The sequence below is a fragment of the Salvelinus fontinalis genome, unplaced genomic scaffold (assembly GCF_029448725.1).
Source record: "Salvelinus fontinalis isolate EN_2023a unplaced genomic scaffold, ASM2944872v1 scaffold_0148, whole genome shotgun sequence".
Lineage (NCBI taxonomy): Eukaryota > Metazoa > Chordata > Actinopteri > Salmoniformes > Salmonidae > Salvelinus > Salvelinus fontinalis.
Genome location: NW_026600357.1, coordinates 276,234 through 348,322, shown reverse-complemented (window position 1 = coordinate 348,322; position 72,089 = coordinate 276,234).

The window sequence follows — 72,089 nt, the reverse complement described above, 5'->3', positions numbered from 1 at the left end:
TGAGATGTAATCTACACCTCATTTAGGAACACCGGAACATGACATGTAATCTACACCTCCATTAGGAACACTGGAACATGAGATGTAATCTACACTTCCATTAGGAACACTGGAACATGAGATGTAATCTACACCTCCATTAGGAACATGAGATGTAATCTACACCTCCATTAGGAACACTGGAACATGAGATGTAATCTACACCTCCATTAGGAACACTGGAACATGAGATGTAATCTATACCTCCATTAAGAACACTGGAACATGAGATGTAATCTACACCTCCATTAGGAACACTGGGCCATGAGATGTAATCTACACCTCCATTAGGAACACTGGACCATGATATGTAATCTACACCTCCATTAGGAACACTGGAACATGAGATGTAATCTACACCTCCGTTATGAACACTGGAACATGAGATGTAATCTACACCTCCGTGAGGAACACTGGAACATGAGATGTAATTTACACCTCCATTAGGAACACTGTAACATGAGATGTAATCTACACCTTCATTAGGAACACTGGAACATGAGATGTAATCTACACCTCCATTAGGAACATGAGATGTAATCTACTCCTCCATTAGGAACATGAGATGTAATCTACACATCCATTAGGAACACTGGAACATGAGATGTAATCTATACCTCCATTAGGAACACTGGAACATGAGATGTGTTCTATACCTCCATTAGGGAACAGTGGAACATGAGATGTAATCTACACCTCCATTAGGAACACTGGAACATGAGATGTAATCTACACCTCCGTTAGGAACACTGGAACATGAGATGTAATCTATACCTCCATTTGGAACACTGGAACATGACATGTAATCTACACCTCCAATAGGAACACTGGAACATGACATGTAATCTACACCTCCATTAGGAACACTGGAACATGACATGTAATTTTCACTTCCATTAGGAACATGAGATATAATCTACACCTCCATTAGGAACACTGGAACATGAGATGTAATCTACACCTCCATTAGGAACACTGGAACATGAGATGTAATCTATACCTCCATTAAGAACACTGGAACATGAGATGTAATCTACACCTCCATTAGGAACACTGGGCCATGAGATGTAATCTACACCTCCATTAGGAACACTGGACCATGATATGTAATCTACACCTCCATTAGGAACACTGGAACATGAGATGTAATCTACACCTCCGTTATGAACACTGGAACATGAGATGTAATCTACACCTCCGTGAGGAACACTGGAACATGAGATGTAATCTACACCTCCATTAGGAACACTGTAACATGAGATGTAATCTACACCTTCATTAGGAACACTGGAACATGAGATGTAATCTACACCTCCATTAGGAACATGAGATGTAATCTACTCCTCCATTAGGAACATGAGATGTAATCTACACATCCATTAGGAACACTGGAACATGAGATGTAATCTATACCTCCATTAGGAACACTGGAACATGAGATGTGTTCTATACCTCCATTAGGGAACAGTGGAACATGAGATGTAATCTACACCTCCATTAGGAACACTGGAACATGAGATGTAATCTACACCTCCGTTAGGAACACTGGAACATGAGATGTAATCTATACCTCCATTTGGAACACTGGAACATGACATGTAATCTACACCTCCAATAGGAACACTGGAACATGACATGTAATCTACACCTCCATTAGGAACACTGGAACATGACATGTAATTTTCACCTCCATTAGGAACATGAGATATAATCTACACCTCCATTAGGAACACTGGAACATGAGATGTAATCTACACCTCCATTAGGAACACTGGAACATGAGATGTAATCTATACCTCCATTAGCAACACTGGAACATGAGATGTAATCTACACCTCCATTAGGAACACTGGAAAATGAGATGTAATCTACACCTCCATTAGGAACACTGGAACATGAGATGTAATCTACACCTCCGTTAGGAACACTGGAACATGAGATGTAATCTATAACTCCATTAGGAACACTGGAACATGATATGTAATCTACACCTCCATTAGGAACACTGGAACATGAGATGTAATCTACACCTCCATTAGGAACACTGGACCATGAGATGTAATCTACACCTCCATTAGGAACACTGAAACATGAGATGTAATCTACATCTCCATTAGGAACACTGGAACATGAGATGTAATCTATACCTCCATTAAGAACACTGGAACATGAGATGTAATCTACACCTCCGTTAGGAACACTGGAACATGAGATGTAATCTACACCTCCATTAGGAACACTGGAACATGAGATGTAATCTACACCTCCGTTAGGAACACTGGAACATGAGATGTAATGTATACCTCCATTAGGAACACTGGAACATGAGATGTAATCTACACCTCCATTAGGAACACTGGAAGATGAGATGTAATCTACACCTCCATTAGGAACACTGGAACATGAGATGTAATCTACACCTCCATTAGGAACACTGGAACATGAGATGTAATCTATACCTCCATTAAGAACACTGGAACATGAGATGTAATCTACACTTCCATTAGAAACACTGGAACATGAGATGTAATCTACACCTCCATTAGGAACACTGGAACATGAGATGTAATCTATACCTCCATTAAGAACACTGGAACATGAGATGTAATCTACACTTCCATTAGGAACACTGGAACATGAGATGTAATCTATACCTCCATTAGCAACACTGGAACATGAGATGTAATCTACACCTCCATTAGGAACACTGGAAAATGACATGTAATCTACACCTCCATTAGGAACACTGGGAAAATGACAACTCATCTATACCTCCATTAGGAACACTGGAACATGAGATGTAATCTACACCTCCATTAGGAACACTGGAACATGAGATGTAGTCTACATCTCCGTTAGGAGCACTGGAACATGAGATGTAATCTACACCTCCGTTAGGAACACTGGCACATGAGATGTAATCTATACCTCCATTAGGAACACTGGAACATGAGATGTAATCTACACCTCATTTAGGAACACCGGAACATGACATGTAATCTACACCTCCATTAGGAACACTGGAACATGAGATGTAATCTACACTTCCATTAGGAACACTGGAACATGACATGTAATTTTCACCTCCATTAGGAACATGAGATATAATCTACACCTCCATTAGGAACACTGGAACATGAGATGTAATCTACACCTCCATTAGGAACACTGGAACATGAGATGTAATCTATACCTCCATTAGCAACACTGGAACATGAGATGTAATCTACACCTCCATTAGGAACACTGGAAAATGAGATGTAATCTACACCTCCATTAGGAACACTGGAACATGAGATGTAATCTACACCTCCGTTAGGAACACTGGAACATGAGATGTAATCTATAACTCCATTAGGAACACTGGAACATGATATGTAATCTACACCTCCATTAGGAACACTGGAACATGAGATGTAATCTACACCTCCATTAGGAACACTGGACCATGAGATGTAATCTACACCTCCATTAGGAACACTGAAACATGAGATGTAATCTACATCTCCATTAGGAACACTGGAACATGAGATGTAATCTATACCTCCATTAAGAACACTGGAACATGAGATGTAATCTACACCTCCGTTAGGAACACTGGAACATGAGATGTAATCTACACCTCCATTAGGAACACTGGAACATGAGATGTAATCTACACCTCCGTTAGGAACACTGGAACATGAGATGTAATGTATACCTCCATTAGGAACACTGGAACATGAGATGTAATCTACACCTCCATTAGGAACACTGGAAGATGAGATGTAATCTACACCTCCATTAGGAACACTGGAACATGAGATGTAATCTACACCTCCATTAGGAACACTGGAACATGAGATGTAATCTATACCTCCATTAAGAACACTGGAACATGAGATGTAATCTACACTTCCATTAGAAACACTGGAACATGAGATGTAATCTACACCTCCATTAGGAACACTGGAACATGAGATGTAATCTATACCTCCATTAAGAACACTGGAACATGAGATGTAATCTACACTTCCATTAGGAACACTGGAACATGAGATGTAATCTATACCTCCATTAGCAACACTGGAACATGAGATGTAATCTACACCTCCATTAGGAACACTGGAAAATGACATGTAATCTACACCTCCATTAGGAACACTGGGAAAATGACAACTCATCTATACCTCCATTAGGAACACTGGAACATGAGATGTAATCTACACCTCCATTAGGAACACTGGAACATGAGATGTAGTCTACATCTCCGTTAGGAGCACTGGAACATGAGATGTAATCTACACCTCCGTTAGGAACACTGGCACATGAGATGTAATCTATACCTCCATTAGGAACACTGGAACATGAGATGTAATCTACACCTCATTTAGGAACACCGGAACATGACATGTAATCTACACCTCCATTAGGAACACTGGAACATGAGATGTAATCTACACTTCCATTAGGAACACTGGAACATGAGATGTAATCTACACCTCCATTAGGAACATGAGATGTAATCTACACCTCCATTAGGAACACTGGAACATGAGATGTAATCTACACCTCCATTAGGAACACTGGAACATGAGATGTAATCTATACCTCCATTAAGAACACTGGAACATGAGATGTAATCTACACCTCCATTAGGAACACTGGGCCATGAGATGTAATCTACACCTCCATTAGGAACACTGGACCATGATATGTAATCAACACCTCCATTAGGAACACTGGAACATGAGATGTAATCTACACCTCCGTTATGAACACTGGAACATGAGATGTAATCTACACCTCCGTGAGGAACACTGGAACATGAGATGTAATCTACACCTCCATTAGGAACACTGTAACATGAGATGTAATCTACACCTTCATTAGGAACACTGGAACATGAGATGTAATCTACACCTCCATTAGGAACATGAGATGTAATCTACTCCTCCATTAGGAACATGAGATGTAATCTACACATCCATTAGGAACACTGGAACATGAGATGTAATCTATACCTCCATTAGGAACACTGGAACATGAGATGTGTTCTATACCTCCATTAGGGAACAGTGGAACATGAGATGTAATCTACACCTCCATTAGGAACACTGGAACATGAGATGTAATCTACACCTCCGTTAGGAACACTGGAACATGAGATGTAATCTATACCTCCATTTGGAACACTGGAACATGACATGTAATCTACACCTCCAATAGGAACACTGGAACATGACATGTAATCTACACCTCCATTAGGAACACTGGAACATGACATGTAATTTTCACCTCCATTAGGAACATGAGATATAATCTACACCTCCATTAGGAACACTGGAACATGAGATGTAATCTACACCTCCATTAGGAACACTGGAACATGAGATGTAATCTATACCTCCATTATCAACACTGGAACATGAGATGTAATCTACACCTCCATTAGGAACACTGGAAAATGAGATGTAATCTACACCTCCATTAGGAACACTGGAACATGAGATGTAATCTACACCTCCGTTAGGAACACTGGAACATGAGATGTAATCTATAACTCCATTAGGAACACTGGAACATGATATGTAATCTACACCTCCATTAGGAACACTGGAACATGAGATGTAATCTACACCTCCATTAGGAACACTGGACCATGAGATGTAATCTACACCTCCATTAGGAACACTGAAACATGAGATGTAATCTACATCTCCATTAGGAACACTGGAACATGAGATGTAATCTATACCTCCATTAAGAACACTGGAACATGAGATGTAATCTACACCTCCATTAGGAACACTGGACCATGAGATGTAATCTACACCTCCATTAGGAACACTGGACCATGAGATGTAATCTACACCTCCATTAGGAACACTGGAACATGAGATGTAATCTACACCTCCGTTAGGAACACTGGAACATGAGATGTAATCTACACCTCCGTTAGGAACACTGGAACATGAGATGTAATCTACACCTCCATTAGGAACACTGGAACATGAGATGTAATCTACACCTCCGTTAGGAACACTGGAACATGAGATGTAATGTATACCTCCATTAGGAACACTGGAACATGAGATGTAATCTACACCTCCATTAGGAACACTGGAAGATGAGATGTAATCTACACCTCCATTAGGAACACTGGAACATGAGATGTAATCTACACCTCCATTAGGAACACTGGAACATGAGATGTAATCTATACCTCCATTAAGAACACTGGAACATGAGATGTAATCTACACTTCCATTAGGAACACTGGAACATGAGATGTAATCTATACCTCCATTAGCAACACTGGAACATGAGATGTAATCTACACCTCCATTAGGAACACTGGAAAATGACATGTAATCTACACCTCCATTAGGAACACTGGGAACATGACAACTCATCTATACCTCCATTAGGAACACTGGAACATGAGATGTAATCTACACCTCCATTAGGAACACTGGAACATGAGATGTAGTCTACATCTCCGTTAGGAGCACTGGAACATGAGATGTAATCTACACCTCCGTTAGGAACACTGGCACATGAGATGTAATCTATACCTCCATTAGGAACACTGGAACATGAGATGTAATCTACACCTCCATTAGGAACACCGGAACATGACATGTAATCTACACCTCCATTAGGAACACTGGAACATGAGATGTAATCTACACTTCCATTAGGAACACTGGAACATGAGATGTAATCTACACCTCCATTAGGAACATGAGATGTAATCTACACCTCCATTAGGAACACTGGAACATGAGATGTAATCTACACCTCCATTAGGAACACTGGAACATGAGATGTAATCTATACCTCCATTAAGAACACTGGAACATGAGATGTAATCTACACCTCCATTAGGAACACTGGGACATGAGATGTAATCTACACCTCCATTAGGAACACTGGACCATGATATGTAATCTACACCTCCATTAGGAACACTGGAACATGAGATGTAATCTACACCTCCGTTATGAACACTGGAACATGAGATGTAATCTACACCTCCGTGAGGAACACTGGAACATGAGATGTAATCTACACCTCCATTAGGAACACTGTAACATGAGATGTAATCTACACCTTCATTAGGAACACTGGAACATGAGATGTAATCTACACCTCCATTAGGAACACTGGAACATGAGATGTAATCTATACCTCCATTAGCAAAACTTGAACATGAGATGTAATCTACACCTCCATTAGGAACACTGGAACATGAGATGTAATCTACACCTCCATTAGGAACACTGGAACATGAGATGTAATCTACACCTCCATTAGGAACACTGGACCATGAGATGTAATCTACATCTCCATTAGGAACACTGGAACATGAGATGTAATCTACACTTCCATTAGGAACACTGGAACATGAGATGTGTTCTATACCTCCATTAGGGAACAGTGGAACATGAGATGTAATCTACACCTCCATTAGGAACACTGGAACATGAGATGTAATCTACACCTCCGTTAGGAACACTGGAACATGAGATGTAATCTATACCTCCATTTGGAACACTGGAACATGACATGTAATCTACACCTCCAATAGGAACACTGGAACATGACATGTAATCTACACCTCCATTAGGAACACTGGAACATGACATGTAATTTTCACCTCCATTAGGAACATGAGATATAATCTACACCTCCATTAGGAACACTGGAACATGAGATGTAATCTACACCTCCATTAGGAACACTGGAACATGAGATGTAATCTATACCTCCATTATCAACACTGGAACATGAGATGTAATCTACACCTCCATTAGGAACACTGGAAAATGAGATGTAATCTACACCTCCATTAGGAACACTGGAACATGAGATGTAATCTACACCTCCGTTAGGAACACTGGAACATGAGATGTAATCTATAACTCCATTAGGAACACTGGAACATGATATGTAATCTACACCTCCATTAGGAACACTGGAACATGAGATGTAATCTACACCTCCATTAGGAACACTGGACCATGAGATGTAATCTACACCTCCATTAGGAACACTGAAACATGAGATGTAATCTACATCTCCATTAGGAACACTGGAACATGAGATGTAATCTATACCTCCATTAAGAACACTGGAACATGAGATGTAATCTACACCTCCATTAGGAACACTGGACCATGAGATGTAATCTACACCTCCATTAGGAACACTGGACCATGAGATGTAATCTACACCTCCATTAGGAACACTGGAACATGAGATGTAATCTACACCTCCGTTAGGAACACTGGAACATGAGATGTAATCTACACCTCCGTTAGGAACACTGGAACATGAGATGTAATCTACACCTCCATTAGGAACACTGGAACATGAGATGTAATCTACACCTCCGTTAGGAACACTGGAACATGAGATGTAATGTATACCTCCATTAGGAACACTGGAACATGAGATGTAATCTACACCTCCATTAGGAACACTGGAAGATGAGATGTAATCTACACCTCCATTAGGAACACTGGAACATGAGATGTAATCTACACCTCCATTAGGAACACTGGAACATGAGATGTAATCTATACCTCCATTAAGAACACTGGAACATGAGATGTAATCTACACTTCCATTAGGAACACTGGAACATGAGATGTAATCTATACCTCCATTAGCAACACTGGAACATGAGATGTAATCTACACCTCCATTAGGAACACTGGAAAATGACATGTAATCTACACCTCCATTAGGAACACTGGGAACATGACAACTCATCTATACCTCCATTAGGAACACTGGAACATGAGATGTAATCTACACCTCCATTAGGAACACTGGAACATGAGATGTAGTCTACATCTCCGTTAGGAGCACTGGAACATGAGATGTAATCTACACCTCCGTTAGGAACACTGGCACATGAGATGTAATCTATACCTCCATTAGGAACACTGGAACATGAGATGTAATCTACACCTCCATTAGGAACACCGGAACATGACATGTAATCTACACCTCCATTAGGAACACTGGAACATGAGATGTAATCTACACTTCCATTAGGAACACTGGAACATGAGATGTAATCTACACCTCCATTAGGAACATGAGATGTAATCTACACCTCCATTAGGAACACTGGAACATGAGATGTAATCTACACCTCCATTAGGAACACTGGAACATGAGATGTAATCTATACCTCCATTAAGAACACTGGAACATGAGATGTAATCTACACCTCCATTAGGAACACTGGGACATGAGATGTAATCTACACCTCCATTAGGAACACTGGACCATGATATGTAATCTACACCTCCATTAGGAACACTGGAACATGAGATGTAATCTACACCTCCGTTATGAACACTGGAACATGAGATGTAATCTACACCTCCGTGAGGAACACTGGAACATGAGATGTAATCTACACCTCCATTAGGAACACTGTAACATGAGATGTAATCTACACCTTCATTAGGAACACTGGAACATGAGATGTAATCTACACCTCCATTAGGAACACTGGAACATGAGATGTAATCTATACCTCCATTAGCAAAACTTGAACATGAGATGTAATCTACACCTCCATTAGGAACACTGGAACATGAGATGTAATCTACACCTCCATTAGGAACACTGGAACATGAGATGTAATCTACACCTCCATTAGGAACACTGGACCATGAGATGTAATCTACATCTCCATTAGGAACACTGGAACATGAGATGTAATCTACACTTCCATTAGGAACACTGGAACATGAGATGTAATCTATACCTCCATTAGCAACACTGGACCATGAGATGTAATCTACACCTCCATTAGGAACACTGGAACATGACATTTAATCTACACCTCCATTAGGAACACTGGGAACATGACATGTAATCTATACCTCCATTAGGAACACTGGAACATGAGATGTAATCTACACCTCCATTAGGAACACTGGAACATGAGATGTAGTCTACATCTCAGTTAGGAGCACTGGAACATGAGATGTAATCTACACCTCCGTTAGGAACACTGGCACATGAGATGTAATCTATACCTCCATTAGGAACACTGGAACATGAGATGTAATCTACACCTCCATTAGGAACACTGGAACATGACATGTAATCTACACCTCCATTAGGGAATAATGGAACATGAGATGTAATCTACACCTCCATTAGGAACACTGGACCATGAGATGTAATCTACACCTCCGTTAGGAACACTGGAACATGAGATGTAATCTATACCTCCATTGGGAACACTGGAACATGACATGTAATCTACACCTCCATAGGAACACTGGAACATGTCATGTAATCTACACCTCCATTAAGAACACTGGAACATGAGATGTAATCTACACCTCCATTAGGAACACTGGAACATGAGATGTAATCTACACCTCCATTAGGAACACTGGACCATGAGATGTAATCTACACCTCCATTAGGAACACTGGAACATGAGATGTAATCTACACTTCCATTAGGAACACTGGAACATGAGATGTAATCTATACCTCCATTAGCAACACTGGAACATGAGATGTAATCTACACCTCCATTAGGAACACTGGAAAATGACATGTAATCTACACCTCCATTAGGAACACTGGGAACATGACAACTCATCTATACCTCCATTAGGAACACTGGAACATGAGATGTAATCTACACCTCCATTAGGAACACTGGAACATGAGATGTAATCTACACCTCCATTAGGAACACTGGAACATGAGATGTAATCTACACCTCCATTAGGAACACTGGACCATGAGATGTAATCTACACCTCCATTAGGAACACTGGAACATGAGATGTAATCTACACTTCCATTAGGAACACTGGAACATGAGATGTAATCTATACCTCCATTAGCAACACTGGAACATGAGATGTAATCTACACCTCCATTAGGAACACTGGAAAATGACATGTAATCTACACCTCCATTAGGAACACTGGGAACATGACAACTCATCTATACCTCCATTAGGAACACTGGAACATGAGATGTAATCTACACCTCCATTAGGAACACTGGAACATGAGATGTAATCTACACCTCCGTTAGGAACACTGGAACATGAGATGTAATGTATACCTCCATTAGGAACACTGGAACATGAGATGTAATCTACACCTCCATTAGGAACACTGGAAGATGAGATGTAATCTACACCTCCATTAGGAACACTGGAACATGAGATGTAATCTACACCTCCATTAGGAACACTGGAACATGAGATGTAATCTATACCTCCATTAAGAACACTGGAACATGAGATGTAATCTACACTTCCATTAGGAACACTGGAACATGAGATGTAATCTATACCTCCATTAGCAACACTGGAACATGAGATGTAATCTACACCTCCATTAGGAACACTGGAAAATGACATGTAATCTACACCTCCATTAGGAACACTGGGAACATGACAACTCATCTATACCTCCATTAGGAACACTGGAACATGAGATGTAATCTACACCTCCATTAGGAACACTGGAACATGAGATGTAGTCTACATCTCCGTTAGGAGCACTGGAACATGAGATGTAATCTACACCTCCGTTAGGAACACTGGCACATGAGATGTAATCTATACCTCCATTAGGAACACTGGAACATGAGATGTAATCTACACCTCCATTAGGAACACCGGAACATGACATGTAATCTACACCTCCATTAGGAACACTGGAACATGAGATGTAATCTACACTTCCATTAGGAACACTGGAACATGAGATGTAATCTACACCTCCATTAGGAACATGAGATGTAATCTACACCTCCATTAGGAACACTGGAACATGAGATGTAATCTACACCTCCATTAGGAACACTGGAACATGAGATGTAATCTATACCTCCATTAAGAACACTGGAACATGAGATGTAATCTACACCTCCATTAGGAACACTGGGCCATGAGATGTAATCTACACCTCCATTAGGAACACTGGACCATGATATGTAATCTACACCTCCATTAGGAACACTGGAACATGAGATGTAATCTACACCTCCGTTATGAACACTGGAACATGAGATGTAATCTACACCTCCGTGAGGAACACTGGAACATGAGATGTAATCTACACCTCCATTAGGAACACTGTAACATGAGATGTAATCTACACCTTCATTAGGAACACTGGAACATGAGATGTAATCTACACCTCCATTAGGAACACTGGAACATGAGATGTAATCTATACCTCCATTAGCAAAACTTGAACATGAGATGTAATCTACACCTCCATTAGGAACACTGGAACATGAGATGTAATCTACACCTCCATTAGGAACACTGGAACATGAGATGTAATCTACACCTCCATTAGGGACACTAGACCATGAGATGTAATCTACATCTCCATTAGGAACACTGGAACATGAGATGTAATCTACACTTCCATTAGGAACACTGGAACATGAGATGTAATCTATACCTCCATTAGCAACACTGGACCATGAGATGTAATCTACACCTCCATTAGGAACACTGGAACATGACATTTAATCTACACCTCCATTAGGAACACTGGGAACATGACATGTAATCTATACCTCCATTAGGAACACTGGAACATGAGATGTAATCTACACCTCCATTAGGAACACTGGAACATGAGATGTAATCTACACCTCCATTAGGAACACTGGAACATGAGATGTAATCTACACCTCCGTTAGGAACACTGGAACATGAGATGTAATGTATACCTCCATTAGGAACACTGGAACATGAGATGTAATCTACACCTCCATTAGGAACACTGGAAGATGAGATGTAATCTACACCTCCATTAGGAACACTGGAACATGAGATGTAATCTACACCTCCATTAGGAACACTGGAACATGAGATGTAATCTATACCTCCATTAAGAACACTGGAACATGAGATGTAATCTACAGTTCCATTAGGAACACTGGAACATGAGATGTAATCTATACCTCCATTAGCAACACTGGAACATGAGATGTAATCTACACCTCCATTAGGAACACTGGAAAATGACATGTAATCTACACCTCCATTAGGAACACTGGGAACATGACAACTCATCTATACCTCCATTAGGAACACTGGAACATGAGATGTAATCTACACCTCCATTAGGAACACTGGAACATGAGATGTAGTCTACATCTCCGTTAGGAGCACTGGAACATGAGATGTAATCTACACCTCCGTTAGGAACACTGGCACATGAGATGTAATCTATACCTCCATTAGGAACACTGGAACATGAGATGTAATCTACACCTCCATTAGGAACACCGGAACATGACATGTAATCTACACCTCCATTAGGAACACTGGAACATGAGATGTAATCTACACTTCCATTAGGAACACTGGAACATGAGATGTAATCTACACCTCCATTAGGAACATGAGATGTAATCTACACCTCCATTAGGAACACTGGAACATGAGATGTAATCTACACCTCCATTAGGAACACTGGAACATGAGATGTAATCTATACCTCCATTAAGAACACTGGAACATGAGATGTAATCTACACCTCCATTAGGAACACTGGGCCATGAGATGTAATCTACACCTCCATTAGGAACACTGGACCATGATATGTAATCTACACCTCCATTAGGAACACTGGAACATGAGATGTAATCTACACCTCCGTTATGAACACTGGAACATGAGATGTAATCTACACCTCCGTGAGGAACACTGGAACATGAGATGTAATCTACACCTCCATTAGGAACACTGTAACATGAGATGTAATCTACACCTTCATTAGGAACACTGGAACATGAGATGTAATCTACACCTCCATTAGGAACACTGGAACATGAGATGTAATCTATACCTCCATTAGCAAAACTTGAACATGAGATGTAATCTACACCTCCATTAGGAACACTGGAACATGAGATGTAATCTACACCTCCATTAGGAACACTGGAACATGAGATGTAATCTACACCTCCATTAGGGACACTGGACCATGAGATGTAATCTACATCTCCATTAGGAACACTGGAACATGAGATGTAATCTACACTTCCATTAGGAACACTGGAACATGAGATGTAATCTATACCTCCATTAGCAACACTGGACCATGAGATGTAATCTACACCTCCATTAGGAACACTGGAACATGACATTTAATCTACACCTCCATTAGGAACACTGGGAACATGACATGTAATCTATACCTCCATTAGGAACACTGGAACATGAGATGTAATCTACACCTCCATTAGGAACACTGGAACATGAGATGTAGTCTACATCTCAGTTAGGAGCACTGGAACATGAGATGTAATCTACACCTCCGTTAGGAACACTGGCACATGAGATGTAATCTATACCTCCATTAGGAACACTGGAACATGAGATGTAATCTACACCTCCATTAGGAACACTGGAACATGACATGTAATCTACACCTCCATTAGGGAATAATGGAACATGAGATGTAATCTACACCTCCATTAGGAACACTGGACCATGAGATGTAATCTACACCTCCGTTAGGAACACTGGAACATGAGATGTAATCTATACCTCCATTGGGAACACTGGAACATGACATGTAATCTACACCTCCATAGGAACACTGGAACATGTCATGTAATCTACACCTCCATTAAGAACACTGGAACATGAGATGTAATCTACACCTCCATTAGGAACACTGGAACATGAGATGTAATCTACACCTCCATTAGGAACACTGGACCATGAGATGTAATCTACACCTCCATTAGGAACACTGGAACATGAGATGTAATCTACACTTCCATTAGGAACACTGGAACATGAGATGTAATCTATACCTCCATTAGGAACACTGGAACATGAGATGTAATCTACACCGCCATTAGGAACACTGGACCATGAGATGTAATCTACACCTCCATTAGGAACACTGGAACATGAGATGTAATCTACACTTCCATTAGGAACACTGGAACATGAGATGTAATCTATACCTCCATTAGCAAAACTTGAACATGAGATGTAATCTACACCTCCATTAGGAACACTGGAACATGAGATGTAATCTACACCTCCATTAGGAACACTGTAACATGAGATGTAATCTACACCTCCATTAGGAACACTGGAACATGAGATGTAATCTATACCTCCATTAGCAAAACTTGAACATGAGATGTAATCTACACCTCCATTAGGAACACTGGAACATGAGATGTAATCTACACCTCCATTAGGAACACTGGAACATGAGATGTAATCTACACCTCCATTAGGAACACTGGACCATGAGATGTAATCTACATCTCCATTAGGAACACTGGAACATGAGATGTCATCTACACTTCCATTAGGAACACTGGAACATGAGATGTAATCTATACCTCCATTAGCAACACTGGACCATGAGATGTAATCTACACCTCCATTTGGAACACTGGAACATGACATTTAATCTACACCTCCATTAGGAACACTGGGAACATGACATGTAATCTATACCTCCATTAGGAACACTGGACCATGAGATGTAATCTACACCTCCGTTAGGAACACTGGAACATGAGATGTAATCTATACCTCCATTGGGAACACTGGAACATGACATGTAATCTACACCTCCATAGGAACACTGGAACACGTCATGTAATCTACACCTCCATTAAGAACACTGGAACATGAGATGTAATCTACACCTCCATTAGGAACACTGGAACATGAGATGTAATCTACACCTCCATTAGGAACACTTGACCATGAGATGTAATCTACACCTCCAATAGGAACACTGGAACATGAGATGTAATCTACACTTCCATTAGGAACACTGGAATATGAGATGTAATCTATACCTCCATTAGCAACACTGGAACATGAGATGTAATCTACACCTCCATTAGGAACACTGGAAAATGACATGTAATCTACACCTCCATTAGGAACACTGGGAACATGACAACTCATCTATACCTCCATTAGGAACACTGGAACATGAGATGTAATCTACACCTCCATTAGGAACACTGGAACATGAGATGTAATCTACACCTCCATTAGGAACACTGGAACATAAGATGTAATCTACACCTCCATTAGGAACACTGGACCATGAGATGTAATCTACACCTCCATTAGGAACACTGGAACATGAGATGTAATCTACACTTCCATTAGGAACACTGGAACATGAGATGTAATCTATACCTCCATTAGCAAAACTTGAACATGAGATGTAATCTACACCTCCATTAGGAACACTGGAACATGAGATGTAATCTACACCTCCATTAGGAACACTGTAACATGAGATGTAATCTACACCTCCATTAGGAACACTGGAACATGAGATGTAATCTATACCTCCATTAGCAAAACTTGAACATGAGATGTAATCTACACCTCCATTAGGAACACTGGAACATGAGATGTAATCTACACCTCCATTAGGAACACTGGAACATGAGATGTAATCTACACCTCCATTAGGAACACTGGACCATGAGATGTAATCTACATCTCCATTAGGAACACTGGAACATGAGATGTAATCTACACTTCCATTAGGAACACTGGAACATGAGATGTAATCTATACCTCCATTAGCAACACTGGACCATGAGATGTAATCTACACCTCCATTAGGAACACTGGAACATGACATTTAATCTACACCTCCATTAGGAACACTGGGAACATGACATGTAATCTATACCTCCATTAGGAACACTGGAACATGAGATGTAATCTACACCTCCATTAGGAACACTGGAACATGAGATGTAGTCTATACCTCCATTAGGAACACTGGAACATGAGATGTAATCTACACCTCCATTAGGAACACTGGAACATGACATGTAATCTACACCTCCATTAGGGAATAATGGAACATGAGATGTAATCTACACCTCCATTAGGAACACTGGACCATGAGATGTAATCTACACCTCCGTTAGGAACACTGGAACATGAGATGTAATCTATACCTCCATTGGGAACACTGGAACATGACATGTAATCTACACCTCCATAGGAACACTGGAACATGTCATGTAATCTACACCTCCATTAAGAACACTGGAACATGAGATGTAATCTACACCTCCATTAGGAACACTGGAACATGAGATGTAATCTACACCTCCATTAGGAACACTGGACCATGAGATGTAATCTACACCTCCATTAGGAACACTGGAACATGAGATGTAATCTACACTTCCATTAGGAACACTGGAACATGAGATGTAATCTATACCTCCATTAGCAACACTGGAACATGAGATGTAATCTACACCTCCATTAGGAACACTGGAAAATGACATGTAATCTACACCTCCATTAGGAACACTGGGAACATGACAACTCATCTATACCTCCATTAGGAACACTGGAACATGAGATGTAATCTACACCTCCATTAGGAACACTGGAACATGAGATGTAATCTACACCTCCATTAGGAACACTGGAACATGAGATGTAATCTACACCTCCATTAGGAACACTGGACCATGAGATGTAATCTACACCTCCATTAGGAACACTGGAACATGAGATGTAATCTACACTTCCATTAGGAACACTGGAACATGAGATGTAATCTATACCTCCATTAGCAACACTGGAACATGAGATGTAATCTACACCTCCATTAGGAACACTGGAAAATGACATGTAATCTACACCTCCATTAGGAACACTGGGAACATGACAACTCATCTATACCTCCATTAGGAACACTGGAACATGAGATGTAATCTACACCTCCATTAGGAACACTGGAACATGAGATGTAGTCTACATCTCCGTTAGGAGCACTGGAACATGAGATGTAATCTACACCTCCGTTAGGAACACTGGCACATGAGATGTAATCTACACCTCCATTAGGAACACTGGAACATGAGATGTAATCTACACCTCCATTAGGAACACCGGAACATGACATGTAATCTACACCTCCATTAGGAACACTGGAACATGAGATGTAATCTACACCTCCATTAGGAACATGAGATGTAATCTACACCTCCATTAGGAACACTGGGCCATGAGATGTAATCTACACCTCCATTAGGAACACTGGACCATGATATGTAATCTACACCTCCATTAGGAACACTGGAACATGAGATGTAATCTACACCTCCGTTATGAACACTGGAACATGAGATGTAATCTACACCTCCGTGAGGAACACTGGAACATGAGATGTAATCTACACCTCCATTAGGAACACTGTAACATGAGATGTAATCTACACCTTCATTAGGAACACTGGAACATGAGATGTAATATACACCTCCATTAGCAACACTGGAACATGAGATGTAATCTACACCTCCATTAGGAACACTGGAAAATGACATGTAATCTACACCTCCATTAGGAACACTGGGAACATGACATGTAATCTACACCTCCATTAGGAACACTGGAACATGAGATGTAATCTATACCTCCATTAAGAACACTGGAACATGAGATGTAATCTACACCTCCATTAGGAACACTGGGCCATGAGATGTAATCTACACCTCCATTAGGAACACTGGACCATGATATGTAATCTACACCTCCATTAGGAACACTGGAACATGAGATGTAATCTACACCTCCGTTATGAACACTGGAACATGAGATGTAATCTACACCTCCGTTAGGAACACTGGCACATGAGATGTAATCTATACCTCCATTAGGAACACTGGAACATGAGATGTAATCTACACCTCCATTAGGAACACTGGAACATGACATGTAATCTACACCTCCATTAGGGAATAATGGAACATGAGATGTAATCTACACCTCCATTAGGAACACTGGACCATGAGATGTAATCTACACCTCCGTTAGGAACACTGGAACATGAGATGTAATCTATACCTCCATTGGGAACACTGGAACATGACATGTAATCTACACCTCCATAGGAACACTGGAACATGTCATGTAATCTACACCTCCATTAAGAACACTGGAACATGAGATGTAATCTACACCTCCATTAGGAACACTTGAACATGAGATGTAATCTACACCTCCATTAGGAACACTGGACCATGAGATGTAATCTACACCTCCATTAGGAACACTGGAACATGAGATGTAATCTACACTTCCATTAGGAACACTGGAACATGAGATGTAATCTATACCTCCATTAGCAACACTGGAACATGAGATGTAATCTACACCTCCATTAGGAACACTGGAAAATGACATGTAATCTACACCTCCATTAGGAACACTGGGAACATGACAACTCATCTATACCTCCATTAGGAACACTGGAACATGAGATGTAATCTACACCTCCATTAGGAACACTGGAACATGAGATGTAATCTACACCTCCATTAGGAACACTGGAACATGAGATGTAATCTACACCTCCATTAGGAACACTGGACCATGAGATGTAATCTACACCTCCATTAGGAACACTGGAACATGAGATGTAATCTACACTTCCATTAGGAACACTGGAACATGAGATGTAATCTATACCTCCATTAGCAACACTGGAACATGAGATGTAATCTACACCTCCATTAGGAACACTGGAAAATGACATGTAATCTACACCTCCATTAGGAACACTGGGAACATGACAACTCATCTATACCTCCATTAGGAACACTGGAACATGAGATGTAATCTACACCTCCATTAGGAACACTGGAACATGAGATGTAGTCTACATCTCCGTTAGGAGCACTGGAACATGAGATGTAATCTACACCTCCGTTAGGAACACTGGCACATGAGATGTAATCTACACCTCCATTAGGAACACTGGAACATGAGATGTAATCTACACCTCCATTAGGAACACCGGAACATGACATGTAATCTACACCTCCATTAGGAACACTGGAACATGAGATGTAATCTACACCTCCATTAGGAACATGAGATGTAATCTACACCTCCATTAGGAACACTGGGCCATGAGATGTAATCTACACCTCCATTAGGAACACTGGACCATGATATGTAATCTACACCTCCATTAGGAACACTGGAACATGAGATGTAATCTACACCTCCGTTATGAACACTGGAACATGAGATGTAATCTACACCTCCGTGAGGAACACTGGAACATGAGATGTAATCTACACCTCCATTAGGAACACTGTAACATGAGATGTAATCTACACCTTCATTAGGAACACTGGAACATGAGATGTAATATACACCTCCATTAGCAACACTGGAACATGAGATGTAATCTACACCTCCATTAGGAACACTGGAAAATGACATGTAATCTACACCTCCATTAGGAACACTGGGAACATGACATGTAATCTACACCTCCATTAGGAACACTGGAACATGAGATGTAATCTATACCTCCATTAAGAACACTGGAACATGAGATTTAATCTACACCTCCATTAGGAACACTGGGCCATGAGATGTAATCTACACCTCCATTAGGAACACTGGAACATGAGATGTAATCTACACCTCCATTAGGAACACTGGGCCATGAGATGTAATCTACACCTCCATTAGGAACACTGGACCATGATATGTAATCTACACCTCCATTAGGAACACTGGAACATGAGATGTAATCTACACCTCCGTTATGAACACTGGAACATGAGATGTAATCTACACCTCCGTTAGGAACACTGGCACATGAGATGTAATCTATACCTCCATTAGGAACACTGGAACATGAGATGTAATCTACACCTCCATTAGGAACACTGGAACATGACATGTAATCTACACCTCCATTAGGGAATAATGGAACATGAGATGTAATCTACACCTCCATTAGGAACACTGGACCATGAGATGTAATCTACACCTCCGTTAGGAACACTGGAACATGAGATGTAATCTATACCTCCATTGGGAACACTGGAACATGACATGTAATCTACACCTCCATAGGAACACTGGAACATGTCATGTAATCTACACCTCCATTAAGAACACTGGAACATGAGATGTAATCTACACCTCCATTAGGAACACTTGAACATGAGATGTAATCTACACCTCCATTAGGAACACTGGACCATGAGATGTAATCTACACCTCCATTAGGAACACTGGAACATGAGATGTAATCTACACTTCCATTAGGAACACTGGAACATGAGATGTAATCTATACCTCCATTAGCAACACTGGAACATGAGATGTAATCTACACCTCCATTAGGAACACTGGAAAATGACATGTAATCTACACCTCCATTAGGAACACTGGGAACATGACAACTCATCTATACCTCCATTAGGAACACTGGAACATGAGATGTAATCTACACCTCCATTAGGAACACTGGAACATGAGATGTAATCTACACCTCCATTAGGAACACTGGAACATGAGATGTAATCTACACCTCCATTAGGAACACTGGACCATGAGATGTAATCTACACCTCCATTAGGAACACTGGAACATGAGATGTAATCTACACTTCCATTAGGAACACTGGAACATGAGATGTAATCTATACCTCCATTAGCAACACTGGAACATGAGATGTAATCTACACCTCCATTAGGAACACTGGAAAATGACATGTAATCTACACCTCCATTAGGAACACTGGGAACATGACAACTCATCTATACCTCCATTAGGAACACTGGAACATGAGATGTAATCTACACCTCCATTAGGAACACTGGAACATGAGATGTAGTCTACATCTCCGTTAGGAGCACTGGAACATGAGATGTAATCTACACCTCCGTTAGGAACACTGGCACATGAGATGTAATCTACACCTCCATTAGGAACACTGGAACATGAGATGTAATCTACACCTCCATTAGGAACACCGGAACATGACATGTAATCTACACCTCCATTAGGAACACTGGAACATGAGATGTAATCTACACCTCCATTAGGAACATGAGATGTAATCTACACCTCCATTAGGAACACTGGGCCATGAGATGTAATCTACACCTCCATTAGGAACACTGGACCATGATATGTAATCTACACCTCCATTAGGAACACTGGAACATGAGATGTAATCTACACCTCCGTTATGAACACTGGAACATGAGATGTAATCTACACCTCCGTGAGGAACACTGGAACATGAGATGTAATCTACACCTCCATTAGGAACACTGTAACATGAGATGTAATCTACACCTTCATTAGGAACACTGGAACATGAGATGTAATATACACCTCCATTAGCAACACTGGAACATGAGATGTAATCTACACCTCCATTAGGAACACTGGAAAATGACATGTAATCTACACCTCCATTAGGAACACTGGGAACATGACATGTAATCTACACCTCCATTAGGAACACTGGAACATGAGATGTAATCTATACCTCCATTAAGAACACTGGAACATGAGATTTAATCTACACCTCCATTAGGAACACTGGGCCATGAGATGTAATCTACACCTCCATTAGGAACACTGGACCATGATATGTAATCTACACCTCCATTAGGAACACTGGAACATGAGATGTAATCTACACCTCCGTTATGAACACTGGAACATGAGATGTAATCTACACCTCCGTGAGGAACACTGGAACATGAGATGTAATCTACACCTCCATTAGGAACACTGTAAAATGAGATGTAATCTACACCTTCATTAGGAACACTGGAACATGAGATGTAATCTACACCTCCATTAGGAACACTGGAACATGAGATGTAATCTATACCTCCATTAGCAAAACTTGAACATGAGATGTAATCTACACCTCCATTAGGAACACTGGAACATGAGATGTAATCTACACCTCCATTAGGAACACTGGAACATGAGATGTAATCTACACCTCCATTAGGAACACTGGACCATGAGATGTAATCTACATCTCCATTAGGAACACTGGAACATGAGATGTAATCTACACTTCCATTAGGAACACTGGAACATGAGATGTAATCTATACCTCCATTAGCAACACTGGACCATGAGATGTAATCTACACCTCCATTAGGAACACTGGAACATGACATTTAATCTACACCTCCATTAGGAACACTGGGAACATGACATGTAATCTATACCTCCATTAGGAACACTGGAACATGAGATGTAATCTACACCTCCATTAGGAACACTGGAACATGAGATGTAGTCTACATCTCAGTTAGGAGCACTGGAACATGAGATGTAATCTACACCTCCGTTAGGAACACTGGCACATGAGATGTAATCTATACCTCCATTAGGAACACTGGAACATGAGATGTAATCTACACCTCCATTAGGAACACTGGAACATGACATGTAATCTACACCTCCATTAGGGAATAATGGAACATGAGATGTAATCTACACCTCCATTAGGAACACTGGACCATGAGATGTAATCTACACCTCCGTTAGGAACACTGGAACATGAGATGTAATCTATACCTCCATTGGGAACACTGGAACATGACATGTAATCTACACCTCCATAGGAACACTGGAACATGTCATGTAATCTACACCTCCATTAAAAACACTGGAACATGAGATGTAATCTACACCTCCATTAGGAACACTGGAACATGAGATGTAATCTACACCTCCATTAGGAACACTGGACCATGAGATGTAATCTACACCTCCATTAGGAACACTGGAACATGAGATGTAATCTACACTTCCATTAGGAACACTGGAACATGAGATGTAATCTATACCTCCATTAGCAACACTGGAACATGAGATGTAATCTACACCTCCATTAGGAACACTGGAAAATGACATGTAATCTACACCTCCATTAGGAACACTGGGAGCATGACAACTCATCTATACCTCCATTAGGAACACTGGAACATGAGATGTAATCTACACCTCCATTAGGAACACTGGAACATGAGATGTAATCTACACCTCCATTAGGAACACTGGAACATGAGATGTAATCTACACCTCCATTAGGAACACTGGACCATGAGATGTAATCTACACCTCCATTAGGAACACTGGAACATGAGATGTAATCTACACTTCCATTAGGAAAACTGGAACATGAGATGTAATCTATACCTCCATTAGCAACACTGGAACATGAGATGTAATCTACACCTCCATTAGGAACACTGGAAAATGACATGTAATCTACACCTCCATTAGGAACACTGGGAACATGACATGTAATCTACACCTCCATTAGGAACACTGGAACATGAGATGTAATCTATACCTCCATTAAGAACACTGGAACATGAGATTTAATCTACACCTCCATTAGGAACACTGGGCCATGAGATGTAATCTACACCTCCATTAGGAACACTGGACCATGATATGTAATCTACACCTCCATTAGGAACACTGGAACATGAGATGTAATCTACACCTCCGTTATGAACACTGGAACATGAGATGTAATCTACACCTCCGTGAGGAACACTGGAACATGAGATGTAATCTACACCTCCATTAGGAACACTGTAAAATGAGATGTAATCTACACCTTCATTAGGAACACTGGAACATGAGATGTAATCTACACCTCCATTAGGAACACTGGAACATGAGATGTAATCTATACCTCCATTAGCAAAACTTGAACATGAGATGTAATCTACACCTCCATTAGGAACACTGGAACATGAGATGTAATCTACACCTCCATTAGGAACACTGGAACATGAGATGTAATCTACACCTCCATTAGGAACACTGGACCATGAGATGTAATCTACATCTCCATTAGGAACACTGGAACATGAGATGTAATCTACACTTCCATTAGGAACACTGGAACATGAGATGTAATCTATACCTCCATTAGCAACACTGGACCATGAGATGTAATCTACACCTCCATTAGGAACACTGGAACATGACATTTAATCTACACCTCCATTAGGAACACTGGGAACATGACATGTAATCTATACCTCCATTAGGAACACTGGAACATGAGATGTAATCTACACCTCCATTAGGAACACTGGAACATGAGATGTAGTCTACATCTCAGTTAGGAGCACTGGAACATGAGATGTAATCTACACCTCCGTTAGGAACACTGGCACATGAGATGTAATCTATACCTCCATTAGGAACACTGGAACATGAGATGTAATCTACACCTCCATTAGGAACACTGGAACATGACATGTAATCTACACCTCCATTAGGGAATAATGGAACATGAGATGTAATCTACACCTCCATTAGGAACACTGGACCATGAGATGTAATCTACACCTCCGTGAGGAACACTGGAACATGAGATGTAATCTACACCTCCATTAGGAACACTGTAACATGAGATGTAATCTACACCTCCATTAGGAACACTGGGCCATGAGATGTAATCTACACCTCCATTAGGAACACTGGACCATGATATGTAATCTACACCTCCATTAGGAACACTGGAACATGAGATGTAATCTACACCTCCGTTATGAACACTGGAACATGAGATGTAATCTACACCTCCGTGAGGAACACTGGAACATGAGATGTAATCTACACCTCCATTAGGAACACTGTAACATGAGATGTAATCTACACCTTCATTAGGAACACTGGAACATGAGATGTAATATACACCTCCATTAGCAACACTGGAACATGAGATGTAATCTACACCTCCATTAGGAACACTGGAAAATGACATGTAATCTACACCTCCATTAGGAACACTGGGAACATGACATGTAATCTACACCTCCATTAGGAACACTGGAACATGAGATGTAATCTATACCTCCATTAAGAACACTGGAACATGAGATTTAATCTACACCTCCATTAGGAACACTGGGCCATGAGATGTAATCTACACCTCCATTAGGAACACTGGACCATGATATGTAATCTACACCTCCATTAGGAACACTGGAACATGAGATGTAATCTACACCTCCGTTATGAACACTGGAACATGAGATGTAATCTACACCTCCGTGAGGAACACTGGAACATGAGATGTAATCTACACCTCCATTAGGAACACTGTAAAATGAGATGTAATCTACACCTTCATTAGGAACACTGGAACATGAGATGTAATCTACACCTCCATTAGGAACACTGGAACATGAGATGTAATCTATACCTCCATTAGCAAAACTTGAACATGAGATGTAATCTACACCTCCATTAGGAACACTGGAACATGAGATGTAATCTACACCTCCATTAGGAACACTGGAACATGAGATGTAATCTACACGTCCATTAGGAACACTGGACCATGAGATGTAATCTACATCTCCATTAGGAACACTGGAACATGAGATGTAATCTACACTTCCATTAGGAACACTGGAACATGAGATGTAATCTATACCTCCATTAGCAACACTGGACCATGAGATGTAATCTACACCTCCATTAGGAACACTGGAACATGACATTTAATCTACACCTCCATTAGGAACACTGGGAACATGACATGTAATCTATACCTCCATTAGGAACACTGGAACATGAGATGTAATCTACACCTCCATTAGGAACACTGGAACATGAGATGTAGTCTACATCTCAGTTAGGAGCACTGGAACATGAGATGTAATCTACACCTCCGTTAGGAACACTGGCACATGAGATGTAATCTATACCTCCATTAGGAACACTGGAACATGAGATGTAATCTACACCTCCATTAGGAACACTGGAACATGACATGTAATCTACACCTCCATTAGGGAATAATGGAACATGAGATGTAATCTACACCTCCATTAGGAACACTGGACCATGAGATGTAATCTACACCTCCGTTAGGAACACTGGAACATGAGATGTAATCTATACCTCCATTGGGAACACTGGAACATGACATGTAATCTACACCTCCATAGGAACACTGGAACATGTCATGTAATCTACACCTCCATTAAAAACACTGGAACATGAGATGTAATCTACACCTCCATTAGGAACACTGGAACATGAGATGTAATCTACACCTCCATTAGGAACACTGGACCATGAGATGTAATCTACACCTCCATTAGGAACACTGGAACATGAGATGTAATCTACACTTCCATTAGGAACACTGGAACATGAGATGTAATCTATACCTCCATTAGCAACACTGGAACATGAGATGTAATCTACACCTCCATTAGGAACACTGGAAAATGACATGTAATCTACACCTCCATTAGGAACACTGGGAGCATGACAACTCATCTATACCTCCATTAGGAACACTGGAACATGAGATGTAATCTACACCTCCATTAGGAACACTGGAACATGAGATGTAATCTACACCTCCATTAGGAACACTGGAACATGAGATGTAATCTACACCTCCATTAGGAACACTGGACCATGATATGTAATCTACACCTCCATTAGGAACACTGGAACATGAGATGTAATCTACACTTCCATTAGGAAAACTGGAACATGAGATGTAATCTATACCTCCATTAGCAACACTGGAACATGAGATGTAATCTACACCTCCATTAGGAACACTGGAAAATGACATGTAATCTACACCTCCATTAGGAACACTGGGAACATGACATGTAATCTACACCTCCATTAGGAACACTGGAACATGAGATGTAATCTATACCTCCATTAAGAACACTGGAACATGAGATTTAATCTACACCTCCATTAGGAACACTGGGCCATGAGATGTAATCTACACCTCCATTAGGAACACTGGACCATGATATGTAATCTACACCTCCATTAGGAACACTGGAACATGAGATGTAATCTACACCTCCGTTATGAACACTGGAACATGAGATGTAATCTACACCTCCGTGAGGAACACTGGAACATGAGATGTAATCTACACCTCCATTAGGAACACTGTAAAATGAGATGTAATCTACACCTTCATTAGGAACACTGGAACATGAGATGTAATCTACACCTCCATTAGGAACACTGGAACATGAGATGTAATCTATACCTCCATTAGCAAAACTTGAACATGAGATGTAATCTACACCTCCATTAGGAACACTGGAACATGAGATGTAATCTACACCTCCATTAGGAACACTGGAACATGAGATGTAATCTACACCTCCATTAGGAACACTGGACCATGAGATGTAATCTACATCTCCATTAGGAACACTGGAACATGAGATGTAATCTACACTTCCATTAGGAACACTGGAACATGAGATGTAATCTATACCTCCATTAGCAACACTGGACCATGAGATGTAATCTACACCTCCATTAGGAACACTGGAACATGACATTTAATCTACACCTCCATTAGGAACACTGGGAACATGACATGTAATCTATACCTCCATTAGGAACACTGGAACATGAGATGTAATCTACACCTCCATTAGGAACACTGGAACATGAGATGTAGTCTACATCTCAGTTAGGAGCACTGGAACATGAGATGTAATCTACACCTCCGTTAGGAACACTGGCACATGAGATGTAATCTATACCTCCATTAGGAACACTGGAACATGAGATGTAATCTACACCTCCATTAGGAACACTGGAACATGACATGTAATCTACACCTCCATTAGGGAATAATGGAACATGAGATGTAATCTACACCTCCATTAGGAACACTGGACCATGAGATGTAATCTACACCTCCGTTAGGAACACTGGAACATGAGATGTAATCTATACCTCCATTGGGAACACTGGAACATGACATGTAATCTACACCTCCATAGGAACACTGGAACATGTCATGTAATCTACACCTCCATTAAAAACACTGGACCATGAGATGTAATCTACACCTCCATTAGGAACACTGGAAAATGACATGTAATCTACACCTCCATTAGGAACACTGGGAACATGACAACTCATCTATACCTCCATTAGGAACACTGGAACATGAGATGTAATCTACACCTCCATTAGGAACACTGGAACATGAGATGTAATCTACACCTCCATTAGGAACACTGGAACATGAGATGTAATCTACACCTCCATTAGGAACACTGGACCATGAGATGTAATCTACACCTCCATTAGGAACACTGGAACATGAGATGTAGTCTACATCTCCGTTAGGAGCACTGGAACATGAGATGTAATCTACACCTCCGTTAGGAACACTGGCACATGAGATGTAATCTATACCTCCATTAGGAACACTGGAACATGAGATGTAATCTACACCTCCATTAGGAACACCGGAACATGACATGTAATCTACACCTCCATTAGGAACACTGGAACATGAGATGTAATCTACACCTCCATTAGGAACATGAGATGTAATCTACACCTCCATTAGGAACACTGGAACATGAGATGTAATCTACACCTCCATTAGGAACACTGGAACATGAGATGTAATCTACACCTCCATTAGGAACACTGGACCATGAGATGTAATCTACACCTCCATTAGGAACACTGGAACATGAGATGTAATCTACACTTCCATTAGGAACACTGGAACATGAGATGTAATCTATACCTCCATTAGCAACACTGGAACATGAGATGTAATCTACACCTACATTAGGAACACTGGAAAATGACATGTAATCTACACCTCCATTAGGAACACTGGGAACATGACAACTCATCTATACCTCCATTAGGAACACTGGAACATGAGATGTAATCTACACCTCCATTAGGAACACTGGAACATGAGATGTAATCTACACCTCCATTAGGAACACTGGAACATGAGATGTAATCTACACCTCCATTAGGAACACTGGACCATGAGATGTAATCTACACCTCCATTAGGAACACTGGAACATGAGATGTAATCTACACTTCCATTAGGAAAACTGGAACATGAGATGTAATCTATACCTCCATTAGCAACACTGGAACATGAGATGTAATCTACACCTCCATTAGGAACACTGGAAAATGACATGTAATCTACACCTCCATTAGGAACACTGGGAACATGACAACTCATCTATACCTCCATTAGGAACACTGGAACATGAGATGTAATCTACACCTCCATTAGGAACACTGGAACATGAGATGTAGTCTACATCTCCGTTAGGAGCACAAGAACATGAGATGTAATCTACACCTCCGTTAGGAACACTGGCACATGAGATGTAATCTATACCTCCATTAGGAACACTGGAACATGAGATGTAATCTACACCTCCATTAGGAACACCGGAACATGACATGTAATCTACACCTCCATTAGGAACACTGGAACATGAGATGTAATCTACACCTCCATTAGGAACATGAGATGTAATCTACACCTCCATTAGGAACACTGGAACATGAGATGTAATCTACACCTCCATTAGGAACACTGGAACATGAGATGTAATCTATACCTCCATTAAGAACACTGGAACATGAGATGTAATCTACACCTCCATTATGAACACTGGGCCATGAGATGTAATCTACACCTCCATTAGGAACACTGGACCATGATATGTAATCTACACCTCCATTAGGAACACTGGAACATGAGATGTAATCTACACCTCCGTTATGAACACTGGAACATGAGATGTAATCTACACCTCCGTGAGGAACACTGGAACATGAGATGTAATCTACACCTCCATTAGGAACACTGTAACATGAGATGTAATCTACACCTTCATTAGGAACACTGGAACATGAGATGTAATCTACACCTCCATTGGGAACACTGGAACATGAGATGTAATCTACACCTCCATTAGGAACACTGGAACATGAGATGTAATCTACACCTCCATTAGGAACACTGGACCATGAGATGTAATCTACATCTCCATTAGGAACACTGGAACATGAGATGTAATCTACACTTCCATTAGGAACACTGGAACATGAGATGTAATCTATACCTCCATTAGCAACACTGGACCATGAGATGTAATCTACACCTCCATTAGGAACACTGGAACATGAGATGTAATCTACACCTCCATTAGGAACACTGGGAACATGACATGTAATCTATACCTCCATTAGGAACACTGGAACATGAGATGTAATCTACACCTCCATTAGGAACACTGGAACATGAGATGTAGTCTACATCTCCGTTAGGAGCACTGGAACATGAGATGTAATCTACACCTCCGTTAGGAACACTGGCACATGAGATGTAATCTATACCTCCATTAGGAACACTGGAACATGAGATGTAATCTACACCTCCATTAGGAACACTGGAACATGACATGTAATCTACACCTCCATTAGGGAATAATGGAACATGAGATGTAATCTACACCTCCATTAGGAACACTGGACCATGAGATGTAATCTACACCTCCGTTAGGAACACTGGAACATGAGATGTAATCTATACCTCCATTGGGAACACTGGAACATGACATGTAATCTACACCTCCATAGGAACACTGGAACATGTCATGTAATCTACACCTCCATTAAGAACACTGGAACATGAGATGTAATCTATACCTCCATTAGCAACACTTGAACATGAGATGTAATCTATACCTCCATTAGGAACACTGGAACATGACATGTAATTTACACCTCCATTAGGAACATGAGATATAATCTACACCTCCATTAGGAACACTGGAACATGAGATGTAATCTACACATCCATTAGGAACACTGGAACATGAGATGTAATCTACACCTCCATTAGGAACACTGGAACATGAGATGTAATCTACACCTCCGTTAGGAATACTGGAACATGAGATGTAATCTATAACTCCATTAGGAACACTGGAACATGATATGTAATCTACACCTCCATTAGGAACACTGGAACATGAGATGTAATCTACACCTCCATTAGGAACACTGGACCATGAGATGTAATCTACACCTCCATTAGGAACACTGGAACATGAGATGTAATCTACACCTCCATTAGGAACACTGGAACATGAGATGTAATCTATACCTCCATTAAGAACACTGGAACATGAGATGTAATCTACACCTCCATTAGGAACACTGGACCATGAGATGTAATCTACACCTCCATTAGGAACACTGGACCATGAGATGTAATCTACACCTCCATTAGGAACACTGGAACATGAGATGTAATCTACACCTCCGTTAGGAACACTGGAACATGAGATGTAATCTACACCTCCGTTAGGAACACTGGAACATGAGATGTAATCTATACCTCCATTAAGAACACTGGAACATGAGATGTAATCTACACCTCCATTAGGAACACTGGGCTATGAGATGTAATCTACACCTCCATTAGGAACACTGGAACATGAGATGTAATCTACACCTCCGTTAGGAACACTGGAACATGAGATGTAATCTACACCTCCATTAGGAACACTGGAACATGAGATGTAATCTACACCTCCGTTAGGAACACTGGAACATGAGATGTAATGTATACCCCCATTAGGAACACTGGAACATGAGATGTAATCTACACCTCCATTAGGAACACTGGAAGATGAGATGTAATCTACACCTCCATTAGGAACACTGGAACATGAGATGTAATCTACACCTCCATTAGGAACACTGGAACATGAGATGTAATCTATACCTCCATTAAGAACACTGGAACATGAGATGTAATCTACACCTCCATTAGGAACACTGGGCCATGAGATGTAATCTACACCTCCATTAGGAACACTGGACCATGATATGTAATCTACACCTCCATTAGGAACACTGGAACATGAGATGTAATCTACACCTCTGTTATGAACACTGGAACATGAGATGTAATCTACACCTCCGTTAGGAACACTGGAACGTGAGATGTAATCTACACCTCCATTAGGAACACTGTAACATGAGATGTAATCTACACCTTCATTAGGAACACTGGAACATGAGATGTAATCTACACCTCCATTAGGAACACTGGGAACATGACATGTAATCTATACCTCCATTAGGAACACTGGAACATGAGATGTAATCTACACCTCCATTAGGAACACTGGAACATGAGATGTAGTCTACATCTCCGTTAGGAGCACTGGAACATGAGATGTAATCTACACCTCCGTTAGGAACACTGGCACATGAGATGTAATCTATACCTCCATTAGGAACACTGGAACATGAGATGTAATCTACACCTCCATTAGGAACACCGGAACATGACATGTAATCTACACCTCCATTAGGAACACTGGAACATGAGATGTAATCTACACTTCCATTAGGAACACTGGAACATGAGATGTAATCTACACCTCCATTAGGAACATGAGATGTAATCTACACCTCCATTAGGAACACTGGAACATGAGATGTAATCTACACCTCCATTTGGAACACTGGAACATGAGATGTAATCTACACCTCCATTAGGAACACTGGAACATGACATGTAATCTACACCTCCATTAGGGAACAATGGAACATGAGATGTAATCTACACCTCTATTAGGAACACTGGACCATGAGATGCAATCTACACCTCCGTTAGGAACACTGGAACATGAGATGTAATCTATACCTCCATTGGGAACACTGGAACATGACATGTAATCTACACCTCCAATAGGAACACTGGAACATGTCATGTAATCTACACCTCCATTAGGAACACTGGAACATGAGATGTAGTCTACATCTCCGTTAGGAGCACTGGAACATGAGATGTAATCTACACCTCCGTTAGGAACACTGGCACATGAGATGTAATCTATACCTCCATTAGGAACACTGGAACATGAGATGTAATCTACACCTCCATTAGGAACACCGGAACATGACATGTAATCTACACCTCCATTAGGAACACTGGAACATGAGATGTATTTTACACTTCCATTAGGAACACTGGAACATGAGATGTAATCTACACCTCCATTAGGAACATGAGATGTAATCTACACCTCCATTAGGAACACTGGAACATGAGATGTAATCTACACCTCCATTAGGAACACTGGAACATGAGATGTAATCTACACCTCCATTAGGAACACTGGAACATGACATGTAATCTACACCTCCATTAGGGAACAATGGAACATGAGATGTAATCTACACCTCCATTAGGAACACTGGACCATGAGATGTAATCTACACCTCCGTTAGGAACACTGGAACATGAGATGTAATCTATACCTCCATTGGGAACACTGGAACATGACATGTAATCTACACCTCCAATAGGAACACTGGAACATGTCATGTAATCTACACCTCCATTAGGAACACTGGAACATGAGATGTAATCTATACCTCCATTAGCAACACTTGAACATGAGATGTAATCTATACCTCCATTAGGAACACTGGAACATGACATGTAATTTACACCTCCATTAGGAACATGAGATATAATATACACCTCCATTAGGAACACTGGAACATGAGATGTAATCTACACCTCCATTAGGAACACTGGAACATGAGATGTAATCTATACCTCCATTAGCAACACTGGAACATGAGATGTAATCTACATCTCCATTAGGAACACTGGAAAATGAGATGTAATGTACACCTCCATTATGAACACTGGAACATGAGATGTAATCTACACATCCATTAGGAACACTGGAACATGAGATATAATCTACACCTCCATTAGGAACACTGGAACATGAGATGTAATCTACACCTCCATTAGGAACACTGGAACATGAGATGTAATCTATACCTCCATTAGCAACACTGGAACATGAGATGTAATCTACACCTCCATTAGGAACACTGGAACATGAGATGTAATCTACACCTCCATTATGAACACTGGAACATGAGATGTAATCTACACATCCATTAGGAACACTGGAACATGAGATGTAATCTAAACCTCCATTAGGAACACTGGAACATGAGATGTAATCTACACCTCCGTTAGGAGCACTGGAACATGAGATGTAATCTATAACTCCATTAGGAACACTGGAACATGATATGTAATCTACACCTCCATTAGGAACACTGGAACATGAGATGTAATCTACACCTCCATTAGGAACACTGGAACATGAGATGTAATCTATACCTCCATTAGCAACACTTGAACATGAGATGTAATCTATACCTCCATTAGGAACACTGGAACATGACATGTAATTTACACCTCCATTAGGAACATGAGATATAATCTACACCTCCATTAGGAACACTGGAACATGAGATGTAATCTACACCTCCATTAGGAACACTGGAACATGATATGTAATCTATACCTCCATTAGCAACACTGGAACATGAGATGTAATCTACATCTCCATTAGGAACACTGGAAAATGAGATGTAATCTACACCTCCATTAGGAACACTGGAACATGAGATGTAATCTACACATCCATTAGGAACACTGGAACATGAGATGTAATCTACACCTCCATTAGGAGCACTGGAACATGAGATGTAATCTACACCTCCGTTAGGAACACTGGCACATGAGATGTAATCTATACCTCCATTAGGAACACTGGAACATGAGATGTAATCTACACCTCCATTAGGAACACCGGAACATGACATGTAATCTACACCTCCATTAGGAACACTGGAACATGAGATGTAATCTACACTTCCATTAGGAACACTGGAACATGAGATGTAATCTACACCTCCATTAGGAACATGAGATGTAATCTACACCTCCATTAGGAACACTGGAACATGAGATGTAATCTACACCTCCATTAGGAACACTGGAACATGAGATGTAATCTACACCTCCATTAGGAACACTGGAACATGACATGTAATCTACACCTCCATTAGGGAACAATGGAACATGAGATGTAATCTACACCTCCATTAGGAACACTGGACCATGAGATGCAATCTACACCTCCGTTAGGAACACTGGAACATGAGATGTAATCTATACCTCCATTGGGAACACTGGAACATGACATGTAATCTACACCTCCAATAGGAACACTGGAACATGTCATGTAATCTACACCTCCATTAGGAACACTGGAACATGAGATGTAGTCTACATCTCCGTTAGGAGCACTGGAACATGAGATGTAATCTACACCTCCGTTAGGAACACTGGCACATGAGATGTAATCTATACCTCCATTAGGAACACTGGAACATGAGATGTAATCTACACCTCCATTAGGAACACCGGAACATGACATGTAATCTACACCTCCATTAGGAACACTGGAACATGAGATGTATTTTACACTTCCATTAGGAACACTGGAACATGAGATGTAATCTACACCTCCATTAGGAACATGAGATGTAATCTACACCTCCATTAGGAACACTGGAACATGAGATGTAATCTACACCTCCATTAGGAACACTGGAACATGAGATGTAATCTACACCTCCATTAGGAACACTGGAACATGACATGTAATCTACACCTCCATTAGGGAACAATGGAACATGAGATGTAATCTACACCTCCATTAGGAACACTGGACCATGAGATGTAATCTACACCTCCGTTAGGAACACTGGAACATTAGATGTAATCTATACCTCCATTGGGAACACTGGAACATGACATGTAATCTACACCTCCAATAGGAACACTGGAACATGTCATGTAATCTACACCTCCATTAGGAACACTGGAACATGAGATGTAATCTATACCTCCATTAGCAACACTTGAACATGAGATGTAATCTATACCTCCATTAGGAACACTGGAACATGACATGTAATTTACACCTCCATTAGGAACATGAGATATAATATACACCTCCATTAGGAACACTGGAACATGAGATGTAATCTACACCTCCATTAGGAACACTGGAACATGAGATGTAATCTATACCTCCATTAGCAACACTGGAACATGAGATGTAATCTACATCTCCATTAGGAACACTGGAAAATGAGATGTAATGTACACCTCCATTATGAACACTGGAACATGAGATGTAATCTACACATCCATTAGGAACACTGGAACATGAGATATAATCTACACCTCCATTAGGAACACTGGAACATGAGATGTAATCTACACCTCCATTAGGAACACTGGAACATGAGATGTAATCTATACCTCCATTAGCAACACTGGAACATGAGATGTAATCTACACCTCCATTAGGAACACTGGAAAATGAGATGTAATCTACACCTCCATTATGAACACTGGAACATGAGATGTAATCTACACATCCATTAGGAACACTGGAACATGAGATGTAATCTACACCTCCATTAGGAACACTGGAACATGAGATGTAATCTACACCTCCGTTAGGAGCACTGGAACATGAGATGTAATCTATAACTCCATTAGGAACACTGGAACATGATATGTAATCTACACCTCCATTAGGAACACTGGAACATGAGATGTAATCTACACCTCCATTAGGAACACTGGAACATGAGATGTAATCTATACCTCCATTAGCAACACTTGAACATGAGATGTAATCTATACCTCCATTAGGAACACTGGAACATGACATGTAATTTACACCTCCATTAGGAACATGAGATATAATCTACACCTCCATTAGGAACACTGGAACATGAGATGTAATCTACACCTCCATTAGGAACACTGGAACATGATATGTAATCTATACCTCCATTAGCAACACTGGAACATGAGATGTAATCTACATCTCCATTAGGAACACTGGAAAATGAGATGTAATCTACACCTCCATTATGAACACTGGAACATGAGATGTAATCTACACATCCATTAGGAACACTGGAACATGAGATGTAATCTACACCTCCATTAGGAACACTGGAACATGAGATGTAATCTACACCTCCATTAGGAACACTGGAACATGAGATGTAATCTATACCTCCATTAAGGACACTGGAACATTAGATGTAATCTACACCTCCATTAGGAACACTGGACCATGAGATGTAATCTACACCTCCATTAGGAACACTGGACCATGAGATGTAATCTACACCTCCATTAGGAACACTGGAACATGAGATGTAATCTATACCACCATTAGCAACACTGGAACATGAGATGTAATCTACACCTCCATTAGGAACACTGGAAAATGCGATGTAATCTACACCTCCATTATGAACACTGGAACATGAGATGTAATCTACACCTCCATTAGGAACACTGGAACATGAGATGTAATCTACACCTCCCTTAGGAATACTGGAACATGAGATGTAATATATAACTCCATTTGGAACACTGGAACATGATATGTAATCTACACCTCCATTAGGAACACTGGAACATGAGATGTAATCTACACCTCCATTAGGAACACTGGACCATGAGATGTAATCTACACCTCCATTAGGAACACTGGAACATGAGATGTAATCTACACCTCCATTAGGAACACTGGAACATGAGATGTAATCTACACCTCCATTAGGAACACTGGAACATGAGATGTAATCTACACCTCCGTTAGGAACACTGGAACATGAGATGTAATGTATACCTCCATTAGGAACACTGGAACATGAGATGTAATCTACACCTCCATTAGGAACACTGGAAGATGAGATGTAATCTACACCTCCATTAGGAACACTGGAACATGAGATGTAATCTACACCTCCATTAGGAACACTGGAACATGAGATGTAATCTATACCTCCATTAAGAACACTGGAACATGAGATGTAATCTACACCTCCATTAGGAACACTGGGCCATGAGATGTAATCTACACCTCCATTAGGAACACTGGACCATGATATGTAATCTACACCTCCATTAGGAACACTGGAACATGAGATGTAATCTACACCTCTGTTATGAACACTGGAACATGAGATGTAATCTACACCTCCGTTAGGAACACTGGAACATGAGATGTAATCTACACCTCCATTAGGAACACTGTAACATGAGATGTAATCTACACCTTCATTAGGAACACTGGAACATGAGATGTAATCTACACCTCCATTAGGAACACTGGAACATGAGATGTAATCTATACCTCCATTAGCAAAACTTGAACATGAGATGTAATCTACACCTCCATTAGGAACACTGGAACATGAGATGTAATCTACACCTCCATTAGGAACACTGGAACATGAGATGTAATCTACACCTCCATTAGGAACACTGGACCATGAGATGTAATCTACACCTCCATTAGGAACACTGGAACATGAGATGTAATCTACACTTCCATTAGGAACACTGGAACATGAGATGTAATCTATACCTCCATTAGCAACACTGGAACATGAGATGTAATCTACAACTCCATTAGGAACACTGGAAAATGACATGTAATCTACACCTCCATTAGGAACACTGGAACATGACATGTAATCTACACCTCCATTAGGAACACTGGGAACATGACATGTAATCTATACCTCCATTAGGAACACTGGAACATGAGATGTAATCTACACCTCCATTAGGAACACTGGAACATGAGATGTAGTCTACATCTCCGTTAGGAGCACTGGAACATGAGATGTAATCTACACCTCCGTTAGGAACACTGGCACATGAGATGTAATCTATACCTCCATTAGGAACACTGGAACATGAGATGTAATCTACACCTCCATTAGGAACACCGGAACATGACATGTAATCTAAACCTCCATTAGGAACACTGGAACATGAGATGTAATCTACACTTCCATTAGGAACACTGGAACATGAGATGTAATCTACACCTCCATTAGGAACATGAGATGTAATCTACACCTCCATTAGGAACACTGGAACATGAGATGTAATCTACACCTCCATTAGGAACACTGGAACATGAGATGTAGTCTACATCTCCGTTAGGAGCACTAGAACATGAGATGTAATCTACACCTCCGTTAGGAACACTGGCACATGAGATGTAATCTATACCTCCATTAGGAACACTGGAACATGAGATGTAATCTACACCTCCATTAGGAACACCGGAACATGACATGTAATCTACACCTCCATTAGGAACACTGGAACATGAGATGTAATCTACACTTCCATTAGGAACACTGGAACATGAGATGTAATCTACACCTCCATTAGGAACACTGGAACATGAGATGTAATCTATACCTCCATTAGCAACACTTGAACATGAGATGTAATCTATACCTCCATTAGGAACACTGGAACATGACATGTAATTTACACCTCCATTAGGAACATGAGATATAATCTACACCTCCATTAGGAACACTGGAACATGAGATGTAATCTACACCTCCATTAGGAACACTGGAACATGATATGTAATCTATACCTCCATTAGCAACACTGGAACATGAGATGTAATCTACATCTCCATTAGGAACACTGGAAAATGAGATGTAATCTACACCTCCATTATGAACACTGGAACATGAGATGTAATCTACACATCCATTAGGAACACTGGAACATGAGATGTAATCTACACCTCCATTAGGAACACTGGAACATGAGATGTAATCTACACCTCCATTAGGAACACTGGAACATGAGATGTAATCTATACCTCCATTAAGGACACTGGAACATGAGATGTAATCTACACCTCCATTAGGAACACTGGACCATGAGATGTAATCTACACCTCCATTAGGAACACTGGACCATGAGATGTAATCTACACCTCCATTAGGAACACTGGAACATGAGATGTAATCTATACCTCCATTAGCAACACTGGAACATGAGATGTAATCTACACCTCCATTAGGAACACTGGAAAATGCGATGTAATCTACACCTCCATTATGAACACTGGAACATGAGATGTAATCTACACCTCCATTAGGAACACTGGAACATGAGATGTAATCTACACCTCCCTTAGGAATACTGGAACATGAGATGTAATATATAACTCCATTAGGAACACTGGAACATGATATGTAATCTACACCTCCATTAGGAACACTGGAACATGAGATGTAATCTACACCTCCATTAGGAACACTGGACCATGAGATGTAATCTACACCTCCATTAGGAACACTGGAACATGAGATGTAATCTACACCTCCATTAGGAACACTGGAACATGAGATGTAATCTACACCTCCATTAGGAACACTGGAACATGAGATGTAATCTACACCTCCGTTAGGAACACTGGAACATGAGATGTAATGTATACCTCCATTAGGAACACTGGAACATGAGATGTAATCTACACCTCCATTAGGAACACTGGAAGATGAGATGTAATCTACACCTCCATTAGGAACACTGGAACATGAGATGTAATCTACACCTCCATTAGGAACACTGGAACATGAGATGTAATCTATACCTCCATTAAGAACACTGGAACATGAGATGTAATCTACACCTCCATTAGGAACACTGGGCCATGAGATGTAATCTACACCTCCATTTGGAACACTGGACCATGATATGTAATCTACACCTCCATTAGGAACACTGGAACATGAGATGTAATCTACACCTCTGTTATGAACACTGGAACATGAGATGTAATCTACACCTCCGTTAGGAACACTGGAACATGAGATGTAATCTACACCTCCATTAGGAACACTGTAACATGAGATGTAATCTACACCTTCATTAGGAACACTGGAACATGAGATGTAATCTACACCTCCATTAGGAACACTGGAACATGAGATGTAATCTATACCTCCATTAGCAAAACTTGAACATGAGATGTAATCTACACCTCCATTAGGAACACTGGAACATGAGATGTAATCTACACCTCCATTAGGAACACTGGAACATGAGATGTAATCTACACCTCCATTAGGAACACTGGACCATGAGATGTAATCTACACCTCCATTAGGAACACTGGAACATGAGATGTAATCTACACTTCCATTAGGAACACTGGAACATGAGATGTAATCTATACCTCCATTAGCAACACTGGAACATCAGATGTAATCTACAACTCCATTAGGAACACTGGAAAATGACATGTAATCTACACCTCCATTAGGAACACTGGAACATGACATGTAATCTACACCTCCATTATTAACACTGGGAACATGACATGTAATCTATACCTCCATTAGGAACACTGGAACATGAGATGTAATCTACACCTCCATTAGGAACACTGGAACATGAGATGTAGTCTACATCTCCGTTAGGAGCACTGGAACATGAGATGTAATCTACACCTCCGTTAGGAACACTGGCACATGAGATGTAATCTATACCTCCATTAGGAACACTGGAACATGAGATGTAATCTACACCTCCATTAGGAACACCGGAACATGACATGTAATCTACACCTCCATTAGGAACACTGGAACATGAGATGTAATCTACACTTCCATTAGGAACACTGGAACATGAGATGTAATCTACACCTCCATTAGGAACATGAGATGTAATCTACACCTCCATTAGGAACACTGGAACATGAGATGTAATCTACACCTCCATTAGGAACACTGGAACATGAGATGTAATCTACACCTCCATTAGGAACACTGGGACATGACATGTAATCTACACCTCCATTAGGGAACAATGGAACATGAGATGTAATCTACACCTCCATTAGGAACACTGGACCATGAGATGCAATCTACACCTCCGTTAGGAACACTGGAACATGAGATGTAATCTATACCTCCATTGGGAACACTGGAACATGACATGTAATCTACACCTCCAATAGGAACACTGGAACATGTCATGTAATCTACACCTCCATTAGGAACACTGGAACATGAGATGTAGTCTACATCTCCGTTAGGAGCACTGGAACATGAGATGTAATCTACACCTCCGTTAGGAACACTGGCACATGAGATGTAATCTATACCTCCATTAGGAACACTGGAACATGAGATGTAATCTACACCTCCATTAGGAACATGAGATGTAATCTACACCTCCATTAGGAACACTGGAACATGAGATGTAATCTACACCTCCATTAGGAACACTGGAACATGAGATGTAATCTACACCTCCATTAGGAACACTGGAACATGACATGTAATCTACACCTCCATTAGGGAACAATGGAACATGAGATGTAATCTACACCTCCATTAGGAACACTGGACCATGAGATGTAATCTACACCTCCGTTAGGAACACTGGAACATGAAATGTAATCTATACCTCCATTGGGAACACTGGAACATGACATGTAATCTACACCTCCAATAGGAACACTGGAACATGTCATGTAATCTACACCTCCATTAGGAACACTGGAACATGAGATGTAATCTATACCTCCATTAGCAACACTTGAACATGAGATGTAATCTATACCTCCATTAGGAACACTGGAACATGACATGTAATCTACACCTCCATTAGGAACACTGGACCATGAGATGTAATCTACACCTCCGTTAGGAACACTGGAACATGAGATGTAATCTATACCTCCATTAGGAACACTGGAACATGACATGTAATCTACACCTCCAATAGGAACACTGGAACATGACATGTAATCTACACCTCCATTAGGAACACTGAAACATGACATGTAATTTACACCTCCATTAAGAACATGAGATGTAATCTACACCTCCATTAGGAACACTGGAACATGAGATGTAATCTACACCTCGGTTAGGAACACTGGAACATGAGATGTAATCTACACCTCCGTTAGGAACACTGGAACATGAGATGTAATCTATACCTCCATTAGGAACACTGTAACATGAGATGTAATCTACACCTCCATTAGGAACACTGTAACATGAGATGTAATCTACACCTCCATTATGAACACTGGAACATGAGATGTAATCTACACCTCCATTAGGAACACTGGACCATGAGATGTAATCTACACCTCCGTTAGGAACACTGGAACATGAGATGTAATCTACACCTCCATTAGGAACACTGGAAAATAAAAGGTAATCTATACCTCCATTAGGAATACTGGAACATGAGATGTAATCTATACCTCCATTACGAACACTGGAACATGAGATGTAATCTATACCTCCATTAGCAACACTTGAACATGAGATGTAATCTACACCTCCATTAGGAACACTGGAAGATGAGATGTAATCTACACCTCCATTAGGAACACTGGAACACAAGATGTAATCTACACCTCCAGTAGGAACACTGGACCATGAGATGTAATCTACACCCCCGTTAGGAACACTGGAACATGAGATGTAATCTACACCTCCATTAGGAACACTGGAACATGAGATGTAATCTACACCTCCATTAGGAACACTGGAACATGAGATGTAATCTACACCTCCAATTGGAACGCTGGACCATGAAATGTAATCTACACCTCCATTAGGAACACTGGAACATGACATGTAATTTACACCTACATTAGGAACATGAGATGTGATCTACACCTCCATTAGGAACACTGGACCATGAGATGTAATCTACACCTCCATTAGGAACACTGGTACATGAGATGTAATCTACACCTCCAATTGGAACGCTGGACCATGAAATGTAATCTACACCTCCATTAGGAACACTGGAACATGAGATGTAGTCTACATCTCCGTTAGGAGCACTGGAACATGAGATGTAATCTACACCTCCGTTAGGAACACTGGCACATGAGATGTAATCTATACCTCCATTAGGAACACTGGAACATGAGATGTAATCTACACCTCCATTAGGAACACCGGAACATGACATGTAATCTACACCTCCATTAGGAACACTGGAACATGAGATGTAATCTACACTTCCATTAGGAACACTGGAACATGAGATGTAATCTACACCTCCATTAGGAACATGAGATGTAATCTACACCTCCATTAGGAACACTGGAACATGAGATGTAATCTACACCTCCATTAGGAACACTGGAACATGAGATGTAATCTACACCTCCATTAGGAACACTGGAACATGACATGTAATCTACACCTCCATTAGGGAACAATGGAACATGAGATGTAATCTACACCTCCATTAGGAACACTGGACCATGAGATGTAATCTACACCTCCGTTAGGAACACTGGAACATGAGATGTAATCTATACCTCCATTGGGAACACTGGAACATGACATGTAATCTACACCTCCAATAGGAACACTGGAACATGTCATGTAATCTACACCTCCATTAGGAACACTGGAACATGAGATGTAATCTATACCTCCATTAGCAACACTTGAACATGAGATGTAATCTATACCTCCATTAGGAACACTGGAACATGACATGTAATCTACACCTCCATTAGGAACACTGGACCATGAGATGTAATCTACACCTCCGTTAGGAACACTGGAACATGAGATGTAATCTATACCTCCATTAGGAACACTGGAACATGACATGTAATCTACACCTCCAATAGGAACACTGGAACATGACATGTAATCTACACCTCCATTAGGAACACTGAAACATGACATGTAATTTACACCTCCATTAAGAACATGAGATGTAATCTACACCTCCATTAGGAACACTGGAACATGAGATGTAATCTACACCTCGGTTAGGAACACTGGAACATGAGATGTAATCTACACCTCCGTTAGGAACACTGGAACATGAGATGTAATCTATACCTCCATTAGGAACACTGTAACATGAGATGTAATCTACACCTCCATTAGGAACACTGTAACATGAGATGTAATCTACACCTCCATTATGAACACTGGAACATGAGATGTAATCTACACCTCCATTAGGAACACTGGACCATGAGATGTAATCTACACCTCCGTTAGGAACACTGGAACATGAGATGTAATCTACACCTCCATTAGGAACACTGGAAAATAAAAGGTAATCTATACCTCCATTAGGAATACTGGAACATGAGATGTAATCTATACCTCCATTACGAACACTGGAACATGAGATGTAATCTATACCTCCATTAGCAACACTTGAACATGAGATGTAATCTACACCTCCATTAGGAACACTGGAAGATGAGATGTAATCTACACCTCCATTAGGAACACTGGAACACAAGATGTAATCTACACCTCCAGTAGGAACACTGGACCATGAGATGTAATCTACACCCCCGTTAGGAACACTGGAACATGAGATGTAATCTACACCTCCATTAGGAACACTGGAACATGAGATGTAATCTACACCTCCATTAGGAACACTGGAACATGAGATGTAATCTACACCTCCAATTGGAACGCTGGACCATGAAATGTAATCTACACCTCCATTAGGAACACTGGAACATGACATGTAATTTACACCTACATTAGGAACATGAGATGTGATCTACACCTCCATTAGGAACACTGGACCATGAGATGTAATCTACACCTCAATTAGGAACACTGGTACATGAGATGTAATCTACACCTCCAATTGGAACGCTGGACCATGAAATGTAATCTACACCTCCATTAGGAACACTGGAACATGAGATGTAATCTACACCTCCATTAGGAACACTGGAACATGAGATGTAATCTACACCTCCATTAGGAACACTGGATCATGAGATGTAATCTACACCTCCGTTAGGAACACTGGAACATGAGATGTAATCTACACCTCCATTAGGAAAACTGGAGCATGAGATGTAATCTACACCTCCATTAGGAACACTGGAACATGAGATGTAATCTACACCTCCATTAGGAACACTGGAACATGAGATGTAATCTATACCTCCGTTAGGAACACTGGAACATGAGATGCAATCTACACCTCCATTAGGAACACTGGAACATGAGATGTAATCTATACCTCCTTTAGGAACACTGGAACATGAATGTAATCTATACCTCCATTAGGAACACTGGAACATGAGATGTAATCTACACCTCCATTAGGAACACTGGAACATGAGATGTAATCTATAGCTCCATTAAGAACACTGGACCATGAGATGTAATCTACACATCCATTAGGAACACTGGAACATGAGATGTAATCTACACCTCCATTAGGAACACTGGAACATGAGGTGTAATCTACACCTCCATTAGGAACACTGGACCATGAGATGTAATCTACACCTCCGTTAGGAACACTGGAACATGAGATGTAATCTATAACTCCATTAGGAACACTGGAACATGAGATGTAATCTACACCTCCATTAGGAACACTGGAACATGAGATGTAATCTAGACCTCCATTATGAACACTGGAACATGAGATGTAATCTATACCTCCATTAGGAACACTGGAACATGAGATGTAATCTATACCTCCATTAAGAACACTGGAACATGAGATGTAATCTACACCTCTGTTAGGAACACTGGAACATGAGATGTAATCTACACCTCCATTAGGAACACTGGAACATGAGATGTAATCTACACCTCCAATTGGAACGCTGGACCATGAAATGTAATCTACACCTCCATTAGGAACACTGGAACATGACATGTAATTTACACCTACATTAGGAACATGAGATGTGATCTACACCTCCATTAGGAACACTGGACCATGAGATGTAATCTACACCTCCATTAGGAACACTGGAACATGAGATGTAATCTACACCTCCAATTGGAACGCTGGACCATGAAATGTAATCTACACCTCCATTAGGAACACTGGAACATGAGATGTAATCTACACCTCCATTAGGAACACTGGAACATGAGATGTAATCTACACCTCCATTATGAACACTGGACCATGAGATTTAATCTACACCTCCATTAGGAACACTGGATCATGAGATGTAATCTACACCTCTGTTAGGAACACTGGAACATGAGATGTAATCTACACCTCCATTAGGAAAACTGGAGCATGAGATGTAATCTACACCTCCATTAGGAACACTGGAACATGAGATGTAATCTACACCTCCATTAGGAACACTGGAACATGAGATGTAATCTATACCTCCATTAGGAACACTGGAACATGAGATGTAATCTACACCTCCATTAGGAACACTGGAACATGAGATGTAATCTATAGCTCCATTAAGAACACTGGAACATGAGATGTAATCTACACCTCTGTTAGGAACACTGGAACATGAGATGTAATCTATAACTCCATTAGGAACACTGGAACATGATATGTAATCTACACCTCCATTAGGAACACTGGAACATGAGATGTAATCTACACCTCCATTAGGAACACTGGAACATGAGATGTAATCTAGACCTCCATTAGGAACACTGGAACATGAGATGTAATCTATACCTCCATTAGGAACACTGGAACATGAGATGTAATCTATACCTCCATTAAGAACACTGGAACATGAGATGTAATCTACACCTCTGTTAGGAACACTGGAACATGAGATGTAATCTATAACTCCATTAGGAACACTGGAACATGATATGTAATCTACACCTCCATTAGGAACACTGGAATATGAGATGTAATCTACACCTCCATTAGGAACACTGGATCATGAGATGTAATCTACACCTCCGTTAGGAACACTGGAACATGAGATGTAATCTACACCTCCATTAGGAAAACTGGAGCATGAGATGTAATCTACACCTCCATTAGGAACACTGGAACATGAGATGTAATCTACACCTCCATTAGGAACACTGGAACATGAGATGTAATCTATACCTCCGTTAGGAACACTGGAACATGAGATGCAATCTACAACTCCATTAGGAACACTGGAACATGAGATGTAATCTATACCTCCATTAGGAACACTGGAACATGAATGTAATCTATACCTCCATTAGGAACACTGGAACATGAGATGTAATCTACACCTCCATTAGGAACACTGGACCATGAAATGTAATCTATACCTCCATTAGGAACACTGGAACATGAGATGTAATCTACACCTCCATTAGGAACACTGGAACATGAGATGTAATCTAAAGCTCCATTAAGAACACTGGAACATGAGATGTAATCTACACCTCCATTAGGAACACTGGACCATGAGATGTAATCTACACATCCATTAGGAACACTGGAACATGAGATGTAATCTACACCTCCATTAGGAACACTGGAACATGAGGTGTAATCTACACCTCCATTAGGAACACTGGACCATGAGATGTAATCTACACCTCCGTTAGGAACACTGGAACATGAGATGTAATCTATAACTCCATTAGGAACACTGGAACATGAGATGTAATCTACACCTCCATTAGGAACACTGGAACATGAGATGTAATCTAGACCTCCATTAGGAACACTGGAACATGAGATGTAATCTATACCTCCATTAGGAACACTGGAACATGAGATGTAATCTACACCTCCATTAGGAACACTGGAACATGAGATGTAATCTATACCTCCATTAGGAACACTGAAACATGACATGTAATCTATACCTCCATTAGGAACACTGGAACATGAGATGTAATCTATACCTCTATTAGCAACACTGGAACATGAGATGTAATCTACACCTCCATTAGGAACACTGGAACATGAGATGTAATCTACACCTCCATTAGGAACACTGGAACATGACATGTAATCTACACCTCCATTAGGGAACACTGGAACGTGAGATGTAATCTACACCTCCATTAGGAACACTGGACCATGAGATGTAATCTACACCTCCGTTAGGAACACTGGAACATGAGATGTAATCTATACCTCCATTAGGAACACTGGAACATGACATGTAATCTACACCTCCAATAGGAACACTGGAACATGACATGTAATCTACACCTCCATTAGGAACACTGAAACATGACATGTAATTTACACCTCCATTAAGAACATGAGATGTAATCTACACCTCCATTAGGAACACTGGAACATGAGATGTAATCTACACCTCGGTTAGGAACACTGGAACATGAGATGTAATCTACACCTCCGTTAGGAACACTGGAACATGAGATGTAATCTATACCTCCATTAGGAACACTGTAACATGAGATGTAATCTACACCTCCATTAGGAACACTGTAACATGAGATGTTATCTACACCTCCATTATGAACACTGGAACATGAGATGTAATCTACACCTCCATTAGGAACACTGGACCATGAGATGTAATCTACACCTCCGTTAGGAACACTGGAACATGAGATGTAATCTACACCTCCATTAGGAACACTGGAAAATAAAAGGTAATCTATACCTCCATTAGGAATACTGGAACATGAGATGTAATCTATACCTCCATTACGAACACTGGAACATGAGATGTAATCTATACCTCCATTAGCAACACTTGAACATGAGATGTAATCTACACCTCCATTAGGAACACTGGAAGATGAGATGTAATCTACACCTCCATTAGGAACACTGGAACACAAGATGTAATCTACACCTCCAGTAGGAACACTGGACCATGAGATGTAATCTACACCCCCGTTAGGAACACTGGAACATGAGATGTAATCTACACCTCCATTAGGAACACTGGAACATGAGATGTAATCTACACCTCCATTAGGAATACTGGACCATGAGATGTAATCTACAGCTCCGTTAGGAACACTGGAACATGAGATGTAATCTACACCTCCATTATGAACACTGGACCATGAGATTTAATCTACACCTCCGTCAGGAACACTGGAACATGAGATGTAATCTATACCTCCATTAGCAACACTTGAACATGAGATGTAATCTACACCTCCATTAGGAACACTGGAACATGAGATGTAATCTACACCTCCATTAGGAACACTGGAACATGAGATGTAATCTACACCTCCATTAGGAACACTGGATCATGAGATGTAATCTACACCTCCGTTAGGAACACTGGAACATGAGATGTAATCTACACCTCCATTAGGAACATGAGATGTAATCTACACCTCCATTAGGGACACTGGAACATGGGATGTAATCTATACCTCCAATAGCAACACTTGAACATGAGATGTAATCTATACCTCCATTAGGAACACTGGAACATGAGATGTAATCTATACCTCCATTAGGAACACTGGAAGATGAGATGTAATATATACCTCCAATAGCAACACTTGAACATGAGATGCAATCTACACCTCCGTTAGGAACACTGGAACATGAGATGTAATCTACACCTCCGTTAGGAGCACTGGAACATGAGATGTAATCTACACCTCCGATAGGAACATTGGAATATGAGATGTAATCTACACCTCCATTAGGAACACTGGAACATGACATGTAATCTACACCTCCATTAGGAACATGAGATGTAATCTACACCTCCATTAGGGACACTGGAACATGACATGTAATCTACACATCCATTAGGAACATGAGATTTAATCTACACCTCCATTAGGAACACTGGAACATGACATGTAATCTACACCTCCATTAGGAACACTGGAACGTGAGATGTAATCTATACCTCCATTAGGAACACTGGAACATGAGATGTAATCTATACCTCCATTAGGAACACTGGAAGATGAGATGTAATATATACCTCCAATAGCAACACTTGAACATGAGATGCAATCTACACCTCCGTTAGGAACACTGGAACATGAGATGTAATCTACACCTCCGTTAGGAGCACTGGAACATGAGATGTAATGTATACCTCCATTAGGAACACTGGAACATGAGATGTAATCTATACCTCCATTAGGAACACTGGAACATGAGATGTAATCTACACCTCCGATAGGAACATTGGAACATGAGATGTAATCTACACCTCCATTAGGAACACTGGAACATGACATGTAATCTACACATCCATTAGGAACATGAGATTTAATCTACACCTCCATTAGGAACACTGGAACATGAGATGTAATCTACACCTCCATTAGGAACACTGGAACGTGAGATGTAATCTATACCTCCATTAGGAACACTGGAACATGAGATGTAATCTACACCTCCATTAGGAACACTGGAACATGAGATGTAATCTACACCTCCGTTAGGAACACTGGAACATGAGATGTAATCTACACCTCCATTAGGAACACTGGAACATGACATGTAATTTACACCTCCATTAGGAACACTGGAACATGAGATGTAATCTACACCTCCATTAGGAACACTGGAACATGAGATGTAATCTACACCTCCATTAGGAACACTGGAACATGAGATGTAATCTACACCTCCATTAGGAACACTGGAACATGAGATGTAATCTACACCTCCATTAGGAACACTGGATCATGAGATGTAATCTACACCTCCATTAGGAACACTGGAACATGAGATGTAATCTACACCTCCATTAGGAACACTGGAACATGAGATGTAATCTATACCTCCGTTAGGAACACTGGAACATGAGATGCAATCTACACCTCCATTAGGAACACTGGAACATGAGATGTAATCTATACCTCCATTAGGAACACTGGAACATGAGATGTAATCTATACCTCCATTAGGAACACTGGAAGATGAGATGTAATCTATACCTCCAATAGCAACACTTGAACATGAGATGTAATCTATACCTCCATTAGGAACACTGGAACATGAGATGTAATCTACACCTCCGATAGGAACACTGGAACATGAGATGTAATCTACACCTGCATTAGGAACACTGGAACATGACAAGTAATCTACACCTCCATTAGGAACATGAGATGTAATCTACACCTCCATTAGGGACACTGGAACATGGGATGTAATCTATACCTCCAATAGCAACACTTGAACATGAGATGCAATCTACACCTCCGTTAGGAACACTGGAACATGAGATGTAATCTACACCTCCGTTAGGAGCACTGGAACATGAGATGTAATCTACACCTCCGATAGGAACATTGGAACATGAGATGTAATCTACACCTCCATTAGGAACACTGGAACATGACATGTAATCTACACCTCCATTAGGAACATGAGATGTAATCTACACCTCCATTAGGGACACTGGAACATGACATGTAATCTACACCTCCATTAGGAACACTGGAACGTGAGATGTAATCTATACCTCCATTAGGAACACTGGAACGTGAGATGTAATCTATACCTCCATTAGGAACACTGGAACATGAGATGTAATCTACACCTCCATTAGCAACACTGGAACATGAGATGTAATCTATACCTCCATTAAGAACACTGGAACATGAGATGTAATCTATACCTCCATTAGGAACACTGGAACATGAGATGTAATCTATACCTCCAATAGCAACACTTGAACATGAGATGTAATCTACACCTCCATTAGGAACACTGGAACATGAGATGTAATCTACACCTCCATTAGGAACACTGGAACATGAGATGTAATCTGCACCTCCATTAGGAACACTGGACCATGAGATGCAATCTACACCTCCGTTAGGAACACTGGAACATGAGATGTAATGTACACCTCCATTAGGAACACTGTAACATGAGATGTAATCTACACCTCCGTTAGGAGCACTGGAACATGAGATGTAATGTATACCTCCATTAGGAACACTGGAACATGAGATGTAATCTATACCTCCATTAGGAACACTGGAACATGAGATGTAATCTACACCTCCGATAGGAACATTGGAACATGAGATGTAATCTACACGTCCATTAGGAACACTGGAACATGACATGTAATCTACACATCCATTAGGAACATGAGACTTAATCTACACCTCCATTAGGAACACTGGAACATGACATGTAATCTACACCTCCATTAGGAACACTGGAACGTGAGATGTAATCTATACCTCCATTAGGAACACTGGAACATGAGATGTAATCTACACCTCCATTAGGAACACTGGAACATGAGATGTAATCTATACCTCCGTTAGGAACACTGGAACATGAGATGCAATCTACAACTCCATTAGGAACACTGGAACATGAGATGTAATCTATACCTCCATTAGGAACACTGGAACATGAATGTAATCTATACCTCCATTAGGAACACTGGAACATGAGATGTAATCTACACCTCCATTAGGAACACTGGACCATGAAATGTAATCTACACCTCCATTAGGAACACTGGAACATGAGATGTAATCTACACCTCCATTAGGAACACTGGAACATGAGATGTAATCTATAGCTCCATTAAGAACACTGGAACATGAGATGTAATCTACACCTCCATTAGGAACACTGGACCATGAGATGTAATCTACACATCCATTAGGAACACTGGAACATGAGATGTAATCTACACCTCCATTAGGAACACTGGAACATGAGCTGTAATCTACACCTCCATTAGGAACACTGGACCATGAGATGTAATCTACACCTCCGTTAGGAACACTGGAACATGAGATGTAATCTATAACTCCATTAGGAACACTGGAACATGAGATGTAATCTACACCTCCATTAGGAACACTGGAACATGAGATGTAATCTAGACCTCCATTAGGAACACTGGAACATGAGATGTAATCTATACCTCCATTAGGAACACTGGAACATGAGATGTAATCTATACCTCCATTAAGAACACTGGAACATGAGATGTAATCTATACCTCTGTTAGGAACACTGGAACATGAGATGTAATCTATAACTCCATTAGGAACACTGGAACATGATATGTAATCTACACCTCCATTAGGAACACTGGAACATGAGATGTAATCTACACCTCCATTAGGAACACTGGATCATGAGATGTAATCTACACCTCCGTTAGGAACACTGGAACATGAGATGTAATCTACACCTCCATTAGGAAAACTGGAGCATGAGATGTAATCTACACCTCCATTAGGAACACTGGAACATGAGATGTAATCTACACCTCCATTAGGAACACTGGAACATGAGATGTAATCTATACCTCCGTTAGGAACACTGGAACATGAGATGCAATCTACAACTCCATTAGGAACACTGGAACATGAGATGTAATCTACACCTCCATTAGGAACACTGGAACATGAATGTAATCTACACCTCCATTAGGAACACTGGAACATGAGATGTAATCTACACCTCCATTAGGAACATGAGATGTAATCTACACCTCCATTAGGGACACTGGAACATGACATGTAATCTACACCTCCATTAGGAACACTGGAACGTGAGATGTAATCTATACCTCCATTAGGAACACTGGAACGTGAGATGTAATCTATACCTCCATTAGGAACACTGGAACATGAGATGTAATCTACACCTCCATTAGCAACACTGGAACATGAGATGTAATCTATAACTCCATTAAGAACACTGGAACATGAGATGTAATCTATACCTCCATTAGGAACACTGGAACATGAGATGTAATCTATACCTGCAATAGCAACACTTGAACATGAGATGTAATCTACACCTCCATTAGGAACACTGGAACATGAGATGTAATCTACACCTCCATTAGGAACACTGGAACATGAGATGTAATCTGCACCTCCATTAGGAACACTGGACCATGAGATGCAATCTACACCTCCGTTAGGAACACTGGAACATGAGATGTAATGTACACCTCCATTAGGAACACTGTAACATGAGATGTAATCTACACCTCCGTTAGGAGCACTGGAACATGAGATGTAATGTATACCTCCATTAGGAACACTGGAACATGAGATGTAATCTATACCTCCATTAGGAACACTGGAACATGAGATGTAATCTACACCTCCGATAGGAACATTGGAACATGAGATGTAATCTACACGTCCATTAGGAACACTGGAACATGACATGTAATCTACACATCCATTAGGAACATGAGACTTAATCTACACCTCCATTAGGAACACTGGAACATGACATGTAATCTACACCTCCATTAGGAACACTGGAACGTGAGATGTAATCTATACCTCCATTAGGAACACTGGAACATGAGATGTAATCTACACCTCCATTAGGAACACTGGAACATGAGATGTAATCTATACCTCCGTTAGGAACACTGGAACATGAGATGCAATCTACAACTCCATTAGGAACACTGGAACATGAGATGTAATCTATACCTCCATTAGGAACACTGGAACATGAATGTAATCTATACCTCCATTAGGAACACTGGAACATGAGATGTAATCTACACCTCCATTAGGAACACTGGACCATGAAATGTAATCTACACCTCCATTAGGAACACTGGAACATGAGATGTAATCTACACCTCCATTAGGAACACTGGAACATGAGATGTAATCTACACCTCCATTAGGAACACTGGAACATGAGATGTAATCTACACCTCCATTAGGAACACTGGACCATGAGATGTAATCTACACATCCATTAGGAACACTGGAACATGAGATGTAATCTACACCTCCATTAGGAACACTGGAACATGAGGTGTAATCTACACCTCCATTAGGAACACTGGACCATGAGATGTAATCTACACCTCCGTTAGGAACACTGGAACATGAGATGTAATCTATAACTCCATTAGGAACACTGGAACATGAGATGTAATCTACACCTCCATTAGGAACACTGGAACATGAGATGTAATCTAGACCTCCATTAGGAACACTGGAACATGAGATGTAATCTATACCTCCATTAGGAACACTGGAACATGAGATGTAATCTATACCTCCATTAAGAACACTGGAACATGAGATGTAATCTACACCTCTGTTAGGAACACTGGAACATGAGATGTAATCTATAACTCCATTAGGAACACTAGAACATGATATGTAATGTACACCTCCATTAGGAACACTGGAACATGAGATGTAATCTACACCTCCATTAGGAACACTGGATCATGAGATGTAATCTACACCTCCGTTAGGAACACTGGAACATGAGATGTAATCTACACCTCCATTAGGAAAACTGGAGCATGAGATGTAATCTACACCTCCATTAGGAACACTGGAACATGAGATGTAATCTACACCTCCATTAGGAACACTGGAACATGAGATGTAATCTATACCTCCGTTAGGAACACTGGAACATGAGATGCAATCTACAACTCCATTAGGAACACTGGAACATGAGATGTAATCTATACCTCCATTAGGAACACTGGAACATGAATGTAATCTATACCTCCATTAGGAACACTGGAACATGAGATGTAATCGACACCTCCATTAGGAACACTGGACCATGAAATGTAATCTACACCTCCATTAGGAACACTGGAACATGAGATGTAATCTACACCTCCATTAGGAACACTGGAACATGAGATGTAATCTATAGCTCCATTAAGAACACTGGAACATGAGATGTAATCTACACCTCCATTAGGAACACTGGACCATGAGATGTAATCTACACATCCATTAGGAACACTGGAACATGAGATGTAATCTACACCTCCATTAGGAACACTGGAACATGAGGTGTAATCTACACCTCCATTAGGAACACTGGACCATGAGATGTAATCTACACCTCCGTTAGGAACACTGGAACATGAGATGTAATCTATAACTCCATTAGGAACACTGGAACATGAGATGTAATCTACACCTCCATTAGGAACACTGGAACATGAGATGTAATCTAGACCTCCATTAGGAACACTGGAACATGAGATGTAATCTATACCTCCATTAGGAACACTGGAACATGAGATGTAATCTACACCTCCATTAGGAACACTGGAACATGAGATGTAATCTATACCTCCATTAGGAACACTGAAACATGACATGTAATCTATACCTCCATTAGGAACACTGGAACATGAGATGTAATCTATACCTCTATTAGCAACACTGGAACATGAGATGTAATCTACACCTCCATTAGGAACACTGGAACATGAGATGTAATCTACACCTCCATTAGGAACACTGGAACATGACATGTAATCTACACCTCCATTAGGGAACACTGGAACGTGAGATGTAATCTACACCTCCATTAGGAACACTGGACCATGAGATGTAATCTACACCTCCGTTAGGAACACTGGAACATGAGATGTAATCTATACCTCCATTAGGAACACTGGAACATGACATGTAATCTACACCTCCAATAGGAACACTGGAACATGACATGTAATCTACACCTCCATTAGGAACACTGAAACATGACATGTAATTTACACCTCCATTAAGAACATGAGATGTAATCTACACCTCCATTAGGAACACTGGAACATGAGATGTAATCTACACCTCGGTTAGGAACACTGGAACATTAGATGTAATCTACACCTCCGTTAGGAACACTGGAACATGAGATGTAATCTATACCTCCATTAGGAACACTGTAACATGAGATGTAATCTACACCTCCATTAGGAACACTGTAACATGAGATATAATCTACACCTCCATTATGAACACTGGAACATGAGATGTAATCTACACCTCCATTAGGAACACTGGACCATGAGATGTAATCTACACCTCCGTTAGGAACACTGGAACATGAGATGTAATCTACACCTCCATTAGGAACACTGGAAAATAAAAGGTAATCTATACCTCCATTAGGAATACTGGAACATGAGATGTAATCTATACCTCCATTACGAACACTGGAACATGAGATGTAATCTACACCTCCAGTAGGAACACTGGAAGATGAGATGTAATCTACACCTCCATTAGGAACACTGGAACACAAGATGTAATCTACACCTCCAGTAGGAACACTGGAACATGAGATGTAATCTACACCTCCGTTAGGAACACTGGAACATGAGATGTAATCTACACCTCCATTAGGAACACTGGAAAATAAAAGGTAATCTATACCTCCATTAGGAATACTGGAACATGAGATGTAATCTATACCTCCATTACGAACACTGGAACATGAGATGTAATCTAAACCTCCAGTAGGAACACTGGAAGATGAGATGTAATCTACACCTCCATTAGGAACACTGGAACACAAGATGTAATCTACACCTCCAGTAGGAACACTGGAACATGAGATGTAATCTACACCTCCATTAGGAACACTGGAACATGAGATGTAATCTACACCTCCATTAGGAATACTGGACCATGAGATGTAATCTACAGCTCCATTAGGAACACTGGAACATGAGATGTAATCTATACCTCCATTAGGAACACTGAAACATGACATGTAATCTATACCTCCATTAGGAACACTGGAACATGAGATGTAATCTATACCTCTATTAGCAACACTGGAACATGAGATGTAATCTACACCTCCATTAGGAACACTGGAACATGAGATGTAATCTACACCTCCATTAGGAACACTGGAACATGACATGTAATCTACACCTCCATTAGGGAACACTGGAACGTGAGATGTAATCTACACCTCCATTAGGAACACTGGACCATGAGATGTAATCTACACCTCCGTTAGGAACACTGGAACATGAGATGTAATCTATACCTCCATTAGGAACACTGGAACATGACATGTAATCTACACCTCCAATAGGAACACTGGAACATGACATGTAATCTACACCTCCATTAGGAACACTGAAACATGACATGTAATTTACACCTCCATTAAGAACATGAGATGTAATCTACACCTCCATTAGGAACACTGGAACATGAGATGTAATCTACACCTCGGTTAGGAACACTGGAACATGAGATGTAATCTACACCTCCGTTAGGAACACTGGAACATGAGATGTAATCTATACCTCCATTAGGAACACTGTAACATGAGATGTAATCTACACCTCCATTAGGAACACTGTAACATGAGATGTAATCTACACCTCCATTATGAACACTGGAACATGAGATGTAATCTACACCTCCATTAGGAACACTGGACCATGAGATGTAATCTACACCGTTAGGAACACTGGAACATGAGATGTAATCTACACCTCCATTAGGAACACTGGAAAATAAAAGGTAATCTATACCTCCATTAGGAATACTGGAACATGAGATGTAATCTATACCTCCATTACGAACACTGGAACATGAGATGTAATCTATACCTCCATTAGCAACACTTGAACATGAGATGTAATCTACACCTCCATTAGGAACACTGGAAGATGAGATGTAATCTACACCTCCATTAGGAACACTGGAACACAAGATGTAATCTACACCTCCAGTAGGAACACTGGAACATGAGATGTAATCTACACCTCCATTAGGAACACTGGAACATGAGATGTAATCTACACCTCCATTAGGAATACTGGACCATGAGATGTAATCTACAGCTCCGTTAGGAACACTGGAACATGAGATGTAATCTACACCTCCATTTAGAACACTGGACCATGAGATTTAATCTACACCTCCGTTAGGAACACTGGAACATGAGATGTAATCTATACCTCCATTAGCAACACTTGAACATGAGATGTAATCTACACCTCCATTAGGAACACTGGAACATGAGATGTAATCTACACCTCCATTAGGAACACTGGAACATGAGATGTAATCTACACCTCCATTAGGAACACTGGATCATGAGATGTAATCTACACCTCCGTTAGGAACACTGGAACATGAGATGCAATCTACACCTCCATTAGGAAAACTGGAGCATGAGATGTAATCTACACCTCCATTAGGAACACTGGAACATGAGATGTAATCTACACCTCCATTAGGAACACTGGAACATGAGATGTAATCTATACCTCCGTTAGGAACACTGGAACATGAGATGCAATCTACACCTCCATTAGGAACACTGGAACATGAGATGTAATCTATACCTCCATTAGGAACACTGGAACATGAGATGTAATCTAGACCTCCATTAGGAACACTGGAAGATGAGATGTAATCTATACCTCCAATAGCAACACTTGAACATGAGATGTAATCTATACCTCCATTAGGAACACTGGAACATGAGATGTAATCTACACCTCCGATAGGAACACTGGAACATGAGATGTAATCTACACCTCCATTAGGAACACTGGAACATGACAAGTAATCTACACCTCCATTAGGAACATGAGATGTAATCTACACCTCCATTAGGGACACTGGAACATGGGATGTAATCTATACCTCCAATAGCAACACTTGAACATGAGATGTAATCTATACCTCCATTAGGAACACTGGAACATGAGATGTAATCTATACCTCCATTAGGAACACTGGAAGATGAGATGTAATATATACCTCCAATAGCAACACTTGAACATGAGATGCAATCTACACCTCCGTTAGGAACACTGGAACATGAGATGTAATCTACACCTCCGTTAGGAGCACTGGAACATGAGATGTAATCTACACCTCCGATAGGAACATTGGAACATGAGATGTAATCTACACCTCCATTAGGAACACTGGAACATGACATGTAATCTACACCTCCATTAGGAACACTGGAACATGAGATGTAATCTATACCTCCATTAGGAACACTGAAACATGACATGTAATCTATACCTCCATTAGGAACACTGGAACATGAGATGTAATCTATACCTCTATTAGCAACACTGGAACATGAGATGTAATCTACACCTCCATTAGGAACACTGGAACATGAGATGTAATCTACACCTCCATTAGGAACACTGGAACATGACATGTAATCTACACCTCCATTAGGGAACACTGGAACGTGAGATGTAATCTACACCTCCATTAGGAACACTGGACCATGAGATGTAATCTACACCTCCGTTAGGAACACTGGAACATGAGATGTAATCTATACCTCCATTAGGAACACTGGAACATGACATGTAATCTACACCTCCAATAGGAACACTGGAACATGACATGTAATCTACACCTCCATTAGGAACACTGAAACATGACATGTAATTTACACCTCCATTAAGAACATGAGATGTAATCTACACCTCCATTAGGAACACTGGAACATGAGATGTAATCTACACCTCGGTTAGGAACACTGGAACATTAGATGTAATCTACACCTCCGTTAGGAACACTGGAACATGAGATGTAATCTATACCTCCATTAGGAACACTGTAACATGAGATGTAATCTACACCTCCATTAGGAACACTGTAACATGAGATATAATCTACACCTCCATTATGAACACTGGAACATGAGATGTAATCTACACCTCCATTAGGAACACTGGACCATGAGATGTAATCTACACCTCCGTTAGGAACACTGGAACATGAGATGTAATCTACACCTCCATTAGGAACACTGGAAAATAAAAGGTAATCTATACCTCCATTAGGAATACTGGAACATGAGATGTAATCTATACCTCCATTACGAACACTGGAACATGAGATGTAATCTACACCTCCAGTAGGAACACTGGAAGATGAGATGTAATCTACACCTCCATTAGGAACACTGGAACACAAGATGTAATCTACACCTCCAGTAGGAACACTGGAACATGAGATGTAATCTACACCTCCGTTAGGAACACTGGAACATGAGATGTAATCTACACCTCCATTAGGAACACTGGAAAATAAAAGGTAATCTATACCTCCATTAGGAATACTGGAACATGAGATGTAATCTATACCTCCATTACGAACACTGGAACATGAGATGTAATCTAAACCTCCAGTAGGAACACTGGAAGATGAGATGTAATCTACACCTCCATTAGGAACACTGGAACACAAGATGTAATCTACACCTCCAGTAGGAACACTGGAACATGAGATGTAATCTACACCTCCATTAGGAACACTGGAACATGAGATGTAATCTACACCTCCATTAGGAATACTGGACCATGAGATGTAATCTACAGCTCCATTAGGAACACTGGAACATGAGATGTAATCTATACCTCCATTAGGAACACTGAAACATGACATGTAATCTATACCTCCATTAGGAACACTGGAACATGAGATGTAATCTATACCTCTATTAGCAACACTGGAACATGAGATGTAATCTACACCTCCATTAGGAACACTGGAACATGAGATGTAATCTACACCTCCATTAGGAACACTGGAACATGACATGTAATCTACACCTCCATTAGGGAACACTGGAACGTGAGATGTAATCTACACCTCCATTAGGAACACTGGACCATGAGATGTAATCTACACCTCCGTTAGGAACACTGGAACATGAGATGTAATCTATACCTCCATTAGGAACACTGGAACATGACATGTAATCTACACCTCCAATAGGAACACTGGAACATGACATGTAATCTACACCTCCATTAGGAACACTGAAACATGACATGTAATTTACACCTCCATTAAGAACATGAGATGTAATCTACACCTCCATTAGGAACACTGGAACATGAGATGTAATCTACACCTCGGTTAGGAACACTGGAACATGAGATGTAATCTACACCTCCGTTAGGAACACTGGAACATGAGATGTAATCTATACCTCCATTAGGAACACTGTAACATGAGATGTAATCTACACCTCCATTAGGAACACTGTAACATGAGATGTAATCTACACCTCCATTATGAACACTGGAACATGAGATGTAATCTACACCTCCATTAGGAACACTGGACCATGAGATGTAATCTACACCGTTAGGAACACTGGAACATGAGATGTAATCTACACCTCCATTAGGAACACTGGAAAATAAAAGGTAATCTATACCTCCATTAGGAATACTGGAACATGAGATGTAATCTATACCTCCATTACGAACACTGGAACATGAGATGTAATCTATACCTCCATTAGCAACACTTGAACATGAGATGTAATCTACACCTCCATTAGGAACACTGGAAGATGAGATGTAATCTACACCTCCATTAGGAACACTGGAACACAAGATGTAATCTACACCTCCAGTAGGAACACTGGAACATGAGATGTAATCTACACCTCCATTAGGAACACTGGAACATGAGATGTAATCTACACCTCCATTAGGAATACTGGACCATGAGATGTAATCTACAGCTCCGTTAGGAACACTGGAACATGAGATGTAATCTACACCTCCATTTAGAACACTGGACCATGAGATTTAATCTACACCTCCGTTAGGAACACTGGAACATGAGATGTAATCTATACCTCCATTAGCAACACTTGAACATGAGATGTAATCTACACCTCCATTAGGAACACTGGAACATGAGATGTAATCTACACCTCCATTAGGAACACTGGAACATGAGATGTAATCTACACCTCCATTAGGAACACTGGATCATGAGATGTAATCTACACCTCCGTTAGGAACACTGGAACATGAGATGCAATCTACACCTCCATTAGGAAAACTGGAGCATGAGATGTAATCTACACCTCCATTAGGAACACTGGAACATGAGATGTAATCTACACCTCCATTAGGAACACTGGAACATGAGATGTAATCTATACCTCCGTTAGGAACACTGGAACATGAGATGCAATCTACACCTCCATTAGGAACACTGGAACATGAGATGTAATCTATACCTCCATTAGGAACACTGGAACATGAGATGTAATCTAGACCTCCATTAGGAACACTGGAAGATGAGATGTAATCTATACCTCCAATAGCAACACTTGAACATGAGATGTAATCTATACCTCCATTAGGAACACTGGAACATGAGATGTAATCTACACCTCCGATAGGAACACTGGAACATGAGATGTAATCTACACCTCCATTAGGAACACTGGAACATGACAAGTAATCTACACCTCCATTAGGAACATGAGATGTAATCTACACCTCCATTAGGGACACTGGAACATGGGATGTAATCTATACCTCCAATAGCAACACTTGAACATGAGATGTAATCTATACCTCCATTAGGAACACTGGAACATGAGATGTAATCTATACCTCCATTAGGAACACTGGAAGATGAGATGTAATATATACCTCCAATAGCAACACTTGAACATGAGATGCAATCTACACCTCCGTTAGGAACACTGGAACATGAGATGTAATCTACACCTCCGTTAGGAGCACTGGAACATGAGATGTAATCTACACCTCCGATAGGAACATTGGAACATGAGATGTAATCTACACCTCCATTAGGAACACTGGAACATGACATGTAATCTACACCTCCATTAGGAACACTGGAACATGAGATGTAATCTATACCTCCATTAGGAACACTGAAACATGACATGTAATCTATACCTCCATTAGGAACACTGGAACATGAGATGTAATCTATACCTCTATTAGCAACACTGGAACATGAGATGTAATCTACACCTCCATTAGGAACACTGGAACATGAGATGTAATCTACACCTCCATTAGGAACACTGGAACATGACATGTAATCTACACCTCCATTAGGGAACACTGGAACGTGAGATGTAATCTACACCTCCATTAGGAACACTGGACCATGAGATGTAATCTACACCTCCGTTAGGAACACTGGAACATGAGATGTAATCTATACCTCCATTAGGAACACTGGAACATGACATGTAATCTACACCTCCAATAGGAACACTGGAACATGACATGTAATCTACACCTCCATTAGGAACACTGAAACATGACATGTAATTTACACCTCCATTAAGAACATGAGATGTAATCTACACCTCCATTAGGAACACTGGAACATGAGATGTAATCTACACCTCGGTTAGGAACACTGGAACATTAGATGTAATCTACACCTCCGTTAGGAACACTGGAACATGAGATGTAATCTATACCTCCATTAGGAACACTGTAACATGAGATGTAATCTACACCTCCATTAGGAACACTGTAACATGAGATATAATCTACACCTCCATTATGAACACTGGAACATGAGATGTAATCTACACCTCCATTAGGAACACTGGACCATGAGATGTAATCTACACCTCCGTTAGGAACACTGGAACATGAGATGTAATCTACACCTCCATTAGGAACACTGGAAAATAAAAGGTAATCTATACCTCCATTAGGAATACTGGAACATGAGATGTAATCTATACCTCCATTACGAACACTGGAACATGAGATGTAATCTACACCTCCAGTAGGAACACTGGAAGATGAGATGTAATCTACACCTCCATTAGGAACACTGGAACACAAGATGTAATCTACACCTCCAGTAGGAACACTGGAACATGAGATGTAATCTACACCTCCGTTAGGAACACTGGAACATGAGATGTAATCTACACCTCCATTAGGAACACTGGAAAATAAAAGGTAATCTATACCTCCATTAGGAATACTGGAACATGAGATGTAATCTATACCTCCATTACGAACACTGGAACATGAGATGTAATCTAAACCTCCAGTAGGAACACTGGAAGATGAGATGTAATCTACACCTCCATTAGGAACACTGGAACACAAGATGTAATCTACACCTCCAGTAGGAACACTGGAACATGAGATGTAATCTACACCTCCATTAGGAACACTGGAACATGAGATGTAATCTACACCTCCATTAGGAATACTGGACCATGAGATGTAATCTACAGCTCCATTAGGAACACTGGAACATGAGATGTAATCTATACCTCCATTAGGAACACTGAAACATGACATGTAATCTATACCTCCATTAGGAACACTGGAACATGAGATGTAATCTATACCTCTATTAGCAACACTGGAACATGAGATGTAATCTACACCTCCATTAGGAACACTGGAACATGAGATGTAATCTACACCTCCATTAGGAACACTGGAACATGACATGTAATCTACACCTCCATTAGGGAACACTGGAACGTGAGATGTAATCTACACCTCCATTAGGAACACTGGACCATGAGATGTAATCTACACCTCCGTTAGGAACACTGGAACATGAGATGTAATCTATACCTCCATTAGGAACACTGGAACATGACATGTAATCTACACCTCCAATAGGAACACTGGAACATGACATGTAATCTACACCTCCATTAGGAACACTGAAACATGACATGTAATTTACACCTCCATTAAGAACATGAGATGTAATCTACACCTCCATTAGGAACACTGGAACATGAGATGTAATCTACACCTCGGTTAGGAACACTGGAACATGAGATGTAATCTACACCTCCGTTAGGAACACTGGAACATGAGATGTAATCTATACCTCCATTAGGAACACTGTAACATGAGATGTAATCTACACCTCCATTAGGAACACTGTAACATGAGATGTAATCTACACCTCCATTATGAACACTGGAACATGAGATGTAATCTACACCTCCATTAGGAACACTGGACCATGAGATGTAATCTACACCGTTAGGAACACTGGAACATGAGATGTAATCTACACCTCCATTAGGAACACTGGAAAATAAAAGGTAATCTATACCTCCATTAGGAATACTGGAACATGAGATGTAATCTATACCTCCATTACGAACACTGGAACATGAGATGTAATCTATACCTCCATTAGCAACACTTGAACATGAGATGTAATCTACACCTCCATTAGGAACACTGGAAGATGAGATGTAATCTACACCTCCATTAGGAACACTGGAACACAAGATGTAATCTACACCTCCAGTAGGAACACTGGAACATGAGATGTAATCTACACCTCCATTAGGAACACTGGAACATGAGATGTAATCTACACCTCCATTAGGAATACTGGACCATGAGATGTAATCTACAGCTCCGTTAGGAACACTGGAACATGAGATGTAATCTACACCTCCATTTAGAACACTGGACCATGAGATTTAATCTACACCTCCGTTAGGAACACTGGAACATGAGATGTAATCTATACCTCCATTAGCAACACTTGAACATGAGATGTAATCTACACCTCCATTAGGAACACTGGAACATGAGATGTAATCTACACCTCCATTAGGAACACTGGAACATGAGATGTAATCTACACCTCCATTAGGAACACTGGATCATGAGATGTAATCTACACCTCCGTTAGGAACACTGGAACATGAGATGCAATCTACACCTCCATTAGGAAAACTGGAGCATGAGATGTAATCTACACCTCCATTAGGAACACTGGAACATGAGATGTAATCTACACCTCCATTAGGAACACTGGAACATGAGATGTAATCTATACCTCCGTTAGGAACACTGGAACATGAGATGCAATCTACACCTCCATTAGGAACACTGGAACATGAGATGTAATCTATACCTCCATTAGGAACACTGGAACATGAGATGTAATCTAGACCTCCATTAGGAACACTGGAAGATGAGATGTAATCTATACCTCCAATAGCAACACTTGAACATGAGATGTAATCTATACCTCCATTAGGAACACTGGAACATGAGATGTAATCTACACCTCCGATAGGAACACTGGAACATGAGATGTAATCTACACCTCCATTAGGAACACTGGAACATGACAAGTAATCTACACCTCCATTAGGAACATGAGATGTAATCTACACCTCCATTAGGGACACTGGAACATGGGATGTAATCTATACCTCCAATAGCAACACTTGAACATGAGATGTAATCTATACCTCCATTAGGAACACTGGAACATGAGATGTAATCTATACCTCCATTAGGAACACTGGAAGATGAGATGTAATATATACCTCCAATAGCAACACTTGAACATGAGATGCAATCTACACCTCCGTTAGGAACACTGGAACATGAGATGTAATCTACACCTCCGTTAGGAGCACTGGAACATGAGATGTAATCTACACCTCCGATAGGAACATTGGAACATGAGATGTAATCTACACCTCCATTAGGAACACTGGAACATGACATGTAATCTACACCTCCATTAGGAACATGAGATGTAATCTACACCTCCATTAGGGACACTGGAACATGACATGTAATCTACACATCCATTAGGAACATGAGATTTAATCTACACCTCCATTAGGAACACTGGAACATGACATGTAATCTACACCTCCATTAGGAACACTGGAACGTGAGATGTAATCTATACCTCCATTAGGAACACTGGAACATGAGATGTAATCTACACCTCCATTAGGAACACTGGAACATGAGATGTAATCTACACCTCCGTTAGGAACACTGGAACATGAGATGTAATCTACACCTCCATTAGGAACACTGGAACATGACATGTAATTTACACCTCCATTAGGAACACTGGAACATGAGATGTAATCTACACCTCCATTAGGAACACTGGAACATGAGATGTAATCTACACCTCCATTAGGAACACTGGAACATGAGATGTAATCTACACCTCCATTAGGAACACTGGAACATGAGATGTAATCTACACCTCCATTAGGAACACTGGATCATGAGATGTAATCTACACCTCCATTAGGAACACTGGAACATGAGATGTAATCTACACCTCCATTAGGAACACTGGAACATGAAATGTAATCTATACCTCCGTTAGGAACACTGGAACATGAGATGCAATCTACACCTCCATTAGGAACACTGGAACATGAGATGTAATCTATACCTCCATTAGGAACACTGGAACATGAGATGTAATCTATACCTCCATTAGGAACACTGGAAGATGAGATGTAATCTATACCTCCAATAGCAACACTTGAACATGAGATGTAATCTATACCTCCATTAGGAACACTGGAACATGAGATGTAATCTACACCTCCGATAGGAACACTGGAACATGAGATGTAATCTACACCTCCATTAGGAACACTGGAACATGACAAGTAATCTACACCTCCATTAGGAACATGAGATGTAATCTACACCTCCATTAGGGACACTGGAACATGGGATGTAATCTATACCTCCAATAGCAACACTTGAACATGAGATGTAATCTATACCTCCGTTAGGAACACTGGAACATGAGATGCAATCTACACCTCCATTAGGAACACTGGAACATGAGATGTAATCTACACCTCCATTAGGAACACTGGAACATGAGATGTAATCTAGACCTCCATTAGGAACACTGGAACATGAGATGTAATCTAAACCTCCATTAGGAACACTGGAACATGAGATGTAATCTACACCTCCATTAGGAACACTGGAACATGAGATGTAATCTATACCTCCATTAGGAACACTGAAACATGACATGTAATCTACACCTCCATTAGGAACACTGGAACATGAGATGTAATCTATACCTCCATTAGGAACACTGGAACATGAGATGTAATCTATACCTCCATTAGGAACACTGGAAGATGAGATGTAATCTATACCTCCAATAGCAACACTTGAACATGAGATGTAATCTATACCTCCATTAGGAACACTGGAACATGAGATGTAATCTACACCTCCGATAGGAACACTGGAACATGAGATGTAATCTACACCTCCATTAGGAACACTGGAACATGACAAGTAATCTACACCTCCATTAGGAACATGAGATGTAATCTACACCTCCATTAGGGACACTGGAACATGGGATGTAATCTATACCTCCAATAGCAACACTTGAACATGAGATGTAATCTATACCTCCGTTAGGAACACTGGAACATGAGATGCAATCTACACCTCCATTAGGAACACTGGAACATGAGATGTAATCTACACCTCCATTAGGAACACTGGAACATGAGATGTAATCTAGACCTCCATTAGGAACACTGGAACATGAGATGTAATCTAAACCTCCATTAGGAACACTGGAACATGAGATGTAATCTACACCTCCATTAGGAACACTGGAACATGAGATGTAATCTATACCTCCATTAGGAACACTGAAACATGACATGTAATCTATACCTCCATTAGGAACACTGGAACATGAGATGTAATCTATACCTCTATTAGCAACACTGGAACATGAGATGTAATCTACACCTCCATTAGGAACACTGGAACATGAGATGTAATCTACACCTCCATTAGGAACACTGGAACATGACATGTAATCTACACCTCCATTAGGGAACACTGGAACGTGAGATGTAATCTACACCTCCATTAGGAACACTGGACCATGAGATGTAATCTACACCTCCGTTAGGAACACTGGAACATGAGATGTAATCTATACCTCCATTAGGAACACTGGAACATGACATGTAATCTACACCTCCAATAGGAACACTGGAACATGACATGTAATCTACACCTCCATTAGGAACACTGAAACATGACATGTAATTTACACCTCCATTAAGAACATGAGATGTAATCTACACCTCCATTAGGAACACTGGAACATGAGATGTAATCTACACCTCGGTTAGGAACACTGGAACATGAGATGTAATCTACACCTCCGTTAGGAACACTGGAACATGAGATGTAATCTATACCTCCATTAGGAACACTGTAACATGAGATGTAATCTACACCTCCATTAGGAACACTGTAACATGAGATGTAATCTACACCTCCATTATGAACACTGGAACATGAGATGTAATCTACACCTCCATTAGGAACACAGGACCATGAGATGTAATCTACACCTCCGTTAGGAACACTGGAACATGAGATGTAATCTACACCTCCATTAGGAACACTGGAAAATAAAAGGTAATCTATACCTCCATTAGGAATACTGGAACATGAGATGTAATCTATACCTCCATTACGAACACTGGAACATGAGATGTAATCTATACCTCCATTAGCAACACTTGAACATGAGATGTAATCTACACCTCCATTAGGAACACTGGAAGATGAGATGTAATCTACACCTCCATTAGGAACACTGGAACACAAGATGTAATCTACACCTCCAGTAGGAACACTGGAACATGAGATGTAATCTACACCTCCATTAGGAACACTGGAACATGAGATGTAATCTACACCTCCATTAGGAATACTGGACCATGAGATGTAATCTACAGCTCCGTTAGGAACACTGGAACATGAGATGTAATCTACACCTCCATTTAGAACACTGGACCATGAGATTTAATCTACACCTCCGTTAGGAACACTGGAACATGAGATGTAATCTATACCTCCATTAGCAACACTTGAACATGAGATGTAATCTACACCTCCATTAGGAACACTGGAACATGAGATGTAATCTACACCTCCATTAGGAACACTGGAACATGAGATGTAATCTACACCTCCATTAGGAACACTGGATCATGAGATGTAATCTACACCTCCGTTAGGAACACTGGAACATGAGATGTAATCTACACCTCCATTAGGAAAACTGGAGCATGAGATGTAATCTACACCTCCATTAGGAACACTGGAACATGAGATGTAATCTACACCTCCATTAGGAACACTGGAACATGAGATGTAATCTATACCTCCGTTAGGAACACTGGAACATGAGATGCAATCTACACCTCCATTAGGAACACTGGAACATGAGATGTAATCTATACCTCCATTAGGAACACTGGAACATGAGATGTAATCTATACCTCCATTAGGAACACTGGAAGATGAGATGTAATCTATACCTCCAATAGCAACACTTGAACATGAGATGTAATCTATACCTCCATTAGGAACACTGGAACATGAGATGTAATCTACACCTCCGATAGGAACACTGGAACATGAGATGTAATCTACACCTCCATTAGGAACACTGGAACATGACATGTAATCTACACCTCCATTAGGAACATGAGATGTAATCTACACCTCCATTAGGGACACTG